At 41.1% G+C, this 60092-nt stretch overlaps 4 protein-coding genes across 5 annotated transcripts; 1 reads left to right on the top strand and 3 right to left on the bottom strand.

The window, feature by feature from the left end:
- Positions 1–11006: 11006 nt before the first annotated feature.
- On the top strand, positions 11007–15507 carry LOC139567486 (ewing's tumor-associated antigen 1 homolog). Its single transcript, XM_071388801.1, has 6 exons — positions 11007–11303; positions 11703–11837; positions 11951–12030; positions 12276–12385; positions 12493–14222; positions 14733–15507. The coding sequence occupies exons 1-6, from the start codon at positions 11162–11164 to the stop codon at positions 14855–14857; spliced, it is 2322 nt and encodes a 773-aa protein (XP_071244902.1). The 5' UTR covers positions 11007–11161; the 3' UTR covers positions 14858–15507.
- A 5364-nt stretch (positions 15508–20871) lies between these two features.
- On the bottom strand, positions 20872–40754 carry LOC139567461 (calcineurin subunit B type 1). Its single transcript, XM_071388792.1, has 6 exons — positions 40494–40754; positions 34098–34137; positions 24176–24352; positions 23786–23845; positions 23347–23531; positions 20872–23069 (listed from the first exon to the last, which is right to left on the bottom strand). Exons 1-6 carry the CDS (start codon positions 40494–40496, stop codon positions 23022–23024), a joined length of 513 nt encoding a protein of 170 aa, XP_071244893.1. The 5' UTR covers positions 40497–40754; the 3' UTR covers positions 20872–23021.
- Positions 40755–41295: 541 nt separating this feature from the next.
- LOC139567475 (CB1 cannabinoid receptor-interacting protein 1-like) lies at positions 41296–43764 on the bottom strand. Its single transcript, XM_071388797.1, has 3 exons — positions 43172–43764; positions 42418–42562; positions 41296–42095 (listed from the first exon to the last, which is right to left on the bottom strand). The coding sequence occupies exons 1-3, from the start codon at positions 43351–43353 to the stop codon at positions 41931–41933; spliced, it is 492 nt and encodes a 163-aa protein (XP_071244898.1). The 5' UTR covers positions 43354–43764; the 3' UTR covers positions 41296–41930.
- Positions 43765–46322: 2558 nt separating this feature from the next.
- On the bottom strand, positions 46323–50253 carry LOC139567438 (F-box only protein 48-like). 2 transcript variants are annotated; one of them, XM_071388785.1, is made up of 3 exons: positions 50169–50253; positions 48897–49235; positions 46323–48677 (listed from the first exon to the last, which is right to left on the bottom strand). In XM_071388785.1, exons 2-3 carry the CDS (start codon positions 49191–49193, stop codon positions 48516–48518), a joined length of 459 nt encoding a protein of 152 aa, XP_071244886.1. In that variant the 5' UTR covers positions 49194–49235; positions 50169–50253; the 3' UTR covers positions 46323–48515. The 2 variants fall into 2 exon arrangements, with proteins under 2 accessions (XP_071244886.1, XP_071244889.1); XM_071388788.1 differs by having other exon boundaries at positions 50165–50206.
- Positions 50254–60092: the final 9839 nt, after the last annotated feature.

The raw sequence follows: 60092 nt of genomic DNA, 5'->3' as shown, positions 1-60092 counted from the left end.
GATGTTTCCACCTCCATGCTTCACGGTTGGGATGGTGTTCTTGGGGTTGTACTCATACTTCTTCTTCCTCCAAACACGGCGAGTGGAGTTAGACCAAAAAGCTCTATTTTTGTCTCATCAGACCACATGACCTTCTCCCATTCCTCCTCTGGATCATCCAGATGGTCATTGGCAAACTTCAGACAGGCCTGGACATGCACTGGCTTAAGCAGGGGGACCTTGCGTGCGCTGCAGGATTTTAATCCATGACGGCGTAGTCTGTTACTAATGGTTTTCTTTGAGACTGTGGTCCCAGCTCTCTTCAGGTCATTGACCAGGTCCTGCCGTGTAGTTCTGGGCTGATCCCTCACCTTCCTCATGATCATTGATGCCCCACGAGGTGAAATCTTGCATGGAGCCCCAGACCGAGGGTGATTGACCGTCATCTTGAACTTCTTCCATTTTCTAATAATTGCGCCAACAGTTGTTTCCTTCTCACCAAGCTGCTTGCCTATTGTCCTGTAGCCCATCCCAGCCTTGTGCAGGTCTACAATTTTATCCCTGATGTCCTTACACAGCTCTCTGGTCTTGGCCATTGTGGAGAGGTTGGAATCTGTTTGATTGAGTGTGTGGACAGGTGTCTTTTATACAGGTAACGAGTTCAAACAGGTGCAGTTAATACAGGTAATGAGTGGAGAACAGGAGGGCTTCTTAAAGAAAAACTAACAGGTCTGTGAGAGCCGGAATTCTTACTGGTTGGTAGGTGATCAAATACTTATGTCATGCAATAAAATGCAAATTAATTATTTAAAAATCATACAATGTGATTTTCTGGATTTTTGTTTTAGATTCCGTCTCTCACAGTTGAAGTGTACCTATGATAAAAATTACAGACCTCTACATGCTTTGTAAGTAGGAAAACCTGCAAAATCGGCAGTGTATCAAATACTTGTTCTCCCCACTGTATACCAGGAGCTGTGCCAGGCCCACCACGTCTGTTGACTCATCCAGCTGTAACGAATATAATTCACTGGCTTGTATGCGAAGCAGTAATTGTTTCAAAACATCTCCTGCCATGTCACTGATGCATCGTGAAACAATGTTGTTCGATGAAGGAATTGTCTGTATAGTTTTTTGGACCTTTTCCCCCAGCATTGTCCCAGCCATATCCACGGCAGCGGGAAGAATTAAGTCCTCCACAATAGTATGGAGCTTGCCTGTCCTAGCCACTCGGTAACTCACAATATAAGACGCTTCTAGCTCCTTCTTATTAATGGTATCTGTTGCTTTTATACATGTCTTACTACTCGAAAGTCCTCTTTATTCTCGCTCATAAAACTCCCATGGCTTATTTTTTCAAATTGTCATGTTCCGTTTCTAAAAGTCTGCGAAAGAGTGAAGGTTTCCCGTGAGAGAGTAATGCTTAATGTGATTGGATGTTAATTATCCTTTTCTCAATACAGGGGGTGCTGTTTCCACTTTGGAAAATATCGTCTCCAAATTAAACTGCCTCATACTCAATTCTTGCTCGTACAATATGCATATTATTATTACTATTGGATAGAAAACAATTTCTAGTTTCTAAAACCGTTTGAATTATGTCTGTGGGTGAACCAGAACTCTTTCTACAGCGAAAATCATGACAGGACATGCGAAGGTCAGAAAAATAGTCTCTGTTCTCAGATCAGTTTAAAGCTCTGTGTGTGCCCTATGGATCGAAATGAACTGCACCCGCCTTCCCCTGGATGTCAGTAACCAATGAGAAGTGGAATGGAGTCTCTACGTATTTCTCAGAGCTTATAAAGCCCCAAGGAACGAAGTGCGCTCTCTTTTCGACTTCCGCCATTACGCAACGCAAGACCTCAGGATAGCATTTTGAAACGCTCAGTTATCGGCCTTAGATATGTCCGTCTGTAATTTAATTCGATATAGGTGTTAGAAACATCATAACGAAGTTATTTTAAACCGAGTTATATCAGTTTATGCGAGTATATTGCTATTTTCGGTATTTCCTTAGTATTGCACTTTGGCCATTTGGGTATGTCTGTGCGACATAGCTATTGTTAGCTGCTAGTTCCGAAGTTGAAGAGGACGTTTTACAACAAAGCAACGATTCTTTTGGACAAAGGACAACTTGCCCAAGATTCTGATGGAAGCTCGTCCAAAAGTAAGAGCTATTTATGATTTTATTCCGTATTTATGTGGAAAAATGTAAACGCATTTGTCGGCCATTGTTGCGGCACTAGTCTGGCTGTAACGCACACTGTATGTCTAGTAACGTTAATTTTTAAAATCTAACTCAGCGGTTGCATTAATAACTAATGCATCTTTCATTAGCTGTCCAACCTGTATTTTTTTAGTCAATCTAATCGATAAATAATCGTAAACTTAGGTGCCTTTCCAAGATGGCGCCGGCCAGAATGCATGCCATGTTTTGACTGATTACATTGCATAACCACGATTTGTGATGCTAAATATGCACATTTTCGAACAAACTCTATATGCATTGTGTAATATGATGTTACAGGACTGTCATCTGAAGAATTCTGAGAAGGTTAGTGAAAAAAATAATATATTTTGGTGGTGATAACGTTATCGCTCTTTTTGCCTTGAATCAATGCTGGGGTGATGTTAGCTCATGTGGTATGCTAATATAACGATATATTGTGTTTTCGCTGTAAAACACTTAGAAAATCTGAAATATTGTCTGGATTCACAAGATCTGTGTCTTTCAATTGCTGCACGCTGTGTATTTCTAAGAAATGTTTTAGGATGAGTAATTAGGTAATACACGTTGCTCTCTGTAGTTATTCTAGTCGCTTTGGTGAGTTTTGTGATAGTGGCTGCAATGGTAAACTATGATTTATACCTGAAAAATTCACATTTTTCTAAAAAAACATATGCTATACCATAAATATGTTATCAGACTGTCATCTTATGAAGTTGTTTCTTGGTTAGTGGCTATATATATCTTTATTTGGTCGAAATTGTGATAGCTGCCCATGCAGGAAAAAAATGGTGGAGAAAAAAAAGTTGTGTCTTTTGCTATCATGGTTAGCTAATAGATTTACATATTGTGTCTTCCCTGTAAAACATTTTAAAAATCAGAAATGATGGCTGGATTCACAAGATCTGTATCTTTCATCTGGTGTCTTGGACTTGTGATTTAATGATATTTAGATGCTTGTATTTACTTGTGACGCTATGCTAGGCTATGCTAGTCAGCTTTTTTACTGTGGGGGGGTGCTCCCGGATCCGGGTTTGGGAGGAACTAGAAGTTATTTGACTAGGCTACCTCTATTAGCGAGAGAAGAAAACTCACCCAAACGTATAGCCCCTTTGGAAAATATAAATGTACTGTTTGAAAATGTGAAGAATAAAAAATACAAAAATGTGAATCACGTTTTTATTTGGCGTACCCCAGACGACATTGAATACCTGCTGTAGGGCATACAGAGGACAGCGGTAGAGGGTCCTTGCAGTGGCAGAGTGTGGTTTGAAATTAAGAAGACGTTATAAAGCTTATAGACAGGTTGGTTGTTTAGCAACAAAACCGACACCTGTGCAACTACGGGGCAAAACAGACAGGGTTGGATTAGATTGTTGACAACATGTAAACTAGATTTAGTCTCCAGATGTTTATTGAAAACACAAATACATTTGCACAATCAGCACTTGTTGTCTCTCAAATACATCATTACAATTTTGTAATGCCTATGGAAAATGGCATTACAAGTTTAAAGAGCTCACAAGAAATGTGCAGTTCAAAATGGCCGCCATTCATTGGCACTTCTAAATCACCATCCCTTCCAGTTAATGATTCCTCCTTTGTTTGCACTCCCAGTCTGTCTAGACTCCATTCATTTTTCCTGTTTACCAATACACCTAATGACACCAAATGACAAATAATCAATAGCTAAGAGGAAAACTGGCATGCGGAGAAACTCAAATTAATCTTACTAATGACACTGAGTGCCGTGGCCCAACGCTAGTCCATTTACCTTTAGAGATGGCTCAATTAGGTAAGGTAGTTAGCTCAAAAGCAAGTCGCTTTGTCAATAGAAACCAAATATCCCAGAAGAGTATTAATCTTTTGTCGTCTCCAGTGTAATGTGAGTTAAGAGAGGTTTGCTATCATACATGCGGAGAATATACTACACTTGTTTGATGGTACTAATTTAAAGTAGGTGGGACTGGGAGTAGAAGGCCGACATGCCGCCAGTGAGTTCAAATAGCCACTCAACAAGGGTGAATGAGTGGAGGCAAATAGAAGGGGGAAATGGTGGGGGGTGACTGTAACACAAGTGCAATACAGAGTGTATATAATAAAACGCTGCATATATAAATAATCACCAGAATCAAGGTAATTAAGCTAAAAGCTCATAGAGTGCACACACACACACACACATGGTCTCGCAAGTACCACTGATCAAAGGCACATCACCTGCTCCCCCCTTACTCCTCTGGACACCACAACAAAGAGTCATATCGGGGCTCAACGAACAAACGACCTTGGGGCTGATGACATCACGTGCCGCCGAGCGGAGTAGAGAGAGAAATTAAGCCATTAGCCCGGTGGCAGCCAGCCTTGCTGTAAATCAAGCCTTTTTCCAATAAGACTGCCTCGCTTTGTCATCCATCATGGGAGTGGGCGCAGGCGAAGCATGGCGACACAGGAGCCGGGCCGGCCCCGGGATGGAAGAGACATAAACAGTCATAATGACCCCTGTCGGAGTTGGTCACTGCCAGCCGCCGCCGCACCCCCTGCAGGAAATAGAAGCACCGTGGTGGGTTCTGCAATCTCTGATTGCGATATAGAGGTGATATTGAAAGAAGGAAAGCTTGTGGAGCCTTTGACTGTATCAAACGGGGGAAAGGCATGTAGTATGTATGGTTTGAGCAAAAGTTCTATGCATCTCAAGGTAGATCTTATCAGCTTTTGTTGCACTATCTTTGTTAAGTTTATCGTATTTCTTGTCATTTATTTTTAGCCTGTTTTTTTTTTTTTACTAATGTATGGATATGGGATCACATGTAACCTTGTCCCCAAGCTAATTGCTATTCCAGATAAAGATCCGGCTGCTGGATGAGTCGGCGCAACGTGTACCGTTAGAAACCTAAACCTGTTGCGACAGCATTATGCTGCAAAATGTTTGTAGGCTATAGCAGGACAACACCCCTGTTCTAAAAGTCCTCTTCAACTCCATTAACTTTTTACATCTCTCTGATGGTAGAGCACTTTACGTTCATCTCTCAGGGGCGCAAGCAAGTGGAGAAATAGTGTCCATAAAAGTTGCACAGATGGATGAAACAGTCTTATGAAGACCAATATGACAGTTGTGGGAAATGTAATATCTCGAAGCTGTACAGTCAAAATAAAAGGAACTATTGCCAAAGACGGGATCATCACAGCTTTTCATTGCGGTGCGGTGATTGCAGGCCGGTTCCCGATAGTCCAGTAAAGATTCTCCATAAATTGAAACAGCCCTTGTCCTGGAACAGCCAAGCAGGCTTCACTTTGCCTCCGAAGGAACTGTCCCGGGAACCAGATATGAAATGAGTCTGGGAAACAAGTTATGCTGTTGTACAGACACAGTGCTCAGTGGAACCTCTCAGAGTAGACCTGAGTCTGTATTAATAAAGCAACGCAGAGTAGGAGTGCTGTTCTACACTCAGGTCTCCTCTATAATGTCATACATTATGATCTAAAAGGCAAAACTGGTGCTAGATAGGCACTCCTTTTCTGAAACGCTTTATGGATACAGGTAGGTGTAAGATCATCGCACGACAGGTGGCCTGGAGGTAGAATAATAACGGTGCTTCATGAACATGCTTTAGTGCAGACCCTTGCTATTACAGTGTTGTTTTTAAGTATGCCCTAACAAGCTAATTTGATTGAAATGGGTTCTGCTGCTGTACTTTAACGTATCCTAGGATTTCCATGTTAGGAAATGAAACAAAGCCTAAACGAACCACGTTCTCAATCATCCATCCCATGTAGGACCTATGTGCTCTGTTAAGAGTCAAGTTTGGACACTTCCTGGTTGCAGTGGAGGAGTAGTGCTTTAGCCAAACTCAAACACAATAAGGCAATCACTGTGCATGCAGTGTTCGTTGCTTTAAGCATCGTTTAAGGATGGCTGGAGATCTCACTGGCACCTCTTGACATGGCTGACAAATGCTGCCCTTTTCCCTCAGGACACACAGCTTTATTGAGCTGTGCTCTGTGTCTCCCATTCATACTTCTCACAATACTAGGAACTCAAAGCCATATGACATGCATTGCATTACATTACAATAGCTCAGACCAGTCAGTGGCAATAAATGCTGTATTAAACTCAACCTAAACACACGCATATTTGACAATGAAGCGAATAAGTGGGCACTTTCAGGGGTAACTTTTTGGAGGGCTTTCAGTTGGATCTGACTGAACCACTTATTATATAATTTATGGTCCGGTAATGAAACTGTAGTCGAGAGTCATTTGCAAACATTAAAGTGTGTGTTGAAGTGGAAATCTAAGGGGGCTCTCGAAACATTATATTTCAAGTGCAGCGTGGGTAAACGGTACGCCGACGCTCGGGGAGACTTAACAAATGTGTTTACCGATGAAGTTCCGTTTCAAGCGTGGCCAAGGGTTTAGCTGCACATCTCCCACTATTAAAAGCGATTAAAAGTGAGTCAAAGGAAGACATTCAATGCGGTTGTGACATAGTGTCTGCTCGGTGTTTTTTTTTTTTAGCTTCATCTGGCTTCTTCTCTGAGTCAAGTGCCAACCCCCATGTTTCATTAAGTTAAATGTTTTTCTATTAAAAAGTGCTTTATGCTTTTCTCAAGTGACATTCTTTCCAGAAATATCCTTGTTTTTCAGTAGTAAAGCAATGACTCCACTGTTTTGAATTAGGAAATATACTTATTTTCCACCATAATTTGCAAATAAATTCATTAAAAATCCTACAATGTGATTTTCTGGAATTTTTTTTCTCATTTTGTCTGTCATAGTTGAAGTGTACCTATGATGAAAATTACAGGCCTCTCTCATCTTTTTAAGTGGGAGAACTTGCACAATTGGTGGCTGACTAAATACTTTTTTGCCCCACTGTATATACTGTACTCTATACCATCTACTGCATCTTGCCTATGCCGTTCAGCCATCGCTTATCCATATATTTATATGTACATATTTTCATTCCTTTACACTTGTCTGTATAAGGTAGTTGTTGTGAAATTGTTAGATTATTTGTTAGATATTACTGCACGGCCAGAACTAGAAGCACAAGCATTTCGCTACACTCGCATTAAAATCTGCTAACCATGTGTATGTGACCAATACAATTTGATTTGATATGATAATGGATATTAACTGACAAATTATCTTATATAGTTTCTAGCAATAGCCCTCCGTGACTTTAAAGAATATTTCTATCAAAACCTGGATTCCTAAAAGATATTTGGTGAACTCCGTCAGATTTGTCTAAAACCCTAAATTACACTGAACAAAAATATAAACGCAACATGTAAAGTGTTGGTCCCATGTTTTATGAGCTGAAATAAAATATCCCAGAAATGTCTCACACTAAAAGCTTATTTCTCTCAAATTCTGTGCACAAATTTGTTTACATCACTGTTAATGAGCATTTCTCCTTTGCCAAGATTAATCCATCCACCTGACACCTGACAGGTGTGGCATATCAAGAAGTTGATTAAACAGCATGATCATTACACAGGTGCACCTTGTGCTGGGGACAATAAAATACCACTCTAAAATGTACAGGTTTGTCATACAACACAATGCAACACAAAACAGATGACTGGAGTTTTTATGGAGCGTGCAATTGGTATGCTGACTGCAGGAATGTTCACCTGAGCTGTTGCCAGAGAACGTAATATTAATTTCTCTACCATAAGCCTCCTCCAACGCGGTTTTAGAGAATTTGGCAGAACGTTCAACCAGCCTCACAACTGCAGTCCATGTGTAACCACGCCAGCCCAGGACCTCCACATCCGGCTTCTTCACCTGCGGGATCGTCCGAGACCAGCCCCTGGACAGCTGATGAAACTGAGGAATATTTCTGTCTGTAATAAAGCCCTTTTGTAGGGAAAAACTCATTCTAATTGACTGGGCCTGACTCCCAAGTGGGTGAGCCTATGACCTCCAAGGCCCACCCATGTCCACTCCCCTGCCCAGTCATGTGAAATCCATAGATTAGGGCCTAATGAATTTATTTCAATTGACTGATTTCCTTTATAAACTGTAACTCAAGTAAAATCATTGAAATGGTTGCATGTTGCATTTATATTTTTCTTCAGTATATAATAAGGAATGAGCAGGGTCAGCTATACCACAAGGACCCCTTATTCATGTCCTCATTACATGTAGTGCAACAAGACCATTCATGGTCTGTATTTTATTTTTATTTTTTTAAACAATAGGGTGGTTGGGGCCTTGCTCAAAGGGGGGCTTTTCCCTCTATGCAGGGTTCATCGAAGAATTCATATGGTACTACCTAGAACCCTCTATGAAGGGTTCTACAAATAACCATTTTATCATCTAAAGGTTATTCCTAGAACCGTCTATGAAGGGTTCTACCAAGAACCCTTTAATCTTTGGAGGGTTCTTCCTAGAACCCTCTATGAACGGTTTCCCACAAGCTTTATTATCCTTTAAAATGTGATTATTTATGACAATACATTACATATATCATAAGGACTTTCTTTGAGGGGCCTAGTTAAACCCTAACACAGTGGTGTTAGGAATCTCCTGGTTTACAGGCCACACTAGGCCTGCAAGTCACATTATGCTGGCTTGCAAAGTGATGTTTAATTCCTATTGGAATCCAGACAGAGTTAGGATATCCAACAAGTGGAATTGTTAATCACCCGCAACCTGCATTCAGAATGACTGCCAGGTTAGGGAAGATTAAATACAGACTACTTCAATCATCTAAACTGGAAAAACCATGTCAGTAACGTGTGCAATAAATCCAACTGATTGGATTTGTTTAGAAAACTATGTTATTTATCTTTGTGTAGCATAAAATGTATCAACCAATCAATGTACATGCAAAAACACAGATACTACAGTAAAACAAACAATTAGGAAAATCTCCCTGCAATAGAGCATGCTGGGAAATATTATATATGGTTCTATCTAGAACCATTCTTGCCTTCCAAAGAATCACCAAAGAACCCTTCCTTGCAAAAACAGTTCTTAGCATGATAAAGGTTCTTGGTAGAACCCTTTGCCTTACAAAGAACCATTGTCTTCCAAAAAAAGGTTATTCTGATCAAAACTGTTCTTGGTAGAACCCTATCCCTCTGCAAAGAACCCTTTTGGAACCCATTTTTCCTAAGAGTGTAGGCCTAAGTAGACAATGATTGAGTAGAGATTACAAAACATCATCTGAGACGGCTCTAAAGAGATCTACTAACCTGAATACTCTCTGCTCTTTTATTAGAGCCTGGGCCATTGTCACGGCTCACATTTAAAATATTTTGGGGAAAAAGTAATTTAGCCTCATAGAAGCCTACCCCACTCTAATGCAAAAAACAGGTAGGTACCTTTTTCCCTCTGACAGCACGGCGATGGATTATTTTTCAGTGCATAGAAACACAAAGTTTTCTTTAGCACAGCAGGGTATTCTATTCCGAGGCACCCTCCATGAAATATCGTGCATATCTGTCCTTGGACAGGAGCCAGTTGCAGTGGTATGGCATTTCAAAGTGAAAGGATGTTGATGAATGCTAGGGGTTTCGTCACAGTCCGGTATCACCAAGGGATACATAACTAACTCCACCCTCATTGGAAGTTCAACAATGTGTAAGCACACAAAAGTAGCCTAGAGGAGCCAGCAAATATTTGGCATATTCTATATGTCCAGATTATCACCCATTGTAGCCTGCAAGGAATTACATTTATCTGTATGCTTATATCTTGCCGTTCAAATGTATGCCCACTGGTTTCTGATGAACCCCCACACTGCCAGTGGAAAGCACTCAGGCACAAGAGGAGCAGAAAGTGCTGGAGTTCGCTCAGAAATTCCACCAAACTACCACAGCTGTTACTGTGATCTGCAATATGCTCCATTCACACCAATGACATTCCCCTAATGAACTCACCAATTAGTGCTTCGCCATTAGGTGCCATATAATCACCTACGGCTAGATAAACAAATGAAGTACGGCCAATGTGTTGAGGTGTGGGGCTCTGTACCGTTATGGTATTCCCTCCAAGGCAAATGACATTTTGGTTTTGAATTTTCCAACAAAAGAGGCCACCAAGGCATCTCCTGGCTGTGTGTTTGACGCTTCATACCTAAATTGGAAGTGACGGGCCTATGGCCCCTGCTCTTTCATCTCACTATCATTTGGGCGGAGTGTTCACATTTGGTGTGACAGAGGGTGTTACTGTGACTTTTCACCATGCTGTAGCAGCAGCAGCAGCAGACATTGCCTCCAGTCTTTTCTGAGAAAGAGCCTGATGAGGCCCATATGAAATATATTATAGGAGCCATCGACAAAAATGGAAATACAATTCATACAATTTCTCATAAGGGATTTTGATTTCAAGAACAAAAAGGGAAAAAAGTTAAATGTCCATTCGGATATTCATTGCTTGGGTGAAATGTAAAAAAAATATGCGTTATCCATTTACATTACATTCAAGTTATATAAAAAAACCCATATCATAATAACAGTAGGCCAACTGTAGTAAGTAAAGGGGGCGGGTGGGAAGATGGGCTTGATGATAAACGGACACCATGGCTTCAGAGAAAGCTGTGCCATATAAAGATCTAGACCACATAATACACATGGACTATGCTATTGAATATATAGATAAATAATAATAATACTAATTTAATGTATCCTTTATTTAACCAAATGTAACAAAATAATTCATAACAAAGCTAACATTTCCAATTCGGAACAGTAGCTATTTTAGTTGTATGTTATCGTTGTATCTCTATGCATACTTGTATGTGATGCGCAGCAACAACGCAAATTGGATGCCCTCGGAAAAAAAAAACGTTCTGAAACTGAAGTCGAACTGAATCATGGGAACAACATGGCGGAATGTTTGAATCTATGACGTTCCAAAACAACTTGTCTACATTTCGCTATTACACGATGTATTTAAATACATTCGGGTACCTTCATATCTTTATATAAAGATTCACTATAAATGCCAGTTACTATCCCTGCGAACAATATGACAGACGAGAGCAAGCAAGGTGGAGGGAAACTGAAAACAAACAGACTGAGAAGAAGCCCCAAACAAACGCAAGCAACTCCATCTCTCATTGATTCTCCAAAAACCTGTCAAGGTCAGTAGCTTGCAAGTAACGAATGATGTGTTGAAAAGATCAGCCACTGATTCAGCTAAGTAGCTATCTAAATAGCTATTCATATAGCCCGTAAGCTATGAAAACAGCGTATTAGCAATGTACCGTACCTAGCTAATGTACAGTGTTGATCTAACGTTACTTGTGCTAGCTAGCTAGTTAACGTATATAACATTAGCTATGTTCTAGCTAGATGGTGCCCAAAGTTAGCTAGTTAGTAGCTGAGTAAACTCCACTCCATGTTGAAGGAAGTTTAGTTTGCTAACTAGCTAGGAGTTAATGGCATGTAGCTAGCTACTATTTTGTTTAGCTAGTTAGTTAGCTAACTGTTACCACGTGTGCCAATTACAATTACATAATCATTCACATATCTAACATCAGATTTCAAGACGCCAACTCGTGTGACAAGATCAAGATACAACAATGTATTCAACAAAGGAGAGTCACCAATGAATGAATCAGAACTTCAACAGGATATCATTTGGGATGCCACTTCCCCTTCACCCCTTAGGACAGGTAATTATATTTTCATGTCAATATAACTATACATGTAGCCGGGCTAACCAGTGTTACATTTTAAAAGTTTACCTCAGCTTATCTGTCTTAACTTTTTTCATGTTCCTTCTTAGTTCACGAAAGAGGCAAGAAGTACTCTGCAAATGTTGGAATTGTGGACATTTCCGAAATCGTCAACAGGATAGCTCCCAAGGTTGGTAACACTCTGGCTAGCTAGCCACAAGTGTGCCATCAAATAAATGTTTTAAAATGTTCGAACTAGAACAATGTTCATTACTAGATCCAGTGATGTGGTTTTTCCTCATACTTCATCATATAGCCAATCTTCTTCTTTGGGCCCTTTCTTAGTATAGTGCTGTTCAATACTCACATATACTATGTTATGTTGCTCTGAAATATTTTCTGTAGTAATATTTTGTATAATTGATCTTATTTAAGCATGGGAGACCTGTAGTTCCAGAGTCATCCTTGCTCCAGTGGATTGGAGACAGTGCTATTCCCTGCACCCCAGAGATGCAGCAGCCCAGGGCCAAGAAGAAATCCCTAAGGTAATCCCCAGGACAACATAACATACTCTCGTACATTGTACAGTTATTAGAACAGAGCTTGTCACTTGCAAATATCTACATTTTTCCACCTTTTTTCCCCCCTACAGGCCAAATGGAGTGGACGACCTTTTAAAGTTGGCGAAACGGTTTGATTTCAACTTGTTAAGGCAAGACGAAGAACGAGTCAATGATATACACGAGCAGAGTTTGGAGCTTCTGTCAGACTCGGAGGACATATTGGATTTAGATGGCAACGAGAACCAGCCTCCGCCCTTACTGAGTAATGTCACACCTGAAAGCACACCGTCCGCCCTTAAAACAAACAGCACGAGAAACTCCAAAGACCAGATACCTCCTGACCATGAGATGGAAGATGATATGGATTTTTTATTTGATGGACCAACTCAACACATAAGTGGTAACTTAAGTCAGAATTCATTGCCTCGGTCCTTGGAGGTGAAGACTGCTCCCACTGTGTCCTCCAAAGTAATTCCTGGAAAATATCCAGATTCCATACATGGCCACACTTCGACCGTCTCCTCATTGCATCCTGTCAAAAGAAGCTCAGCAAATAATAACTTTGACGATGACTGGGAAAATGACGATCTGCTGGATGACTCGCTGGTTTTTGAGATGACCCAAAACCCAGACCTCTTTGCCGCTCCTAATCATTGTTCGACCCAAAGAGGGCCGAATGAAACAAAACATGAAAACATCAACCCCTCAGCCATTTCCAAAAATGCTCTTCAAGGAAGTAGAGACATAAAACCAGCTGTGTCTAAAGGACAGAATGAAACTGTGAAAAACAGAAAAACCTTCACGCTTGAAGCAAATCCTAATGTACAAGCGAAAAGTATCCTCTCAGAGGCATTACCAAAAGCAGGGAATGTCCACGACACTGTCAAACCAGCACCACATAGGAACGTACAGCAAAACCAACCAAGTCTCTTTCCAATCAACAAAGCTCCGTCTATGGAGTCCAGTTACCAACTTAGCCAGCAAACGCAGCACCAGTCTAATGGAATAAAGGCTTGGCCGCAGGTGCCTCTTTTTCAAAGTACATCACTCTCAACCAGCTCAAGCACAAAAACCTCCAACTCTTATTCAACGTGGCCCCTTCAGGTTGATAATAGCTCTTACCACAAGCCCACAGAGAACAACAATATGAAGGGAACAGGTATCATCAAGGCCCCAGCTAGCCACAGCGTCATCCCAGAGGACGACTTGGACTCTCTCTTTGCTTCTGACTCCATCTGGGATGACAAAGACGATGACCTATTGTGCCAAGCATGTGATAACCTGGAAAGCCAGGTACAGAGCATGGAGGACCCTGTTATCACACGCACCCAATCCCGGCCCAATAATCAGACAGAAAGACAGACGTTTGTCCCTGTCTCTGCACCTTTGAATAGCAGCAGGTACAATGTAAATCAAACGACCGAGACCACACAATCCAAATATCCAAACATTTCAGTTTATTCACAATCGGCCCCCGGGAATGGTAGCACTTTCACCCACTCTCTCAATAACAACAAAGTACCTGTTACTGTGGTCTCTGGTTGTAAAAGACCGAGTTACAATGCCTCAGCTGGAAATGCTAGCGCTAACTCCACGTATAGGCCACAGAACCCTGCAGCAGGAGAAGGGCCATACAAAAGTACTCGGGTCAAAAGCACTTGTGTAGCTGGGAGCACATCTAATCAACAAGGCACTGGGAGTGGAGCGCGGCTGTCGTCATTCCCGTCACCTGTCAATGTGACTGAAACCCCCACTCGGTTCACCTTTAAGAGACCGTCTGGCTGCACGTCCAACCCTGTCATCCCTGTGACCCACAAAGGTAAGCTACCTTGAGTTGTCTGAGACGGCAAAGAAATGTGTTATGCAGCTGTGAAAAAGGCACGAATCTCAACTTGAAACGTGTAAGCGTATTGACGGCAATGCATATTTTATGAGGTTAATGCTATTTGGGACTATTTGATATTTGGGGCAGCAAGTGGTTAGAGCATTGGGCCAGTAACCGAAAGGTTGCTAGATCGAATCCCAGAGCTGACAAGGTAAGATCTGTCGTTCTGCCCCTGAACAAGGCAGGTAACTCACTGTTCCTAGGCCGTCATTATAAGTAAGAATTTGTTCTTAACTGACTTGCCTAGTTAAATAAAGGTTAAAATGTAAAAAAAAATTGTGGACGTTGGATTAAAGCATTTACTCACTTTCATTTGGCCCCAGAATACTGAACCCTTCTATTGCTGTGATAAAATAGTAATATTCATGAGACTTGTACTTCACTGAGAGTCAATGATGGTGTAACCCTCCTCTGACTCATCTGCTTATCACTTTTTTTTTTCAGCTTTCGCTTCAACCCAAGCAGCTGGGAAATGTTCTGCGGTGGAGATTGAACTGAAGAAACAGCAGGCCATGGAGAAGAGACGGCAACGGATGCAGACGGCCCACAACCTAAGGGCTCCAACCTGATTTCTGGTACAGTGCACATATACAAGAAGATTCCGAGTTATAGTTGGACAGTGTTGGCTTACTCTAAACGCTGACTTGTGCTAGACTGACCATACAGAGCTCTTGAAAGTAAACCTACTATAGAGTTGTTGTAGCCTCGTACTACCATCATGATCTCTTAGCAAAACAGAATGTACGCTCGCTAGTCCAGGATGGTTGTACGAGGCTAGAGCTGCTGTGCCTTTGTCTCACAATTTACATCACTCAATCCATTCCTGAATAAGATTTTAATAGGAGTAATATAAATGTTATTTACATTAATGTATTAACACAACTGTTAATAAATCAACTTTATTTTAAATAAACTAACCTCTTTTCAGGGAGTATGTTATCAGTTGTGTTTGCAGAATAGGCTAATAAGCCTTTTCATTATATTGTATATCAGTTGTGTAAATTACATAGCATTACGACATGAGCAGTTTTCTGACATAAAACACGAGTCGCCTTATGATAGTTTTTCTGACTGAGCACATGTTTTATATATTTTATCGTTTTTTTGTGTGTTTTTACACTGTTTATATGTTTGCATTTGCACAATAATGAAACTGCCTCAAAAGATGGCACACAGATATTAAAGTTGCAAAAGGATTCCCCCCCTTTTCCAGACAATACTATGTTGTGTACAGCAGTGACATCTAGTGTCCTTTTTGTTTCTGTGTCATGGAAGGTCCTGCTTCCTTTAGCATACCATAATTTCTTCTTGTGGAATACAACAATTGAGTGTAAGAGAACTACTGTCACTACGCACAAAATAACCAGTATGATGCAACAGTCAACACAGTACAATGAGTTCCTTTAGGACCGGCACACATAGTAATGAGTAGTGCTTTCAACAGAGATGGGGCTGTGTTCCAAATGGCACCCTATTCCCTGTATAGTGCACTACTTTTGACCAGGGCCCATAGGGAACTAAATAGTGAGTGGTGTGCCGTTTAAGATGCACACATGGTTTTAAGCCTTGTTTATACCTTGTGCTAACATCTATCCTTTCTTGATCTTATCCACATTTTGATTGTGCCCACATAGCTGTTGCATCTACACATGCAAGTAAAATGTCTCTTGTCTGTCCACACGGTGACCAGATATCCTGGTATGTACATGTACCCTGTATGTACATTTTTTTGACAGGTATTCTTTCAAAATAATGTTAATCTATTAATTTTAAGACAATTCATTTATAGACCTGTATAATGATGATTTCAATGGCTTCATCATTCAGATCTGTTTACACTTGATTGATGTCCAGCTACAATGGGTCCCCGACTACCTCCGGAGTTGGTCAGGATGATCTGATAACAATGTGTCTTAATTGTCTACACCTGTCTACAAATGTGGGCACAATCAGAATGTGGACAAGAAAATAACTAATTATGCCTGTTAGAACCAGGTATAAACAGGGCTTTAGGAAGGTTTGAAAGCGGTTAGCCTTCGACTACACCATGCAGTCTGATAGAGCGTGTGAGTAGAGACCTGAACCCTTTCAGCGTCCTGTAACTTGGGATCTTATGAATCCTTCAGCCATAGTCGAATATCAGTTTGCACCGTGGGAGCCTCGGGATCTGGCCCTGACTGAACAGTCCGCTCGTTTGGATTTGGCCCCACTTCTATCACATCCACACCATGTATCACTTTATTACATAGATCCTTTACACTCGGTTATTCGAGGAGCTGTATTGGTCTGCCTGCAAGCTCTGCTCGCCATGTTGATGGGACAAACCATAGACATTAGAGACAAAGGAATATTCATGTAATGTCTATGGTAAACCCTTCAATCCAGCGCAGACACACACACCACTCAAAACCTTGAGGGAATCTTACTGTTAAAGTGATGCTCCAGGGCTTTTGTATAATTCCACATAGAAGGTAGTGCTCGCTCACGAGCTAAACATTTTAATTGTTTTGCAATTCGTATGATATTTTATGAATTTGTAAGTGCTTAAGATCCGGGACTGCATCTTTAAGTCTATGAAGATTGGCAAACCATTCAACCCAGCACACACACCACTCAGTGCATTTCAGTTTCATTCGAGGCAGCCCAGCCTATGCAGTCAACCCATCCGGACGGACTCGTCAGGTCCCTTCATTAGTAGGCTGGCAGCTGTCTGATAGAGAGGCTTGCTACCCACCCTGGCTGGGGCACATGTAAGGAGAGTCGCATTATCATCAGACCGGTGTGTAACTGTACCGGTAGTCTGGGTGCACAGCATTGTTGCTGCGAATCAGTGGCGCCAATCTCCTACCTACTGGACTTACTCACAATGCTATTTTTTTAAAGTATCTGTTTGTAAAGGGATTTGACTAGACCCTCTTGCCAAATGTAAATAACAATATTTCACAGTTCACTATTGCAAATGTTTTGTAATATCACCTATACGACACACCAAAGGGGAACAGTTTGTGGTTTTATGGCCCACCTGACACTTAGAACAAGATGACCGAAAGTGTTTACTGCCGATAATGTTTCCCTGTTGCAGCCACCTGACACTCGCTTCAGGTGAAATGACGTTAGCTGAGAATTGCATTGAACTCCCAATGACCCCTTCTTTGCCCCAACTCACGGTGTTCCATTAATTAGTCTCATCCCAATCAGTCAGGACACTGAGACTTCTAGGCTTCCTTCATCCCAAATGGCACCCTATATAGTGCACTGCTTTTGACCAAGGCCCAGAGGGCTCTGGTCAAAAGTAGTGCAGTATATAGGGAGTAGGCTACCATTTGGGACAGACCTACACACATTGTACCGGGCATCCCGCCAGAGGCCATATCCCTCTCAGACAACGGTCGGGCACGAGGAAGGAGAGGGAATATTCACTTTAGGGTCCTCTGTCTTGATATCCTGTAATCTCTGTCAAGTCACATCTTCGTAACATAACTCTTTGTTGCTTTGCCTGAAACAACTGATCAGTCAGTTCACCCATCTCAGGGAAACCTGAAAGCTTGCAAGTCATTTGAGCAAAATCGAATCTTATTGACATGGGATGTTGATACACGGCGTTATTATCACTGGATTAATATTAGGATGGATGCCGAGACCAAGTTTTTTCTTGATAGATGGTAATTAATGTATTTGGTTTCTTTAACGCTGCATAGTTAAGGAACTACAGACTTTTGGTACAACATTTGCTGACTAAGCTCAACTCCACCACCGGAGTTGAGCAGAGACCAGACTTTGTGGAATTCAGCTCAGAATATATTGATTCGCCCAAGGTCAATACTTAAAAAAAAAAAATAATAATATGAAACTCTTCCCTTCTACCTATGTTTTGAAATCCATACTTTTTTATTAAAAGGTAATCAGCACAGACTTTGCTCGTTGCTGTTTCTCGAAGATGGCAATTTTACACCATCTGTAGATTGTGATTTTATGAGTATTTGGAGACAGACCTGCGTAATCGGAGATTCAACTGGCACATGCACATTCGCACTGATGCCATCTTCGAGAAATAGAAACTAGCAAACAGTCGGTGGTTGTATTTGATTAACGTTCATTTAAAAAGTATGGATTTAAGCAAACAAAAAGGCACGCAACTACAAAGGACAAACATAGGTACAAGGGAAGCGTTAAATAATTGATCTTGGGCAAATCGATATAGTCTGAGCTGAATTCCACAAAACCTGGTCTCTGCTCAACAACGGTGCTGGAGTTCATCAGAAACTTTCTTCACCTTGGAGTTGAATTTAGTCAGCTAATCCAAAATGAGCATGTTGGATATTAACGACCGTGGTTCCCATGCGAGGTGAATAATCTTGAAGGCTCAATCAGTAATTCTTATTACCCAACTTATTTTATTGTACAGCAAACAAATATACAGGTAATTTGATGAAAATGGCTTTTGAACACCCATAGGGCACAGGCTACTTACGAGCGAACCTCATTAAAAGAGCTGGAAAACCGACAATCATGAAAACACTAGTGGGCTGCATGAAATTTTGTGGAACTAAGTAGCCCAGAGTAATCAGAACCACATGAAGCTCCGCTGGGAGATCGGTCAGAGTGGTTTTGATTAACAGGGAATCTATCACCAAGGGAGTTGGGTTTTTGGAAAGCTATACATTCTCTTTTGGGAGGGAATTCCATCACACGATTCAAGAATGACAAGCTACTTTTCTCAAAGGCTAAGATGTATAGTTCCATTACAATCAACAATTTGTACTTCACATTTAAATGATAATTGACCACCCCAACCCTGTCAAGCAACTCTCACAACTCTTTCTATATTCTCCAAAGCCAACCTACACTAACTTTCTCTATTGCTCGACAGTTTGCTTCAGGTTGAGCTATAGGTTCTGGTCTAGAAGTTCTGGTTTAGTCGTTCACACCTCAGAGAAATTGATTATGACATCTGTACAAATGAGGCAGATTTTCCCCCTATGTTAGTGGAACTGTAGGATGTCTGGAGTTCATTCCAACTTGTGCTGTCCCTTTTCACACGGGGGCATTTTCAGTAACCTGAGCTACTAAGCCTCCCAGAGGTTTTCCTTACAGTATAAAAGGTCCTCAAGATCGACCAGAGGTTCAAATCGAGTACGGGTTCCGTTCATGAGAATAAAGGTGCAACAGTTGGCGCTTCTTCCACAGGTTATCTATCCATGGCCGTCAGTACTGCTGGGATTTACTAACAACTACGGTCTTTGTCAAATGTTCAATGAAAGCTTTTAGATGCAAAATGTTTAAACGTTCCAACAAACTGTTAACTGCATTTATGGTACCTTTACCTTTATAGTCTCAGGTACATTTTCCTTGTATCCGTCATCTAAAAGAACCATGCAATGGAATCGACTTCACACTTGTCCCCCAAAAAAACTCAAGACCTGTTGAAATCAAGGGAAATTTGCCCCCCCATAATTTGCCCCCGACACATTGGTCGTAATTGTATTTGTGTAGGGTTCAGCCATTTGGCAAGATTATTTGGAGGGGCCAAAAATACATTTTTGAAGTTGGGTCTTTCATGTTGGGCTGTTTAAAAATAAATCTGGACTTGCTGAAAGTTCAAATCACAAACAGATGAGCAGGTTCCATGAGAATGGCAGTCTTTCGGAGGTCCATGTGTGGCTCGGCTGAGGAATACAAATGGGACTTTTAATTGGCAGTGACGGGCACAACTGGCCACATTCTGCATGAGCTCAATTTGGACTGTCCAGGAAACAGTGACATGTTATGAGGGAAGGGGAATCTAGTTCACTGGTGAAATATGTGTGTGAATGCACGCATCCATGGGTATTTTTTGTTGTGTAAAATAAAGGGTATTTTATTACGTCGATGGTTTTCCAGTGGCCTTTAGCTTGAAATCAAACCCAGCTCCCGAGACATTTTCTGCCTATTTTCCCAGTTTATTTTTATACCAAACAGTAGGGTGCAGTACTTGCATGCAACGTGAATGGAAGATGCAGCACTCAAGATGACGCTGCTTTCATCTTTCATTAGTAAGTATAATTAAGGAATTCGGCTCGTGTCAAGATATTAAGTGTGGGGCAAGCTCGTGATAGCCGTTCGGTAACTAATAATAAACACTACTCAGAAGACACGTCTTTTCGCCACCTAAAATCAAGGCCCGAGAGAAGGAACCATTGTGAGGAGACAAGGAAACTATTTTTGAGATTCACCCACACTCAATAGCAACTTTTTAGTTCTTATGCTGCCATCTAGTGGTCAGTTTAGAGTATAACAATAACACACCCATGACCATCTGTGCATTTTTCAGTACAATAGAATTAGGTTGTCCTATTATGAAAACAGTGCTGTTCATGTGGGGATACTAATCATCAATAAACACATTTCCCCTCCTACTTTCATAGGACAAATATCCCTTTGCTGCTGGTCTTTTAACAAACCGGCTGGCATTCTATTAAAGCGCATTCACACTTATTCTGCAGCGTGCCATCTCAAACTGCATACATTCTAACTGAAGCCTCATCTTGCAACGGCCATAATGCACACAGTACATGTATTGTCACACAATTCACAGCCTCTGTAACAACTTTCAAATCTTTTATTTTCATAGATGAAGTTTCAATGGTTCCCACAGCAGATGCAGCATGCAGAGATGGATAAGAAGAAAAGTCAAACCTAAGACTGAAACCGTTTTTTGCCTCCAGCCTATACCACCCCATAATAAAACACACACACACACAGAGATCCCTTTCATCCAATAGTGGACATATTTAGCACAAACCTAAAAAAAATAAACTAAGGAGGGAGTACTAATATAACAAATATCTGTAAAAATAAAAAGAAAAAAAATTACAGGGGAAAAACATCTTGAATGGTTTCTACCTGAAACAGAGTTGGTAGTCTACTCTGGGGCATAAGTGAAGATTTGCTAGAATAGAAGTGACAGAGATATCCAAAAGATTATAGTTGTTTAGAATAACAGTTACATGTAGTGGAGTTACTTTTAGTCATTTCCATATTAATTCAACATTTACCAATATTTTTTTTTGGCAACATCCATATATATGTTATTTTCATTCATGTTATAATATATTAACATTAAGATTCATATGTAAACAGAGCTTTTCAAAAAATGGATCTACATGCAAAAAGGGGGTGGGAAGAGAGAGAGCCCTCCGTGTCATGCAAGCACATCACAAGACTTTGGGGCCTTTTAGGATCTGATAAGAACCATCGTCGTGCGGGACGCCGTCGAAGAAAACAGCGGCGCGTGGTTGGCGGGCGCGTGCGGCACAGGATCACGCACTTGATCACCCGCCCGTTGGTGCATTCAGTTGAGCAAAAAAAAAGAAGAGCCTCAAACTGAAACACGTTTAATTACATAAAATGTATAGATACAAATAAAACCTGTTCTGTCTTGTCCCTTATCTCTGTGTAAAAAAAACAAACATTGGTAGCTTTGTAATAAAATGCCCTTGTTGGTTGCATCTTCTCAAGAAAAAAAAAGAATGGTCAGAGGTAGGGAGGAAGAAGGACAGCACACCTGTGACCTTGCACTATTACGTCAACTCACGGCAAGAGTCCATACAATGTTTGAGAAACCGAATTAAAGACGTTCATGAAATAAGCAAATTACATTGTCGAGAAGGCAAAATGTGTACGTTGAAATCAACGCCTCTCATAAGCCTAACCAACTTAACATCCCTCAATGTCCCAACTATAGCCTATTTACTGTAAGTTACCTCAGCTCTGCCTGTAGTTAAAGTTCACAAACATTTAAACCAAAAGCACGCATCTCTACTTCTATATGATAGTCTGTAACCAATCCATATCTAACTTAACATGGCTGACGTTGAAGCAATAAATACAAAACACATAATATTCTAACGGCCTGTGATGTCATACCATCCAGAATGAAGACTTGCTTTTTGTTGGAATAAGAGACTAAGGTGAAAATGATTCACATAACCAACCAGTGACTCAAAAAAGACTTGTCCTTGAAGTAAACCGTAAGCTTGTATGTGCATAAATGTAAATATTATTTTCTCTACTCCACTGCATCTTCAAAAGCAAGATGATAGATGTCCCTGACAATATAAACATGTATAGTGCACAATCCCCCTTATTAAAAAAGCTGTCTTACATGATCTTAAACTTAGCTGTTGAAAATATTGAGTGAAAGTAGAAGGAAAAGCATTAGCCTTAAATGTCAATCGGATTGTTTGAATCGTGCAGTGTGCACGTTGAAATAAGCAATTCTACCGAATTTTGATAGACGATATATACCATTATATTCAACCGGTTTATAATATGTTCTGATTGGCACTTCATGCTCTATTTTTGTGTTGTGTTTAAATCAAGTACATCACAGTTAACTACACCCCCCCCCCCAAAATCCAAGAGCAAAATAAATATGAAAAAAATCCCAACTGCCTCAAAATGAAAGAGAAACACACTAACCTTCCTCCACCAAACTGAAATACTCACTCAAGATAAAAAGCTGTCCTTCAGGCTCTTAAAGTGCTACACCGGGTTATTGAGAGAATTCATGTTCAATAACACTTACAAATGGTTGGCTTCAGAAGGCTCGGGTTGGAAAAAAAGGTGGCTTCACAGAGAAAAATACTTCCATTGAAAAATACACAGAGAGCGTTGCTGGGATGACGCCTTGAGCAGATCCTCAGAAATGGAGAAGAAAGCGAAAAGGTGTTTTGAGGGGGCCCGTGAGGTCAGTCACACGTCCACAACCATCTTTTTGTGTATGTCTAATCCTCCCACGACCTAATGGAAGACAGAGGGGCAAGAAACTGTCAGACGCAACAGACACCTTTGAATTTGAACAGAAGTGAGGTACTGTGATCATGGCAATATGATTGCAACATTTCAGAAAGTTCTGGAGTTTTTTTGTTGTTGCAGAAATCCTTGTTGGAGGATTCCTTCCCTACTGGTTCCAGAAATCCTCCAAATGAGATTTCTCAAAAACTTGTGAACATTTTATGGAAAGTTTCAGGAAATTTGCAACCCTACCACAGAGTAAAACGTTGTTTCTTCGACTCACCGCACAAAACTCCTCGAAGGATATTCTCCCATCGCCGTCTTTGTCTGCGTTGATGATGGTTTTGTCAACAATCTGCTGAAGCTGGGTGTCCTTTAAGTTGTTTCCCACCATCATCTTGAGGACCTGGAAGAGTTCTCCATTGGATATGTAGCCATCCTTGTCCATGTCATAGATCCTGAAGGCAACTATACGACAAGGGAAAGACGGAAGATTGGGTCAGACCTCTATTTGAAAAGGTTTTCAAAATATGCACATTGAGGGTTTTTGAAGAACCTCTGAACATCTGAGAAGGTGGATACATGTTCATACAGGCAATCAAATCACAAACATTTGCTTTATGAGCTCAGCATTGGTGTATCAACAAAAAGGTGGGTAATCGTTTTAAAATGGAGGAAACTTCACAGTGAAAGCAGTTGAGATTTGTTGGCATTATACTTACAGCGCAATTTCATCTCTTTATCACCTTTGACACTGAACTGGGAGACACCCTCAATGAATTCTGTCAAAACAATGTGAAGCCATTTTGAGTCAACCAACAATTAAAAGGACCGTAACAAGGACATGAATACACATCGGGTCGTAATTCCATTCCCTCAGTTGTATAAGAGCTAGAGGGTGCTTTCGAGGAAAATGCCCAACGGCACGACAAACTCTTTCACAACTTTTAAAGGCATTTTCTGATTTAAGTAGGTCAGCATAAAGTCATATTGCAGGCTAACACTTACTAGAAAAAAAACATTATACATTTAAGCATTTGGTTGATGATTTAATTTCAAGGTGAAACAGCACCTATCGTTATCCAAGGTGAACAACCCCATATCAGTCTTACCTTTGAAGTCGACTTCCCCATTGCCATCTGTGTCAAATATATCGATTACTCGCTGTACAAGGGGATTCTGTTGGAGTTCCGGTAAGGACATAAACTCTTCCACGCTCAAGGAGCCAGAGTTATCTAGGTCGAGTTTCTTAAATCTCTTTCCTAGCCTCTTAATCTCATCAGCATCAACTGAAATAGAAAAGGAGAGAGCAAGAAGGGCAGAATTTAAAAAAAAACTGTCCTATTCACATATAGGGGGAACAAAACTTACACAGCAGACTCCATTTTCTAGGGTAACTACCACCACCACTGGGTTTCGGAAGCAAACTTTCAGCACATGGGGAAAAGAAAACGGGTCGGGCAGGCCCGGCCACTTACATCTGCTGTTATGGTCCTTTGCTGCCTTTAGAATCGATTCACCTGTCCCCGATTGATTCTTACCCGATTTCTTGCGAGCGCTGGCCATAGCATAGCCGTCTCAAGCTACTGCCCACCTAGTGTAGTTTGATACTGGTGGCCAACCTTGAGCTACAGTAGCAGCATACCTCTCGGTTCCCCACTCTAAGCTCTTTCACTGTGTCATGTGACGCCTCCTTTACACACTAATCACTGGACTGATATCCATTAATCGTAACGTGGACACAACAGCATGAGGTGGACTTAAGTGTGAGCTGTAATGAGGGCGGGACTTCACAGAATTAACCTTTCCCCCGGTGCTGCTCTGTGTACAATGCTTGATCCAGTTCTCCGTTTAGCGTTTAAACACCATATCATTTTTTTTTTTAAACGTTTAATTCGACATACACTACCGATCAAAAGTTCGGGGTCACTTAGAAATGTCCTTGTTTTTGAAAGAAAAGCACATTTTTTGTCCATGAAAATAACATAAAATGTATCAGAAATACAGTGTAGACATTGTTAATGTTGTAAATCACTATTGTAGCTGGAAACAGATGATTTTTAATGGAATATCTACATAGGTGTACAGAGGCCCATTATCAGCAGCCATCACTCCTATGTTCCAATGGCACGCTGTGTTAGCTAATCCAAGTTTATCATTTTAAAAAGGCTAATTGATCATTAGAAAACCCTTTTGCAATTATGTTAGCACAGCTGAAAACTGTGTGCTAATTAAAGAAGCAATAAAACTGGCCTTCTTTAGACTAGTTGAGTATCTGGAGCGTCAGCATTTGTGGGTTCGATTACAGGCTCAAAATGGCCAGAAACAAAGAACTTTCTTCTGAAACTCATCAGGTCTATTCTTGTTCTGAGAAATGAAGGCTATTCCATGCGAAAAATTGCCAAGAAACTGAAGATCTGGTACAACGCTGTGTACTACTCCCTTCACAGAACAGCGCAAACGGGCTCTAACCAGAATAGAAAGAGGAGTGGGAAGCCCCGGTGCACAACTGAGCAAGAGGACAAGTACATTAGAGTGTCTAGTTTGAGAAACAGACGCCTCACAAGTCCTCAACTGGCAGCTTCATTAAATATTACCCGCAAAACACCAGTCTCAACGTCAACAGTGAAGAGGCGACTCCGGGATGTTGGCCTTCTAGGCAGAGTTGCAAAGAAAGAGCCATATCTCAGACTGGCCAATAAAAAGAAAAGATTAAGATGGGCAAAAGAACACAGACATTGGACAGAGGAAGATTGGAAAAAAGTGTTATGGACAGACTAATCTAAATTTGAGGAGTTCTGATCACAAAGAACCTTTGTAAGACGCAGAAAGAAATGAAAAAATGCTGGAGGAGTGCTTGACGCCATCTGTCAAGCATGGTGGAGGCAATGTGATGGTCTGGGGGTGCTTTGATGGTGGTAAAGTGGGAGATTTGCACAGGGTAAAAGGGATCTTGAAGTAGGAAAACTATCACTCCATTTTGCAACGCTATGCCATACACTCTGGACAGCGCTTAATTGGAGCCAATTTCCTCCTACAACAGGACAATGACCAAAAGCACAGCTCCAAACTATGCACAAACTATTTAGGGAAGAAGCAGTCAGCTGGTATTGTGTCTATAATGGAGTGGCCAGTCACTGGATCTCAACCCTATTGAGCTGTTGTGGGAGCAGCTTGACCGTATGGTACGTAAGAAGTGCCTATCAAGCCAATCCAACTTGTGGGAGGTTCTTCAGGAAGCATGGGGTGAAACCTCTTCATATTACCTCAACAAATTGACAACTAGAATGCCAAAGGTCTGCAAGGCTGTAATTGCTGCAAATGGAGGATTCTTTGATGAAAGCAAAGTTTGAAGGACACATTTATTATTTCAATTAAAAATGATTATTTATAACCTTGTCAACATCTTGACATTTTGCAACTCATTTCATGTATGTTTTCATGGAAAACAAGGACATTTCTAAGTGACCCCAAACTTTTGAACGGTAGTGTATATGATAAATATTCCAGTAGTTTGTTAACATGATCAACCTCGCACTAGTATTAAATCACCTGCTGAGTCTCATTGTAAATAACAAGCTATTTCTATCAGTCCTAGTGGCACAATTCATATCTACAGACTCAGTCTTTTGCGTCAGCTTTATTTGACAGTTACAGACAATCCCAAGTTTCTCTCTGACCCGATATGGGTTGGGTTTGCTGAGCCGCTCCTCTGGGCACCTCAACATGCCAGTTGTGTCTTAGTCAGCAGCGTTGTACCACGATGACAGGCTTAACAAGTAGGAACCAACTGCTGCCATAATCGAGACCCACCACTAGATGTACCACAACAAGTGAGTGGCGTGTCACAAGAACTCCAATAATACTATGGTGGCTGTGTGTGCGCTGCCAATACAGCACTACACTGAAAACTGATGCCATTTTACATCTATATGTGAGCATTCTCTTGGTCTAAGCATGGCTAAGTGGCTGGCCTATATGAATGAACTGGCTTTTATGACATGGACAGCTTAGTTTGCGGCCATTAGATATTTCCCAGTCACCCCGAATTCCTGTTGTAGGGTGTAGACAACACTGTTAGCAGCACCTTACGATGTGGGCAGGGCATTGCTCAATAAAGACAGGAAATCCCCCAGATTCCTCAGTGCCAGGGGGTCCTTCAGTTGATTACAAGGTCAGCATTAATTCTAAAATGATACATATAGAAACTAAATCAAACAAAATGCTTCAATTCAACTCCGGCTAAAGAGAAGTAGAACATCTATTTTAAAAGTATTGTCAATTTTGCTTGGTTAATATTCATGCTTGCTTCCAGCTAGATGGATACAAAAGCATTTTTCTTTTACAAAACGCTAGAACCTGTCCAATTTATACCACACTTGTTTTCGGGCAAATAGCCTCGTGGAGAACTAGGCTTCCCTAGACGGAAAGCCTGGTGAAGTCAAATGGTAGAAAGTAGCTAAAGAATTGTTGGAAACACAGTGACGTCTCACGTGTCAAACCAATCAAATGCCTTGCTTGGGCGGAGCTCCAAAAAAGGTGCCCACTTATAAATTCTCCTTTTTTTTGTACAGCGTTCAAGCAGAGAAGTAGTAATGCCTTCATCGACTCGATTGTGTGTATAGAGCACACTTCTGGCAAAACATCGTTCCGTTTTTACTCTAGGGTTTCTTCAATTTTATGCAATGTTGCAAACTAGCATACGGAACAACTCTCTGCAAAATGTGTCCTACCAAATTGGAAAACAAACAAGCACCGCCTTTCTACAGGCATACGGGGGCAGGGTTCTTGAAATCTAACATCCAATCAAAATGTAGCCGCTTAATTAAGCGGCCCATTCTAGGCGTTTTGGCTAATAGAACATTTTGGATGGCTACGTGAGACTACCAGGCAACAGGTGCTTAAGCATTGGTAATATCATATATCTACACCAAGAACCTTATTCACTATATGGAAAAGTAATTGAAGACAAATCAATATAAGCCAGAAAGTGATCCTTATGCACTCTTTTCCAGCCCCCAAAATCCCTTCTGTAGTAGTCCAACATGGAGACAAAGAAGGATGCCATTGAAAATCATTTGGATATAGCCAGCCCATTTTAGTTAAACTGATTTAACATACAACTTAATACATTTCAGCGTTAATGATGGACTAACTCTTGTATACAAGTTGCTAGACGAACTGAGAAAAGATTCAAAATACCTCAATAGCTCCTCCCCTGACACAACCTCTTTAGTGGGTACACAAAAATGCAGCTGCAGAGGTACAGGCCCCAACAGCACTGCATTAATTCAATTACACAGGCACAACAGCATATACCAGACAGCGCTGGGTACCATTCTGTCCGTGTATACAATCCACGAGTGTAGCTCAAATAGATAGAGGGAAAAAAGTATTTATAGCAGAGAGAGAGAGAGAGAGAAACACCCCTCACTCCACACACACAGCTAAACGGCTGGTGCTGCCCTCCCCTCGGGAAACCCCTAGCAACAAGGAAACCCAGCTAGCTAACATACAGAAGGGGGGAGGGTATTTTGAGGGCTGCAGTCAGACAGCCAGCTGGAGAGGCTTTCAACACAAACTGAGCTGCAGAAGGAGACGGTGTGCTGCATTCACAAAGGTGTCATCATTCGGCTCACTGGGCCTCATTTCCCTCACAACCAATGACCACACATACACAACAGCAAGTAAGCTAATGCGGAAGCCAGTGCAGTCAAGTGTGCGCTTGAGAGTTCGGAGACTGTCTTCGAGTCCTCATGAATCAAGCCCCGGTTATGATATTTTAGGAACAGGGTTACCTCCACAAATGGGGTTTATCAATAATTTGTTATGTTAGTGTTACTAGCATTCAGGCAGGTGTCAATATTTGGCCCCATAAGAGTCTAAATAGTACTTTCATAGTAATTCTAGACACTGGCTTGCTCTAGAGACCTGTAAACAAATAATGTCCCCCCTTATATCTCTCTAACGGCTACGCAAGCTAGCCAACGAGCTAGTCAACATCACACCTATGAACCAAACACGCATCTGAAAAGAGGCAGATAATGAGCCAGTAGCGGTGACTACGTTGCCATTTACGTGAAGGGCCTTACGATGAGTGCCATCTCAATGGGCTGCCATCTCTCTTAAATTCACTGCCGCAGAAACACAACCCCTCCTATATGTGGGCAAGTCACGCCGCTGATCTTACTGAAAAAGCAGCACCCACTGGGGCGCATCAAAGCACTGCAGCTCTCCCAAACAGCCGAATAAATACTCTCAGCTCTCTCCCTCTACAACGGCTATTCCCAAACTGAGGTACGTGCAATGCCGTCGGGGGTACGCCAAATAAAAATGTGATTCACATTTTCAAACAGTCCATTTAGATTTTCCAACGGGGCTAAACATTTGGGTGCAAATTTTCTCTCTCGCCAGAGTCGCCTTGTTTCACTGCCAAAAATGTAAACCACCTAGTGTTCACCGAAATAACAACACAGTGTCAAATACAGGTAGCCTAGTAAAATAATTAACATCCAATCACATTAACCGTTACTCTCTCGCGGGAATTCCACTAACGGTCAGTATGTAGCCAAACATAGCTGCTGCTCATTCCATTTGCTCGAAAATTGATGGTTATTGATGTATTTTTATTTTTTACCGTTATTTTACCAGGTAAGTTGACTGAGAACACGTTCTCATTTGCAGCAACGACCTGGGGAATAGTTACAGGGGAGAGGAGGGGGATGAATGAGCCAATTGTAAACTGGGGATTATTAGGTGACCTTGATGGTTGAGGGCCAGATTGGGAATTTAAATAAGGCCCGCGTCCATAGAGACACATACCAGCTCTACTGGTAGTACTGCTACTACCAGCAATACTACACCTGCACCTGTCGACGACACAAGTTGTTCTGCTTCCATGAGCACATCCAATGTTAGCATCAGTAATCCTACATTGCTAGCCCAGCTAGCATGGACACTGCCAGTTGTGAATCTGATGCAGCCGAAGAGCTACTGCCCCCTTACCCGGGAAAGCACCCAACAACAGACAGGGACGTTGGACCATCAAAGAGGCGCAAATATAATGAGAACTACATTGATTTGGGGTTCACTTATATTGGAAGTAGTGCCTTTCCTCAGCCACGGTTTGTGATATGTCCAAAAGTACTCTCAACTCGATGAAACCTTCACTCTTGCGTAGATATTTAGAAACTAAACATGCCAGTTTGAAAAATAAGCCACAGGAGTTTTTTGGAGCGAGAATTAAGACGACTTTCGAGTAGTAAGACATGTATAAAAGATACCATTAATAAGAAGGGGCTAAAAGCGCTTATATGGTGAGCTACTGAGTGGCTAGGACAAGCAAGCCTCATATTATTGTGGAGGACTTAATTCTTCCTGCTACCGCAGATATGGCTGGGACAATGTTGGGGGAAAAGGCCAAAAAAACAATAGACAATGCCTTCATAAAACAACACTGTTTCACGACGCATCAGTGACATGGCAGGAGATGTTTTGAAACAATTACTGCTTCGAATACAAGCCAGTGAATTCTATGCGTTACTGCTGGATGAGTCAACAGACGTGGCGGTCCTGGCACAGCTCCTGGTATATGTCCGTTACGTTTATGGGGGGGTCAATTAAGGAAGACATCCTCTTCTGCAAACCATTGGAAACCAGGGCAACATGACACAATATTTTTAAAGTACTGGACAGCTTTGTGACATCAAATGGACTTTTGTGGCCAAGATGTGTTGGTATCTGTACTGATGGCGCAAAAGCCATGACAGGGAGACATAGTGAAGTGGTAATGCGCGTGCAAGCAGTCGCTCCCGACGCCACATGGGTACATTGCAGCATCCACCGAGAGGCTCTTGCTTCCAAGGGAATGCCTGACAGCTTGAAAGACGTTTTGTACACTACAGTGAAAATGGTTAACTTTGTTAAAGCAAGGCCCCTGAACTCTCGTATTCTCTGCACTATGCAATAATATGGGCAGAGACTAAGTAACGCTTATACAGCATACAGAAGTGCACTGGTTATCAAGGTGCAAAATATTGACACTTTTTTAAATTGAGAGACGAGCTTAAAGTTTTTACTGACCATCATTTTCACTTGTCTGACCGCTTGCATGATGACTGGCCTATCTCAGTTTTTTCTCACCTGAAAGATCTGAATCTAGGATTACAGGGACTCTCCGCAACTATATTCAATGGGCGGGACAAAATTGAGGCTATGATTAAGAAGTTGGAGCTCTTCTCTGTCTGCATTAACAAGGACAACACACAGGTCTTTCCATCATTGTATGATTTTTGTGTGTGCAAATGAACAAGCTTATGGACAATGTCAAATGTGATATAGCGAAGCACATGAGTGAGCTGGGTGCGCAATTACGCAGGTACTTTCCCGAAACGGACGACACAAACAACTGGATTCATTATCCCTTTTATGCCCTGCCTATCTGAACAAGAGAGCCTAATCGAAATTGCAACAAGCGGTTCTGTGAAAATGTAATTTAAATTAGAAGCCACTGCCAGATTTCTGGATAGGGTTGCGCACAGAGTATCCTGCATTGGCAAATCACGCTGTTAAGACACTGATGCCATTTGCAACCATGTACCTATGTGAGAGTGGATTCTCGGCCCTCACTAGCAAACACTAAATACAGGCACAGATTGTGTGTGGAAAATGATTTAAGACAGACTCTCCAATACAACCCAACATTGCAGAGTTATGTGCATCCTTTCAAGCACACCCTTCTCATTAACCTGTGGTGAGTTATTTGTTAATCAAAAATTGTGAATAAGGTTTTATATGTAAGATGGCTAAATAAAGAGCCAAATTGATTATTATTTGTGCCCTGGTCCTATAAGAGCTCTTTGTCACTTCCCACGAGACGGGTTGTGACAAAAACTCACACTCATTCTTATGTTTAATAAATGTATTGTATAGTGTGTGTGGCAGGCTTACAATGATGGCAAAAAACAACATTTGAGAGTGTGCTGACCCTGGTGCTAGCTGCTGGAGGTTGAATGTTTGAAGAGGTACGGGACAATAAAAAGTTTGAGAACCACTGCTCTACAATATATGGGAAGTTAGTTTGTCTTGATGTGCCGGTTTGTAGCTCAATTTAGATGTTTATTATCTCGTTTTATATACATAATGTTTTTGTGATTGGAATGTGCCTGTGTGAATATGTTTACAAAAAACAAGTAAATACAACCTGTCTACTATACAGATGCAGACACTTATAGTTTGATGAAGAACAGATCATGAATTTCTCAAAAGAACACGGTGGCCGTCTGTGTATATACATGCATATTTGTGTGTGTGTGTGTACCCATGCTGCACCACCATAGCTCTCAGGGAGGGGAGGTGAATAAACACTGACAAGTCTTTTTACTCTCGATGCACCTCAAATCGTTTTGATACAATACAATTTACTTCAAAGGGCTAATTGAGGTGCTGAATGACCTGAGCAGGTCCGTTGTTGAACAGTGGGTACTACTACAGAAAAACAGAAGTCTGCAACTCAATTGAAGGTGTTAAGCAGGGAGTCACCATGTTGTTTTCTTGATGCAAAAAACAGTCTATGCAGGGCCAGTAGAGTTTTGTCTGCTAAGCCACAGCTTCAGCCTTAACCCTCCGAGTAGAAGTTGCCCCTCTGATAGAATCAGCTTCCCCATATCCAACCTTCACCATTCGGGATAAAAGACTGAACTGACCAGCATTCTAAGGGTCCACTAACGAACGCCCTGACTAGGGATCTGGGTGACCTACCAGTGTTCAGACCCTGCCAGTTCAGAGCACACAGCTGATTTAAGGCTGTGCGCCTTCTTGACACGGTGAACAGCTGCCCCACGCCCTGCTCCCAGGAGGGAGGGGGGAAGAGACTCCCCAAAATACCCCACTGTGGGGAAGTCCATCGGCTGGCTGAGGTTTGAGACACCTGTCGAAGTCTCTTGTTTTTGATTGTCCTGCAGGTGCGCAACCCAGACGTGACTCTGTAAACACAGGTGTGTTTTAATGATGGAGGTTGTGTCAGCTGGTCCATGGGACCCCTAAATCAACTCCAGAAAGTTTAACTGTCTACTTGCACTCTACGTTATAGTCAGGTCTCTCTCAAAATGACTGAAAACCGAGCATTTGGCATTTGCTTTTCCAGTCAAACACATTCTGTAAAAGACTGGGCAGGGAGAAACAGAGAGAGGGAGATTGTTCTGGGTTTCAAGGCAAGTAAAGTAAAAAGTGCCGTCGTAAATCACGGTCCGACGGCCACCCCTGTGACACCTAGCATAACAGCTCGTTAGGGAGGTGCAGAGGTGGGCCCCCTGCGCCGTTTTCCCACCCCCCCAGAACACACTCGACACCGGCCAACATTGACGTCCGAGCTCCGGCTCTGCACGCCACAATCCTCCACAGGAGGGAGTTCCTGAAAAAGACCCTGAAAGTTCAGTCCTGAAACTCTAATTAGCCCCCTTTTCTCTTGAGGGGTGGGGGGGATTGATGAGGGTGGAGGGATGGTGCAGCAGAGCGACAAACCAATTAAAAATGGAATATAACTCAGACTAAAAATAAATAAGGCTCTCCCACCAGCCCTGAAACTGACCTTTATGAGGGGGGAGGCATTTTTAGATGTGGCAGCAAAGTGCTCACGCCTCCCAGCAGCGTCTGAGACTGGGTCACACTGTGAAGGGCTGAGGCCTGAAGAATGCAGTATAGCGTGTGGTGATGTATATATTGGTCTGCTCAACGTTGGCTGTCATATTGATTCCTCCGGCCGGACCAGTGTCCCAGACTTATGTGAACTGCAACGTCTATGGTAGATTCTGGCCTTTGAGTTGACTGGGCGGTCACTCTTTAAAACCAGAGACAATGCAATCCCATAGCCTAAACTTTTTGACGTCAAAATTGTTCTCAGTCAATGTATTTACATGCATTCATTTTTATGTATTTACATGCAGAAATTAAGATGAATCTCCAGTCATTTCTGAATATTACATACAGGGCAGCCCACAGCTGATATTGTTGCCAGCGATAATCTCAAATACTTACAGTGTGTACACATCTCCAAGGGATAACTTGCTTCGTTTCCCTAGAAAGGAAGAGGAAAAATTGTGAGAATGACGTTCCAATTTAATGACAGGAAACCATAACATAACATTTACCATTAAAATCTGTATTTTCTTCAAATATAGGAATTATGTTGCTATAATAAGATGGCATTTGTACCAAGGGTCTGAAATATTGCCATTTACCATTGCAACAAGTCTCCCTGGACAGACCAACTTAGCGTTCCCCATTGTCTTAGTGACTATCTAGGTAGTTGTGGGGGGGGGGGGGGGGGGCACTGGTTGTTGAGTGGTGACAATCTCATGTAAAGACCCGATTGTATACTACTATATCAACATTGACACATGAAAGTGATGAAATGCTAATATGTTGATGTGAGCTTTGTACGTTAATAGGGAAACAAAATGAACAGACTGGTACAATATCCTGCCACCTGCCCCTAAAACGGCAGGTAGATTTGAAACTCGTTCTCGGTCCATCCCACTCTAGGCATTCTGTTTATCCCTAAGAAGTGGCATTCTCCATTATGCATGAGAACAACAGAATGAACTGGATTCTGCCAGAGCTGGAAATTAGGGCAATCTATTGCCTTTGCCTTACCGCATCTCTGTGGGTCATAAACAAATTGAAAAAGGCTGAGAGGAAGGCTTTGACTTCCTCATTAGATAAAGACTTGGGCCTTGACTGAACATCTAGCCAAAAGGGGGCATGGACTATCCTAAATGCCTCAAAATAACTATCCATTTAAATCAAAGTTAAAACATTTTAGCGCATCATCTCCTGAATATCTTAGAGCACTTCTGTGGCTCAGTTGGTAAGAAGCATTAGCAACGCAAGGGTCATGGGTTCAGTTCCTGCTCGGGTCACATATACAGTGCATTGGGGAAGTATTCAGACCCCTTGACCTTTTCCACATTTTGTTACGTTACAGCTTTATTCTAAAATTCAATCTACACGCAATACCCCATAATGACAAAGCAAAAACAGGTTTAGACATATTTGCAAATGTACCTTATTTACATAAGTATTCAGACCCTTTGCTATGAGACTCGAAATTGAGCTCAGGTGCATCCTTTTCATTTATCATTTTTTAGCTGTTTCTACAACTTGGAGTCCACTTATGGTAAATTCAATTGATTGTTTCTATCCAAATCATGTCCACACACACCTATCTACGTATATAAGGTCCCACAATTGACAGTGCATGTCAGAGCGAAAACCAAGCCATGAGGTTGAAGGAATTGTCCGTAGAGCTCAGAGACAGGATTGTGTCGAGGCACTGATCTGGGGAAGGGTACCAAAATATGTCGGCAGCATTGAAGGTCCAAAAAAACACTCTGCCGTCCATCATTCTTAAATGGGAGAAGTTTGGAACAACCAAGACTCTTCCCAGAGCTGGGCGCTCGGCCAAACTGAGCAATCGGGAGAGAAGGGACTTGGTCAGGGAGGTGACCAAGAAACTGATGGTCAATCTGACAGAGCTCCAGAGTTCCTCTGTGGAGATTGGAGAACCTTCCAGAAGGACAACCATCTCTGCAGCACTCCACCAATCAGGCCTTTATGGTAGAGTGGCCAGACTCCTCAGTAAAAGGCACATGACAGCCCGCTTGGAGTTTGCCAAAAGCACCTAAAGGACTCGCGGACCATGAGAAACATGATTCTCTGGTCTGATGATTGAACTATTTGGCCTGAATACCAAGCGTCACGTCTGGAGGAAACCTGCCACGATCCCTACGGTGAAGCGTGGTGATGGCAGCATCATGCTGTAGGGATGTTTATCAGCAGCAGGGCCTGGGAGACTAGTCAGGACAAGGGAAAGATAAATGGTGTAATGTACAGAGAGATCCTTGATGAAGTCCTGAGCGCTCTGAAGCAGGTTCTCAGACTTGGGCGAAGGTTCACCTTCCAACAGGACAACAATCCTAAGCACACAGCCAAGAAAATGCAGAAGTGGCTTCAGGACAAGTCTCAAAATGTCCATGAGTGGCCCGGCTAGATCCCGGACTTGAACCCGATTGAACATCTCTGGAAAGACCTGAAAATAGCTGTGCAGCGACGCTTCCCATCGAACCTGACAGAGCTTGAGAGGATGTGCAGAGAAGAATGGGAGAAACTCCAAATACAGGTGTACCAAGCTTGTAGCATCATACCTAAGAAGACGAGGCTGTAATCGCTGCCTAAGGTGCTTCAACAAAGTACTGAGTAAAGGGTGTGAATACTTATGTAAATGTGATATCAGTTTATTTTTAACACATTTGCAAACATTTCTGCAAACCTGTTTTTGCTTTGTCATTATGGTGTATTGTGTGTAGATTGATGAGGAAAAAACAAACAATTTAATCAATTTTAGAATAAGGCTCTAATGTAACAAAATGTGAAAAAAGCCAAGGAGTCTGAATACTTTCCGAATGCACTATATACTAAAAATCTATGTACAGTAAGTTGCTTTGGATAGAAGTGTCTGCCAAATGTTATACTGGCTAGCGAGGCTACATTGTGTAAATCCACACATCAACCAGAATGTGCTGATGAGGACTCTTTGGCAGATCTGAATCAGGATTTCAAGCCGAAATTAATTTTCTCTGTGATTAATAAAAAACAGCAAAAAGTAGGATACCTGTTTCGACTTGCTGCCGACCACAAAGCCCGTCATAACCCAAGACTGATCATTGACAGCCAGAAAGACATGGCCATGAGTCTTTCCATCTAGCTAAGCTTGGGATACAATACCAACAAAAATATGGCATGCATATAGGCTCCATATCCCATCATTTGAAGTCATAAAAGGAAATGTCAAGAAAAGCATCATTCAATTTGTTTCAAGACCAGGATTTTAGAATTAGGCTCAAACGTGCAGTGCATGTGACTAGTCACTACGACTGGTGTACGTTACTTTTGGTTTGGCGAATAGCAAAATGTAATTTCACATTTTCTTAATTTTATAATCGTCTAACCTCAACTCCAAGAAGCCCATACTCAGTGTTTTCAAATCACTGACACAGTAGTGTTGATGCTGCAATAGTACTGTGCCTCTGACTTCAGGTCACACAGAGCATTAAATTAAAGTGGATCGAGGGGTTTAGGATTACACCATTTACTTGGTGTAAGGTCATGTCTGTGTGGTGAGAGTTGTAGAGTTGTAGAAGTAAAGCTAGTTTTGTAGTTATAACATTGCAAAATGGTGGGAGGGCAGATGGGTGGGATTTAGGCCTAACTCAACTGTGTAATTTGTACCACAAACATAAAAAGAACAATGATCTTGTTACTTTATTTTCAACATCCTTCCCTTCAGGCAACTCATATGTCAAGAATCATTTTTTTTTTTTTGTCTAGGCCTATTCAACATTGTTACCAGTTAGAACTCACATTACTACAACTGGGTTTGGAAAGTGAGGAGTATTTTCTTCCAAAACCATCCCCTTTGTTTTATCTAAAACATCTGTATTAAGGGTTAAGAAAAGGCAAGCCAGTCTCCTGATACGCATTGTATTGAAAAACTGTTACAGTATATGCCAAGGCTGGTAGTAGGCTACACATTTTGCTTGTGAGCAACATGACAGCATTATCTGTCAAGTGCTAAGAACTTCAAACATTTTATGAAAATGTGATATATTGCAGCGATAGCCTAATACACTTGACTTCAGCACTTTTCACTGAGATCCGGCTTACAATAAGAATGTGGTTTCAAAGAGACAGCTTGAGTGTACAATCCATCTACCAATAGAATCCATTTAAACCAAATCAGCGTCATCCCGAGTCCTGGCTGCCTACAGCGACAGCCTATAGGAGTATACAGTACACTGAACAAAAATATAAAACGCAACATGCAACAATTTCAAAGATTTTACTGAGTGACAGTTCATAATAACGAAATCAGTCAATTGAAATAAATGCATGAGTTACTAATCTATGGATTTCACATAACTGGGAATACAGATATGCATCTGGTCAGATACCTTAAAAAATAAAAGGGTGTGGTTTCCAGATACTGAAAACCAGTCAGTATCTGGTTTGACCGTCATTTGCCTCATGGTACGTGACACATCTACTTCGCATAGAGTTTATCAGGCTGTTGATTGTGGCCAGTGGAATGTTGTCCCACTCCTCTTCAATGGCTGTGCCAAGTTGCTGGATATTGGCAAGAACTAGAACACTGTCGTACATGTCAATCCAGAGCATTCCAAACATGCTGAATGGGTGACATATCTGGTGAGTATGCAGGCCATGGAAAAACTGACATTTTTCAGCTTCCAGGAATTGTGTACAAATCCTTGCGACATGGGGCCGTGCATTATCATGATGAAACATGAGGTGATGGCGGCGGATGAATGGCACGACAATGGGCCTCAGGATCTCGTCACGTTATCTCTGTGCATTCAAATTGCAATCGCTAAAATGCAATTGTGTTTGTAGTCCGTAGCTTATGCCTGCCCATACCATAACCCTACCGCCGACATAGGGCACTCTGTTCACAACATTGACATCAGCAAACCGCTCACCCACACAACACTATACACGCTGTCTGCCATTTGCCCGGTACAGTTGAAACCAGGATTAATCCGTGAAGAGTACACTTATCCAGCGTGCCAGTGCCATTTGAAGTTGAGCATTTGCCCACTCAAGTCGGTTACGACGCTGAACTGCAGTCAGGTCAAGACCCTGGTGAGGACAACGAGCACGCAGATGAGTTTCCCTGAGACGTTTCTGACAGTTTGTGCAGAGATTCTTCGGTTGGGCAAACCCACAGTTTCATCAACTGTCCGGACGATCCCGCAGGTGAAGAATCCGGACGTGGAGGTCCTAGGCTGGCGAGGTTACAGATGGTCGGTTGGACGTACTGTCAATTTCTCTAAAACGACGTTGGAGGTGGCTTATAGTAGAGAAATTAACATTAAATTATCTGGCAACAGCTCTGGTGGCCATTCCCGCAGTCAGCATGCCAATTGCACGTTCCCTCAAAACTTAAGACATCTGCCGCATCGTGCTGTGTGACAAAACGGAACATTTTAGTGGCCTTTTATTGTCCCCAGCACAAGGTATACCTGTGTAAAGATTGTGCTCTTTAATCAGCTTCATGATATGCCACACCTGTCAGGTGGATGGATTATCTTCGCAAAGAAGAAATGCTCACTAACAGGGATGTAAACACATTTGCGCACAACATTTGAGAGAAATAAGCTTTTTGGTAAATTTGGGGGTTATTTTATTTCAGCTCATGAAACACGGGACCAACACTTTACATGTTGCGTTTATATTTGTTAGAAGCAATTGTTCAGATCCTATAGGGTATTTGTGGTTGATGCATGTGTTTTTACTGAAACCACTATGCACACTTGGTCTGAGCTAAACGCGGGTGCTTCAGAAAGGCCGGTATGCATGCTTAATAATCAAGTGGCCCCATACATGGGCTATGCAAGTGCAAATTAATGTAGGCCTATGACTGTTGGAAATTGGGAGGAACAGGAAATGGTAATATGTCAATATTTTTTATTGGAACTGATGCAAATTGATATGACTTGAGGTAGCACTGAAACTGTATCTGGTCTTCTGCAATGCATGTCATTTTAAAGCCATTTCTTCAGATCCCTGTACCAGGACTGGTAAAAATTAAATTTAAATAATGCAACGAGAGGTAATATATAGAAAATGTAAGATAAGGTGGATCTTTGGGAAGCAATTGCTTCTTCCTGGAAATGTAGTTTAACATTTATAATGTGACTTACTAACTATAACGGTCCTGTTCTTTAACACATTTCCATGAGGAGTTAGCTAGCTGTATTGATTGGGGACCACCTTAACATACGGTGCAGCTCTCTTAAGTGACAACCAGGAAAAGTGCCCATTTGCTGTGGCTATGTTGTAACTAGTGCTCGTCCAGCCTAGTTGGACTTGCGTTATAAAGCGGAATATTGCCGATACAAAGTGAAAAGCGCATCTAATGTATGCGCAAATGGAAGGCGTGACAGCCTATCGATATTGTTAGTGTTGCCTGCTCGCTGGTTCGGAAACGAGACGATGTTTCACGTTTCCCCCACGAGCTCGCGCCATTATTCATGTGCCTATAGCTTAGCTAACTGGCTAGGTGGTTGATTTAGCTACTTGTCACACATTTGAGAAGTCTCAATATAGCTTTTCAGAACTCACCAGAATGCGATAAATAACCAAAACACAACGTTGGCCAAATTGTCATATATGTAAACATGAAATTGTGCGTGCAAAAATGTAACGCAACAAACGCTTTCAAGCTCATTTGGTCGGAAGAATAGTACGTAGTGTAAGCAAGATGTAGGAAAGGCTTGAGAGCTATGCATGCGTATAGTGTAAGATTTTGTTCACATTTGGTTCAACACTAGAATAGCAAGCTATAGTTTTCCTTACCATTCTGTCGGTTGGGTGTCTTCACCTGGTGAGCAAGGGAAACAATTTGAAAGGACGACGTTGCACAATCAATTAAGACTATGTTTCAGGGAAATATTTCTAGTTGTAATAAATATAGACCAGCTTGACTTGCTCTCGCCTTTTCTCTTTACGGATGACGGATTCACTGCAGTAGCTACGGTGGAACCGCAGAGGAGGTTGTGTTGGTGTAGAGAGCGAGCGAGGTTGAAAGGCGAATAGGGGGAGGTGCGACTATACAGTACATCCGGGTACTCTGTCTATTTCTTTTAATGTATGTATGCCAACCATGTATTGTGACATTTATATAAAATTGTAGCCTATCCATCAATACATTTTTTAAGCGATGAGTTTAATGCTTTTCGACGTAGGCCTATGTCCTCATCCAGTTTCTAAACGCAGACCTATGCAGTAATGTTTAAATATGTGGAAAAATCGACCAATGAATATGAATGCCACACCTACGGACTTGCCCATAAAGATGTTTGGTTGTAAGATTGACTATTGCAGCTCTCTCTTTCACAGGCATGAATAGCCATACTGTGCTAGATTTAAAAGATGAGGCCTCATTTTTCTAACTGATTGGAATAGGATGTGCAAGTGGGCATGTGAATAAGGAAGCTTACACTGCTAATGAGGACAAGGAAGCAATGGCACAACTGTAGTCTATAAGCAGGCTTCTGAAATGAGAAATGGATCGTAAACACTTGGATCAATTTAAACAACAGCAACAACAAACTACTTATTCCAAATATTGCACAATTATGTTAATCAAGTACGCTAGTAACTGGTATGGGTTTATTTACTTCCACACTTTTCAATTACATTTATAACAGAACTGAACAGTTTAGGCAATCTGATATCATTTTGCATCTGAACAACAAAACCTTTAGGCATAGGATTATTCAGCCATGCATTTACAGAAGTAAACAGATGTTCAAAGGCTTAAACAACACTAGAACTAACACATAGGATAACACAAATATAATGTCAATTTATTCATACAACTCACATCACACACACTTCACAGGTAATAAGTCAGGTTAGATACATTTCCACCCGCAGCTGTCTTCAATCCTGGTCCAGGAGGGCCACAGCTTCTACTCGTGTGGCCAGAGCTGAGAGTCAACACAGCGGATGTTGTATAGCTGTGATTCCCAATGATATTGCTGATAATAACCTGACTATGTTTCTTGATTAAAACCAATTAAGAACAACCCCCGAGATCAGCCTGGTAGATAACTGCCCCCCTCTCTCTAAAACAGACAATTATGGTGCTCAGTGACTAGAAACGCATGCCTACGGTAAGTCTTTTTCCTCTTAATTTGATGGTAAAATAGTTATCGTGTGCAACTCATCTCCTCTGCTTGTTTTTCTTCCGTTACTGGGGCATTGGAAGGAGGAGTTGATTGGTGCTCCTCAATTGAACACCTCTTTGTTAATCCACATCAGGCTGCGCGTCTCATTGGGCTTGCATTCATACTCGATATTGGTGAATTTGTTCCCAAACTGGCATTGGTCTCGCTTGTAGTAGTTATAGTACTTTACCTGCCATATTGTCTCGAATTGGCCCGCCTTTCCAAACTGACACAAAAATACACAGAGAAAAGAAAGACATTAATGGAAGGGGCCTCAATCAGATGATGTTGTGGATTACTTTAAATCAATCAAACTGTATTTACTGTCTATAGCACATTGCTTACAACAACTGCATTTTGAAATGTCTGAAAAGAGTTTTGATAAGAGAATTGATGAGTTATTAGTGTTGATAATATCACTATTTTGAGTTAGGTCTAAATATGAGAAATTTTACATTTATATTGCCAGAAGACACCACTTAATTATCAATAACTCAGTTAGTTACCGCTTAGTTAAACAATTAGGATGAAGTATTCTACTGGATTACCTCTATGCTGACTTGGACAGGTTGCCTGTCCCCACTCTTGGTGTGAGGCACTCCCTCTGTGTCGTACTGTCCATGGTACACTACTGACTCCTCATCTTTGGACTGCTGCTCTAGAGGGATGGTGATACCTCCGATGTTCATGGTGCTGGGAATATATGAAACAGACCCTTTAGTTAGTGGGCATCATTCCCAACCCCACCCAATGGGCCTGTAGTCTACCTGATTATAGGCTAATGGTAGACCCATTTTAACTTTATTCTAGCTTGTTTGTTTGATTTCCTATGGCAGTGAATTTTTGAGATGTGAATCAACACGCAAAGGACACTTTCTGTCATCACCCTCCTTGGTTTGATTACAAATGCATTCACACACCGTGACAACACATTATTTATTAACGCAGAATATCCGTAGGCCCCCAGAAGGCTACTGTAGCCTATGCTATTGCATCCAGGCTGTAGCCTATGCATTGTAAAATAGCCTGTAAAATAGAGGGCATGCAGACATGCTTTTGCAATTAACCAATTTAGTGATACAGTACCATGCAGATACATTGGCCTGAATGTTAGAAAAACAACATTTGATCCAACACTCAGGGAAGGATATAGCGCATGCACAAGGCTGCATCCACAGACGCACTGTAATAGACTATAATAAGACTGACTGGTGAATTTAATGTGAGTGTATTGTAAACGAATTCAATATTACTAATGCACATTTCCAGTGGTTTTCTTGATATAGAGTGTTTTGTACTTACGTGGCATCAGTATTTCCCGGCTTCATAACCACCTCAACCTTATACTTCGATCCTGTAAGCAATTTTATTGTCCTGCTCTGGCCGAATCTGGTCCCATCCACCTTGAAAAACACCGGTCCATCATTCGGTTGAATTTTTAGAGCGATGGCAATATTTATAATCGGTGGAACATCGTCGACCATGATTGAAACGTAGCCTATTATGGTCTCGGGGCCCCCTATAATTATTAAAGAGAAAGCGGAATGATGCAGCGATGGTGCGTTTCTAAACGCACCAGAGAGAGGATGCTGTGACGTGTACAGCTGGCGAAAAGGGTAAAATCACTAACAATGATGGCTGCATCCCCCCGACACAGTTCCCCACTAAGGATAATCACCATACGGATTACAATTATCCATAGCCTTCTGCCATATATAGTCCTACAAATAAAGATCTGAATGCACGTAATTATACACTGAGTGTACAAACCATTAGGAACACCTTCCTAATATTGAGTTGCACCCTCTTTTGCCCTCAGAACAGCCTCAATTCGTCTGGGCATGGACTACAGGGCGTCGAAAGCGTTCTACAGCGATGCTGGCCCATTGTGACTCAAATGCGTTCCACAGTTGTGTCAAATTTGCTGGATGTCATTTGGGTGGTGGACCATTCTTGATACACACGGAAACATTTTGAGCGTTATTGACACACTCAAACCCTTGCGCATGGCGCCTACGTTCATACCCCGCTCAAAGGCACTTACCATGCCTTCAAAAAGTATTCACACCCCTTGAATTAAAGTGTTGTGTTTCAGCCTTAATTTTTATTTTACCTTTATTTTACCAGGCAAGTCAGTTAACCCACACATTCTATTATCTGTAAGGTCCATCAGTCGAGCAGTGAATTTCAAACACAGATTCAACCACAAAGACCAGGGGGGTTTTGCAATGCCTACAAAGAAGGGCACCTATTGGTAGATCTATTTATTTTAAATTAGACATTAAATATCCCTTTGAGCATGGTGAAGTTTTAATTAGCTTTTGACAGTGTATCAATACACCCAGTCACTACAATGATACAGGCGTCCTTCCTAACTCAGTTGCCGGAGACGAAGGAAACCGCTCAGGGATTTCACCATGAGGCCAATGGTGACTTTAAAACAGTTACAGAGTTTAATGGCTGTGATAGGAGAAAACTGAGGATGGATCAACAACATTGTAGTTACTCCTCAATATTAACTTAAATGACAGAGTGAAAAAAAGGAACAGAATAACAGAAACAAATATTCCATTAACCTACAGTGCATTTGGAAACTATTCAGACCCCTTGACTTTGTCTACATTTTGTTACATTACAGCCTTATTCTAAAATTGTTTAAATTGTTTCTTCATTCGACACACAATACCTTTTATAGACAGGTGTGTGCTTTTCCAAATCATGTCCAATTTACCCTAGGTAGACTCCAATCAAGTTGTAGAAACATCTCAAGGATGACCAATGGAAACAGGATGCACTTGAGCTCAATTTCGAGTTTCAGAGCAAAGGGTCTGAATATTAATCTAAATAAGGTATCTGCTTTTTATTTTTGAAAAATTTACAAACATTTCAAAAAAACAGTTTTCGCTTTGTCATTATGAGTTATTGTGTGTAGATTGATGAGGAAAACAATTAATTTAATCAATTTTAGAATAAGGCTGTAATGTAACAAAATATGGAAAAAGCCAAGGGGTCTGAATACTTTTCAAATGCACTGTAAATTAAAGAGTGAAAAGGAAGCCTGTACACAATAAACATATTCCAAAACATGCATTGTGTTTGCAATAAGGCACTGAAGTAAAACTGCAAAACATGTGGCAAAGAAATTCATTTTATGTCCTGAATGCAAAGAGTTATGTTTGGGGCAAATCCAATACAACACATCACTGAGTACCACTCTTCATATTTCCAAGCATGGTGGTGGCTGCATCATGTTATGGGTATGCTTGTCATCGGCAAGGAGTAAGGAGTTTTTTAGGATGAAAATAAACTGAATAGAGCTAACACAGGCAAAATCATAAAGGAAAACCTGGTTTAGTCTGCTTTCCAACAGACACTCGGAGACAAATATACCCTAGGGTTACAAAGATGGCATTGAATGTTTCTGAGTGGCCTAGTTACAGTCTTGACTTAAATCTCCTTGAAAATCTATGGCAAGACTTGAAATTGGCTATCTAGAAATGATCAACCCCCAACTTGACAGAGCTTGAAGAAGAAATAAAAAATATTAGATGCAAATATTGTACAATCCATGTGTGCAAAGCTCTTATGACTTACCCAGTAAAACTCACAGCTGTAATCACTGCCAAAGGTGATTATAATATTTATTGGGGTGTGAATACTTACGTAATATATTTCTGTATGTAAAAAAATTTAAAAATAACTACTAATACCTTTCTAAAAACATGTTTTCACTTTGTCATTATGGGGTATTGTGTGTAGATGGGAGAAAAAAAATGTTCATCCATTTTTAATTCAGGCTGGAACAAGTCAAGGGGTATGAATACTTTCTGACAGCACTGTAAATCTTTGTCTTGCCCATGCACCCTCTAAATGGCACACATACACAATCCATGTCTCAATTGTCTCAAGGCTTAAAAATAATTATTCATCCACACTGACTGAAGTGTTTTTAACAGGTGACATCAATAAAAGATCATAGCCTTCACCTGGATTCACCTGGTCAGTCTATGTCATGGAAAGAGCTTTGTACACTCAGTATATTTAGTTTTTAGGTTGCTATATGCTTGCACGGACATACCGGCAGGATGTAGGCCCACACACTGTATTAAACTATATAACAACAATTAACACTCTAAGGTGAACTATCCTAATGTGCAATATCTGAATCCATTCATTTGAATATTGTTAGCTATCCCTGTCCGAAGTGCTGACATTGGATCTTGTTAGAAACGTTAGGAAGTCTGTCAATTGATTTGAATTGACCCTGTCCTGGCTGCTGAAAGAGTGGACCTTTGTTAAAGAACCCAAAGTTTCATTGCTGTTTAATTTGTGGGTGTGGCTTTTGATACAGCGGCAGATAGTTTAAATATGGCAATTGACTTTGTCTTTATAATTATGGTACTATCTGCAATAATTGAATTAGACTATTGAATATATTATGCACCACACCAGATGTGTTTATGCATCAAAATCATGATGTCTTTTAATGAATGTATGGTGATCCATGGTGATTATAGCCTACAGTGAGTAAAACATGAATATGCATGGTTGTACATAAAGTGAACACATGAACAGTCGTGTCAAAATTAATTCAAATAGCAAATATAGAGCTCCAGACCCATATATCTGATACAGTGCATTATGAGTATTATTGTATACAGTATAACTCATATACAGTGGGGAGAACAAGTATTTGATACACTGCCGATTTTGAAGGTTTTCCTACTTACAAAGCATGTAGAGGTCTGTAATTTTTATCATAGGTACACTTCAACTGTGAGAGACGGAATCTAAAACAAAAATCCCAAAAATCACATTGTATGATTTTTAAGTAATTAATTTGCATTTTATTGCATGACATAAGTATTTGATCACCTACCAACCAGTAAGAATTCCGGCTCTCACAGACCTGTTAGTTTTTCTTTAAGAAGCCCTCCTGTTCTCCACTCATTACCTGTATTAACTGCACCTGTTTGAACTTGTTACCTGTATAAAAGACACCTGTACACACACTCAATCAAACAGACTCCAATCTCTCTACAATGGCCAAGACCAGAGAGCTGTGTAAGGACATCAGGGATAAAATTGTAGACCTGCACAAGGCTGGGATGGGCTACAGGACAATAGGCAAGCAGCTTGGTGAGAAGGCAACAACTGTTGGCGCAATTATTAGAAAATGGAAGAAGTTGAAGATGACGGTCAACCACCCTCGGTCTGGGGCTCCATGCAAGATCTCACCTCGTGGGGCATCAATGATCATGAGAAAGGTGAGGGATCAGCCCATAACTACACGGCAGGACCTGGTCAATGACCTGAAGAGAGCTGGGACCACAGTCTCAAAGAAAACCATTAGTAACACACTACACCGTCATGGATTGAAATCCTGCAGCGCATGCAAGGTCCCCCTGCTCAAGCCAGCGCATTTCCAGGCCCGTCTGAAGTTTGCCAATGACCATCTGGATGATCCAGAGGAGGAATGGGAGAAGGTCATGTGGTCTGATGAGACAAAAATAGAGCTTTTTGGTCTAAACTCCACTCGCCGTGTTTGGAGGAAGAAGAAGGTTGAGTACAACCCCAAGAACACCCTCCCAACCGTGAAGCATGGAGGTGGAAACATCATTCTTTGGGGATGCTTTTCTGCAAAGGGGACAGGACGACTGCACCATATTGAGGGGAGGATGGATGGGGCCATGTATCGCGAGATCTTGGCCAAAAACCTCCTTCCCTCAGTAAGAGCATTGAAGATGGGTCGTGGCTGGATCTTCCAGCATGACAACGACCCGAAACACACAGCCAGGGCAACTAAGGAGTGGCTCCGTAAGAAGCATCTCAAGGTCCTGGAGTGGCCTAGCCAGTCTCCAGACCTGAACCCAATAGAAAATCTTTGGAGGGAGCTGAAAGTCCGTATTGCCCAGCGACAGCCCCGAAACCTGAAGGATCTGGAGAAGGTCTGTATGGAGGAGTGGGCCAAAATCCCTGCTGCAGTGTGTGCAAACCTGGTCAATAACTACAGGAAACGTATGATCTTTGTAATTGCAAACAAAGGTTTCTGTACCAAATATTAAGTTCTGCTTTTCTGATGTATCAAATACTTATGTCATGCAATAAAATGCAAATTAATTACTTAAAAATCATACAATGTGATTTTCTGGATTTTTGTTTTAGATTCCGTCTCTCACAGTTGAAGTGTACCTATGATAAAAAATTACAGACCTCTACATGCTTTGTAAGTTGGAAAACCTGCAAAATCGGCAGTGTATCAAATACTTGTTCTCCCCACTGTATATACACTGTCAACCAAAGGAGTTTAAATAGCTCATAAATACTGCCAAGTAGCAAAAGTGCTACACTTTTGTGCTATACCTTAAACGCAAATTAACATCTTAATACCCCACTTTATTCAGTGTAGTGAAGGCCCAATTGTATTACTGATTTAGGAATTCATTAAAGGGTATCGTTATTTTCCTGGAATATAGCCTACCATATATTAATGTATAACAAAAAAAGATATACATGTTTGTGATTATTAACAATAATCACATATAAAAACTGTATAAAAGGTATAAAACGAATCAATAAGTGTTTAAGACATAATTATAAAAGAAAATCTAAAGGGTTCATTCATAGCTCTTTATAGGATTTGCATCTATCTCTCCAGCTCTGCTTCCAGAATCTCGCCCCAAGTCTCGACATCCAATGAGCACATGTTCCTGTCCAGTAGTTCATCAGCAGAATGAATGTTGCTGTATCGTCCCCTTAACCATTCGCTCTTCAGAAAACCTCTCCTGTAGTTCCGCACCAGGGTGACCTAATAAGAAATAATTAAAGAAAGACAAAGGCATTTGTTATTGAGATAATGCTCTTTGGATGAGTGCCATTTATTGTATTAACGTTTTGTAGGGGGGGGGGGGGGGGTGATGTCTATGATACGTCTATGATATTTGAGATCTGGCAATGATGTTATAGGCAGGCATTCCAGTAGTCTAGCATAATTGAGGTGAAGCTGTTTAAAAACCAACAGACCCACCTTCCATGACAGTCCATACTGTCTGTCCCCATCAATCTCCTGTTGACAGAAAGCTCGCACAGTCAGGCAATGATTCCTCCAGAGGTGGTCGCTGTCTTCAATGATGTGGTGCCACTGTTTGCAGGTCAACAATGCACTACATAAGCTGTCAATGTCCAGTTCGCTAAAAATCTTCAAGCTCATTTCCGTGGGCAGTATTTCGGCAAAGTTGTGTGGGCATGTCTCTGTGGCAGAGGTCAAAGTGGGCCTTCTTTCACAGACAAAATAGGCATTGGAGATCCTTTTGGAGACATACATGCTGCATAGTTCAGTGTCCCACACTTTGATTTAACAGTGGCCCTGTGAAAAATGTTGATAATGAGCAAGGGCAAGGTGCAACAAAAACAATGATTATAAAGGCTTAATACCTATACCTAGCTACCTGTTCAATTAATTCAGGTCTAAGTGCCTAGTGCTCGGGGTTGTCACTGTACAGGGCCATATGGGTCTGGGTCAGTGCAATGGACTAGCTCTGGGGCTTGCTAGCCATGGTTTTAAATGTTCTAATTACGTTGATAACCAGTTTATAATAGCAATAAGGTACCTTAGGGGGTTGTGGTATATGGCCAATATACCACAGTTAAGGGCTTTTCTTTGTGTTATATGGCCAATATACCACGGCTAAGGGCTGTTCATAGGACATTTGCCCCCAGCCGTGGTATATTGGGCATATACCACAAAGAACAGCCCTTAGATCTGCCCTTATTACTTAATAATAGCAGTCAAAACAAGTTAAATCGAAACCCATTGATGGAAAATTACCTGGAGTTTAATTTATATTTTCTCTTGCGACATATTCTTAAACTCGCAATAATTCTTATTTTGATGGAAACCCGAATTTTGCATCTTAGCCTATGTTGTTAAATATTACGTCGACATTCCTTAAATTCGCTCGATAACGTTATGGGAAACGGTTTATTGAATAAATGTGGTAACTCCTCAGTCCTTGTGGACGGGTTTTCAGATGTCATTGACGTAAATTAAAACGTGTTTGTCGCTTCCACGAGGTTAGAATACTAACATGTTCAACTACATAAAACATTGGCTCAAATCTAGGTAGTGCCTTTCCGTTACAGTTCGAGAAAATGTACGAATAATTGTTCTCTCATTGACTAGTGTAACGTTACACTGTGTTGATCAAAGCCTCGCGTAATAATGGGGAAACAATCGTGCATTTCGGTTTGTATTATCTGTTCAGATAAAAGAGTATGAAAGAACCAAACATTTACCTACCCCAACAAATGTGTACACCTCATTGACAGCTCACGGTTTAAATATCACTCCCTTCCGTTAAATCTTGTTTACCTACGACGATGACGTAATCAAAGTTTATAGGCCGGCGCATGCGTACATGCTCAACAGGAGCAGCGAGAGCTAGGGTTAGTTCGATTTGCATCCCCCGGTTCCGCGGATTAGTGGAGACTTCTCTTTAGGGCCAATGGAATGGTCTAAATTCAAATGTGCAAACTTCTCTCAACTGGGGCACAGGACCATGCAAAACGATATAAAATAGAATATCTTTGAGATGAATATAACATTTGTGTAACATCAAGGCTAATCAAAACAAAGGTCCCAAGGAAATGTATTAAAGGATACATGTTTAGGCCTTTTACTTGTAAGGGCTGGGTAACAACAATACAAAACATTAACAATAAGTAGCGCACAAGATGCTCTTACTACTTTAACTGCATAATTCACTTCAGTGCTACAGTGCTTTCACATAAACCAAAAACAGTGGCAAAACAACTTTTTAATGGAGGGCACCAGACCTGGGTTCAAATATGATTTAAAATATCTCAATTACTTTCACATAGAACTAGTTGAATATTGGATTGTATTTGGAAATACACAAATACACTGACTCAAAAAAATTCCCATACATTTAACCCAGGTATTTGAAAATAGTATTTAAAATAAAGTATTTGAAAATACTTTCAAATACAATTTGGAACACTATTTGGTTTTTACAAATAACCATTAAAATACTAAAATAAAACTACTTGTTTTGGGCTGTGTATTTGAAAATACACAGAAAAAAGTAATTTAAATAACAAATTCTCAAATACACTGTATTTGAACCCAGGTCTGGAGGGCACTAACAAACTGCTTTGCCATCAAAGCCTCTTCAACTACATTACACATGCTAGAACCAATTCAAAACACATTTCAAATCAAATCAAAGTTTATTTGTCATATGCACAGGATACAGTGTAAACAGTGCAATGAAATGCTTACTTGCGATCTTCCTCAACATTGCAATAAATAATAAAATGAGCAGTAAAACTATAGCAGTCACAAATATAAATACTATGTCAGTAATAAAAAAAGTATTACAAAAAGTAGAGAATAAAGTAATATTTAAAAAAACTAAAAAAACAATAACTATATTGTAAAATGTACAGAATATATTGTGAATATACTATGTCAGTGTACAAATAGTAAAGTGAATAGTGACTAGTTAGGAACAAGGTAGACTGGTAAATAAATAAAGGCAGCAGTGGTGTGTGTGTGTGTGTGTGTTACTAAATGTGTGTGGTGTGTGTGCGTGCGAGGAAATGTAGAGAATCAGTGCAAATAGTACTTAAGTAAACAAACTTTAAAGTACTACTTAAGCAGTTTTTTGGGGGTATCTGTACCGTACTTTATTTTACTATTTATATTTTTGACAACTTCTACTTTTAATCCACTGCATAACCAAGGAAAATAATGTACTTTTTACTCCATACATTTTACCTGACACCCAAAAGTACTTGTTACATTTTGAATGCTTAGCAGGGCAGGAAAATTGTTCAATTCACACACTTATCAAGAGAACATCCCTGGTCATCCCTACTGCCTGTGATCTGGCAGACACTCTAAACACAAATGCTTTGTTTGTAAATGATGTCTGAGCGTTGGAGTTTAAATTAAAATCACAAGAAAATCATGCCTTCTGGTTTGCTTAATATAAGGAATGTGAAATGATTTATGCTTTTACTTTTGATACTTATTAAGTACATTTTTGCCATTACATTTACTTTTGATACCTAAGTATATTTAAAAACAAATACTTTCAAAACTCAATTCAGAAGAGGTATACGTATCAAGCACTACACTCCATGAACTACTCGATCAACAAAAACAGTTTTATAAAAATATTTATGGATTGTACCAACAAAAGGGTTGATGATCTGTTTAAGGATGTAATGGAATTTAAACACAGTTTGAAGTTTACGCAGTCAGAGGTAGAGGAGAAAAAGGAGGAGAATGTCACCAGCCAGACCGCATTCAAAACCATGTTGGGGATTTCGCAATTTTCCAAACAACACTTGACAAGCACTCTTCCAAAGGAGACTACCTGGAAAACAAATCGAGTACAATAACATCTTAAATCGATGGAATTGAGGACGTAAAGACTGAAACTTGACATGAAACAGAAGTCAAGGCCAAGAAACACCTGGCAGATGAACTCAAACTGTACTTTAAACTCATCGAGAGCGCACATATGAATGGCACTTCCTTCCCAGTTGGACAGCCCAGATCTACAGTATAGTGGTGAAACTGCTCAGGTTCAAAGACAAGGAGATTCTCAGAAGAGCCAAGTGCCTGAAGGGAACCAAAATCTTAATCAATGAAGACTTCTCCGAACTGCTGCCACGACTAATTTAAGAACGCTTAGAGTTTCTCAACTTTCTCACTACCAAATAAGGGACAAAAGGTGGCGTGTGCATGGCGAGTGCACGGTGCCACGGCGGTGTGGGTATGGTGTTGCGTGAATGAATATACAATGTATATTCATATTCAATTGGAAAGGCAACCATTTTTATATTCCATTTTGTCTATAACTTTACTAAAACTGTATTGTTATGTAAACTTATGTGAATAAACCTAAAAATAAATAACAATTTGGACCTTCACAGCAAAAAAAAATAAAACACTTCAAATGCAAAAGAGGAAAAGAGGGGCATGAGTCACTCACCAAGTCTACTTTTTCCATGGATATTTTTTGCTGCTCTTGACTGATTCAAGCAGTCATTTGTCCTTTTGCATAGCCAGAGGGAAGTCCTTACATGACAAGTCACAGTTCACAAGATATTTGAAGTTCATTTTTGATCAGCTCTGTGCTGCATCTGTTTCTTGAGTCTGACCATTTAATGGTCATCAGAGAAAACATCCTCTCTACAAAAGGCATTTGAGCCTGGCACACTCAGGACAAATGAGACCAATCATGAGACCAAACATGTTGATCAAGTTGGCTTTCCCTAGGTTTTGGAAAACTGCCACCCACTTTTCACTGGTGGATTTTGTGGTATCCTGTCTGGCTTTCTGTACTTCCTCCCGGCTAGCACAAAACTATTCATAGAGTTGGTCCATACTGACTGTCTCTGTCATTTTGAAGGCAACCACCACCTGCTCCAGGTCAGTGAAGGAGAGCTCATAGAGGCCGATCGGTTTCAGTTTCACCATTACATTTTCTGGTGACAAATCAAACCACTTGTCAATGTATGTAATGATACTCTTTAGTGCCACAGTGCCGGTCTCCCCAAGTGACCTGAAGTATGAAGTAAGAGCTGGCCAGCTTTGCAGGAGACAATCTACAGCTGGATGAAGAGAGCGCCATCGTGTGCAAACATGTCGCAGAATTTCACGCCACTCAATGTCAACAAAGGCAAAAAATGCACGCAATTCCTCTCTTCGGGAAGCAGATACTGAGAAGGGCCTGTAGAGCTTTAAAACAATTGTCTCAATATCCACTGACAGCATTATGAGCTACGTGAGCTTTCAGAATGCGATTGTTGGCACTGCTCAATAACTGGTAAACGAAGTGGTGTTTTCCAAAGTTGACATTGGCATTATCTGCTGCATAGGCTGTGATGTGAATGAGAATTCCCGACGGCATAAAGTACAGAACGCTTTCGTCGAGTCACCACTGACAGGCTTAACCCACGTCTTTGTTGCTTCCAAGTGTTTGTTGTAGCTGCACAGTATTTTCTTTTTTGGCAGGTTTATCCATATTTCCTTGATCTGCCAAACCGACCGAACAACAGAAATTACTTTGCAGGAATTGGCGCGTTTACGCTATACTGTGATTGGATGAATATACGGGACAAGGGAGGTCCCGTATGGGACAAACCAATTTAGCCCAATATAAGGGACATCCGGGCTAATACGTGACAGTTGGCAACCCTACGACATACACACAAATATTTACGCTACTTTGTTCATACGTTTTACCTAAACTCATGACCAAAAACACACTGCCTCATTGCCTGCATCCGTAATGGGTCAGTGGTCAAACGACCTCCACTCATCACTGTCAAACGCTCCCTGGAAACACTTTAGCGAGCAGGCCTTTCTAATCGACCTGGCCCGGGTATCCTGGAAGGATATTGACCTCCCGTCAGTAGAGGATGCCTGGTTATTTTTTTTAAATGCCTTCCTCACCATCTAAAATAAGCATGCCCCATTCAAGAAATTTAGAACCAGGACCACATATAGCCCTTGGTTCTCTCCAGACCTGACTGCCCTTAACCAACACAAAAACATCATGTGGCGTTCTGCATTAGCATCGAACAGCCCCCGTGATATGCAACTTTTCAGGGAAGTTAGAAACCAATATACACAGGCAGTTAGAAAAGCCAAGGCTATCTTTTTCAAGCAGAAATTTGCTTCCTGCAATACAAACTCAAAAAAGTTCTGGGACACTGTAAAGTCCATGGAGAATAAGGGCACCTCCTCCCAGCTGCCCACTGCACTGAGGATAGGAAACTCTGTCACCACCGATAAACCACTATAGTTGAGAATTTCAATAAGCATTTTTCTACAGCTGGCCATGCTTTCCACCTGGCTACCCCTAACCCGGTCAACAGCACTGCACCCCCCACAGCAACTCGCCCAATCCTTCCCCATTTCTCCTTCTCCCAAATCCAGTCAGCTGATGTTCTGAAAGAGCTGCAAAATCTGGATCCCTACAAATCAGCCGGGCTAGACAATCTGGACCCTTTCTTTCTAAAATTATCTGCCGAAATTGTTGCAACTCCTATTACTAGCCTGTTCAACCTCTCTTTCGGGTCATCTGAGATTCCCAAAGATTGGAAAGCAGCTGCGGTCATCCCCCTCTTCAAAGGGGGTGACACTCTTGACCCAAACTGCTACAGACCTATATCTATCCTACCCTGCCTTTCTAAGGTCTTCGAAAGCCAAGTCAACAAACAGATTACCGACCATTTCGAATCCCACCGCACCTTCTCTGCTATGCAATCTGGTTTCAGAGCTGGTCATGGGTGCACCTCAGCCACACTCAAGGTCCTAAACGATATCTTAACCGCCATCAATAAGAAACAGTACTGTGCAGCCATATTCATTGACCTGGCCAAGGCTTTCAACTCTGTCAATCACCACATCCTCATCGGCAGACTCAATAGCCTTGGTTTCTCAAATGATTGCCTCGCCTGGTTCACCAACTACTTCTCTGATAGAGTTCAGTGTGTCAAAACTGGAGGGCCTGTTGTCCAGGCCTCTGGCAGTCTCTATGGGGGTGCCACAGGGTTCAATTATTGGGCCGACTCTCTTCTCTGTATACATCAATGATGTCGCTCTTGCTGCTGGTGAGTCTCTGATCCACCTCTACGCAGACGACACCATTCTGTATACTTCTGGCCCTTCTTTGGACACTGTGTTAACAACCCTCCAGACGAGCTTCAATGCCATACAACTCTCTTTCCGTGGCCTCCAACTGCTCTTAAATACAAGTAAAACTAAATGCATGCTCTTCAACCGATCGCTGCCTGCACCTGCCTGCCCGTCCAGCATCACTACTCTGGACGGTTCTGACTTAGAATATGTGAACAACTACAAATACCTAGGTGTCTGGTTAGACTGTAAACTCTCCTTCCAGACTCACATCAAACATCTCCAATCCAAAGTTAAATCTAGAATTGGCTTCCTATTTCGCAAACAAAGCATCCTTCACTCATGCTGCCAAACATACCCTCGTAAAACTGACCATCCTACCGATCCTCGACTTCGGCGATGTCATTTACAAAATAGCCTCCAATACCCTACTCAATAAATTGGATGCAGTCTATCACAGTGCCATCCGTTTTGTCACCAAAGCCCCATATACTACCCACCACTGCAACCTGTACGCTCTCGTTGGCTGGCCCTCGCTTCATACTCGTCGCCAAACCCACTGGTTCCAGGTCATCTACAAGACCCTGCTAGGTAAAGTCCCCCCTTATCTCAGCTCGCTGGTCACCATAGCAGCAACCACCTGTAGCACGCGCTCCAGCAGGTATATCTCTCTGGTCACCCCCAAAGCCAATTCCTCCTTTGGCCGCCTCTCCTTCCAGTTCTCTGCTGCCAATGACTGGAACGAACTACAAAAATCTCTGAATCTGGAAACACTTATCTCCCTCACTAGCTTTAAGCACCAGCTGTCAGAGCAGCTCACAGATTACTGCACCTGTACATAGCCCATCTATAATTTAGCCCAAACAACTACCTCTTCCCCTACTGTATTTATTTATTTTGCTCCTTTGCATTGCATTATTTCTATTTCTACTTCGCACATTCTTCCACTGCAAATCAACCATTCCAGTGTTTTACTTGCTATGTTGTATTTACTTCGCCACCATGCCCTTTTTTTGCCTTCACCTCCCTTATCTCACCTCACTTGCTCACATTGTATATAGACTTATTTTTCTACTGTATTATTGACTGTATGTTTGTTTTACTCCATGTGTAACTCTGTGTTGTTGTATGTGTCGAACTGCTTTGCTTTATCTTGGCCAGGTCGCAGTTGTAAATGAGAACTTGTTCTCAACTTGCCTACCTGGTTAAATAAAGGTGAAATAAATAAAATAAAATAAACATTGCTCTAAATGTCATAACCCTCGGAAGCCTTCGGTGGTGTTATGTGGACTGTGTCAATGGAAGTGCAGGAAGTGCAGCCCTATTGATAACACTAACACACATATAGTTGTTTTGGACATGTGATGCATGCACTTCTATATTTCCATTCCACTCACTGGATGATTCCGACTGTGTATCTCTCTTAGTTGGGCAAGATATCAACCCTGATAACATGTTTTTTTTAACCCATTAGATATCAATGAAGCGAATGCTAAATATAATAATTGTGTTGATTCAGATAAAAATTTACTGAAATTTACCTGAAATAAGTCCATCACTTCTGATTAATATAATGTTAATTTAACAACCTGTATAGCAGTTGATCTAATTCCAAGACAAGTTCATTTTCTACCTTTCATTTGAACGTTCGCAGTCTTCCTACAAATCTTGACCACCTTGTTCATTATCTGTCTTCTCTCAGTCATGAATTTTCCGTTGTTGCCCTTTCAGAAACATGGTTGACTGAAGAGACAACCGTGCTTCATGACATGTCTCCTTATAATACTGTTCACCACCGTAGAACATCAAGAGTGGGAGGAGTGTCCATCTTTGTTCATAAACGTTTTCAATTATTTGTAAGAGAGGACCTCGCACTTACATCTGATAACACTGATGTTGAATCTCCTTTCATAGAAATACCCTCCTGTTAATTTTTTGGTGGTAAAACGTGGTAATTGGATGCATCTATCGGCCACCCGATTCTGACATTGGTAGTTTCATTCATATCCTTGCATCAGCCTCGGATTTGATTAATAATGAAGAGTTTTTGAATACTTTATACTCCAGCTATCTGTATCCACTCATCTATAAGCGCACAAGAGAGACCATTTCATCTGCCACCCGTATAGATAATATTCTTACAAATTCTTTGAATAATGTGGCTAATACAGGTATACTTTATACTGACATATCTGACCACTTTCCAATTTTCCACTTCTCTTTGTCAGCTGGAAATGAACAGGTGGGAATGATTAGTAGCATTTAATGTGGAATATTTAACAAAAGTAATTGTGTGTGTGTTTTAAGAGGTTGATTGATGACATTTTATGGGAACATTTTTATAGTCAGGCCGATGTGGTCTGCTTACAATACTTTTCTCACATCTTTCAATTCTGTATTTCCACCACTGCTTTACCTGCAGAAGGGTTCCCCTGAATTCTGAAAATTACAAAAAGTATAAGAACAAATTCACTCACCTACTTCGGATATCCAAAATAAGTTATTTTACTAACAAATTCCAAGAATCCTTAAATAATATAAAGTAAACTTGGAAAATCATCAATCAATTGTTGAATAAGAAAAATGCATTTACAACTATTCCATCTCAATGTATTGTTGGAAATAAGACCTATAGTGATCCTGATGTTATTTCATGTGAATTGAATAACTTTTTTTGTGAATGTATGTTCCTCTCTGTCAATGAAAATTGAGAAAACTGATGGAAATCCCTTGGATTACATTAAAGGACATTTCCCTTCTCTGCTTCAGTTTGATTCACCTGATGTTATGGAGGTGATGGAGGTAATTGGTAACTTAAATATATCAGCAGAAGGTCATGATGAGACTGATGCCTCTTTGGTGAAATCAGTGTCTTCCTTGATTACTGAGCCTCTAATATACTGTATATCTTCGCTAAATCTATGCAATCTGTTATTCTTCCTAAAGATTAGAAAATTGCCAAAGTTACGAATTATCGCCCAATATCTGTACTACCATGTTTTTCTAAAATCCTAGAAAAATTGGTGTATCAGAGAATGTTGAAACATTTAAATCGACAATGTATTCTATATGAGCACCAATATGGTTTTCGGGAAACTACTCCACAGATATGGCTCTTTTGCATCTTTACAGGCCTTAACAATGAATACACACTTGGTATCTTTTTAGAGTTATCCAAAGCGCTTGATACGGTCAAGAAATATTACTTTCCAAATTGCATTATTACGATTTTCATGAATATACATATAATTGGTTATATAGTCCTGTTTATGATAGAGAACAATTTGTTTATGCATACGGCTGTGCATCTACCAGGGCCAAGATATCCTGTGGCGTCCCACAGGGTTCGATGATTGGACCTTTGTTATTCCTAATCTATATCAATGACCTTGCTGCTGTTTCTTCTACCGTACTTCCCCTTCTTTTTGCTGATGATACCAATTTGATTTTATCACACAATCATTTTGATTCACAAATTAATGAAGCAAACTCAGGTAGGGCCAACTTTTCTGAATAGTTCCAGATAAACAAATTATCTTTAAATGTTAAAAAAAATATTAGTAAGAATATTAGTAAGAATAAGAAATATTGTTTAAAAAGAAAGAGCCAGAATCTCAATTGGTGGGAATGAAATGGAACAAGTCACATCCACTAGATTCCTCTGAGTTCTAATTGATGAAAAGTTATCCTGGAAAGATCATATTCAATTTGTCTGTAGCAAAGTGATGAAATCTGTTGGTATCATCAGAAAGATTTATCACGACTCAGGATATAACCCAGATGCAGACACAGGAGGCGGATAGTACAGTTCTCAGATCATTTATTATAAACACCGGGCAGGCCGAGGACAGGCAGCGGTTCGTGATCGGGTCAGAGTCAGGCAGGTACCGGACAGCAGGCAGGCTCAGGGTCAGGGCAGGCAGAATGGTCAGAATCGGGAAAAACTAGAAAACAGAACTTGAGCAACAGGAAGACCGGAAAGCGCGCTGGTAAGACCTACCATTACAAGACAAACTGGCAACAGACAAATAGAGAACACAGGTATAAATGGTCAGGGGATAATGGGGCAGATGGGCGACACCTGGAGGGGGGTGGACACAAGCACAAGGACAGGTGAAACAGATCAGGGTGTGACAAGATTAGTGGTTTGGTTCATCAGGCTTGCTTCCTAACTTTATACTATAGCTTAATTTACCCATATCTCATTTACTGTGATATTGTCTGGGCCAGTACATATGCCTCCTACCTACAAATTGCTCACCATACAAAATACATTTGCAAGACTAGTCACCTCCTCCAAATAACTGGCTCCATCTGCAACTTTGTTTAAGAAACTCAATATCTTGTCTATTTACGACATTAATGTACACCAATTATGCACTTTCATCTTCAAATACTCCTACCTCCCACACAGTTTACATAAACCTTTCAATGGATTCTTCCAGGTTAATTCTGAAATCCACCCATATAACACAAGACACTGCGATAACCACCCTCCCCACTGTGGTTTTTATATAAGCCCTCTTGGGCTTCCAACCTCACCTG

Source organism: Salvelinus alpinus, chromosome 2, assembly GCF_045679555.1.
Source record: "Salvelinus alpinus chromosome 2, SLU_Salpinus.1, whole genome shotgun sequence".
NCBI classification, from domain to species: domain Eukaryota; kingdom Metazoa; phylum Chordata; class Actinopteri; order Salmoniformes; family Salmonidae; genus Salvelinus; species Salvelinus alpinus.
Note: the sequence above shows the minus strand (reverse complement) of the source record. Positions and strands in the feature narration are given on the sequence as shown.

Coding starts and splice junctions, on each gene's coding strand:
- LOC139567438 (XM_071388785.1), bottom strand. CDS start 49,193: ATGTATGTCTCCAAAAGGATCTCCAATGCCTATTTTGTCTGTGAAAGA. Junction 48,678..48,896: donor AGTATGGACTGTCATGGAAG/GTGGGTCTGTTG, acceptor ATTTCTTATTAG/GTCACCCTGGTGCGGAACTA.
- LOC139567475 (XM_071388797.1), bottom strand. CDS start 43,353: ATGGTCGACGATGTTCCACCGATTATAAATATTGCCATCGCTCTAAAA. Junction 42,563..43,171: donor CCGGGAAATACTGATGCCAC/GTAAGTACAAAA, acceptor ATATATTCCCAG/CACCATGAACATCGGAGGTA. Junction 42,096..42,417: donor CTGTCCAAGTCAGCATAGAG/GTAATCCAGTAG, acceptor TTTTTGTGTCAG/TTTGGAAAGGCGGGCCAATT.
- LOC139567486 (XM_071388801.1), top strand. CDS start 11,162: ATGCCAGTTACTATCCCTGCGAACAATATGACAGACGAGAGCAAGCAA. Junction 11,304..11,702: donor TTCTCCAAAAACCTGTCAAG/GTCAGTAGCTTG, acceptor ATCTAACATCAG/ATTTCAAGACGCCAACTCGT. Junction 12,386..12,492: donor GCCAAGAAGAAATCCCTAAG/GTAATCCCCAGG, acceptor TCCCCCCTACAG/GCCAAATGGAGTGGACGACC.
- LOC139567461 (XM_071388792.1), bottom strand. Junction 23,846..24,175: donor TGGGGAAGTCGACTTCAAAG/GTAAGACTGATA, acceptor TTGTTTTGACAG/AATTCATTGAGGGTGTCTCC. Junction 23,532..23,785: donor TAAAGAGATGAAATTGCGCT/GTAAGTATAATG, acceptor CTTGTCGTATAG/TTGCCTTCAGGATCTATGAC.